This window comes from Rhipicephalus microplus, chromosome X, assembly GCF_043290135.1.
Source record: "Rhipicephalus microplus isolate Deutch F79 chromosome X, USDA_Rmic, whole genome shotgun sequence".
Taxonomy (NCBI): Eukaryota; Metazoa; Arthropoda; class Arachnida; order Ixodida; family Ixodidae; genus Rhipicephalus; species Rhipicephalus microplus.
In genome coordinates this window covers 440,729,020-440,800,816 of record NC_134710.1, presented here as the reverse complement: position 1 = coordinate 440,800,816, position 71,797 = coordinate 440,729,020, and the positions used below count along the sequence as shown (strand labels likewise).

The window sequence follows — 71,797 nt, the reverse complement described above, 5'->3', positions numbered from 1 at the left end:
TTTTATGCAAGACACCTTGTTGCTGTCGAAAACACATGTCTACATTATTTGTTGGTGTACGTAAAAAATGACAACACAAACATCGCTGTTATTTTAACTCATCTGAAGGTTTCACAATTTGTTTGCTACATCCCATTCACTTCTACATTCCCGTTGCTTACCTCACCATCTTTTCACATTGGTAATAAGGTTCATTACATACCCCGTCACCGTCTCAATACTACAACGACCAACATGATGTCATAACCAGGTTTACATTTCAGAATATTAGGTTTCTCCACCCACTTGAATATTCTGTGGATGATGTGTGACAAATTTTTGGTGTTTCAGCTCCCTTTTCCCCCGCTTGAGTAATTGTTAGCAGGAAATCTTGTGTTTGGCTATGTTCACAGTAGTCCAGTGACAGGCATGTTTGTATGAAAAGCATTTTCTTTTTGAACGCCAATGAAACGATGAATCTTGTTCACCAATGCCTATTTGTGCTTACTCTAAGGAAAACCTTCTTTCTCATCACTCAATATCTCAGTCTCTTCTGGGGAGCCTGAATTTCTCCATTTCATATTCTGCTAGCTGGCACAAAGGGCCAAATGCAGTAAAACATGGGCAGCATCTAAGGCATTCCCTCTATGATCAGTTGAGCTGTGCACAACACTTGCATCTGAGACACATTTGCAGCAAGCAGTCATTTTGGGGCATAATTGTATCAGTAAATTCAAATCATTTGTTACTTCTGCAATTCATGGATTTTAAAGTTCTTGCAAAGAAACCTTGCTGAAAGTGTAAATGTGCTGAAATGTGTAAGGCTTCACAAGAGACAAAATCTGTTCACTCCTCAGTGAGCAGAGAGAACACTTGTGTTCGCTTTAACTCTGGATACATAAACAAGAACAGCCGCAACGTAGAGTAATACGTTGTGCAAGACCATTCTATTGGCACAAGGCATGGCCTTGGCTTTAACTAGCTGTCCTCGGGACAACTTGTGATACAATTTGTGATGTATTCTTTTTTGGCTGCCAAGTTAACCAGCATAGACTATTTTGCAAAATCTGCCACATTATTCTGAATTATGACTGGTGTGAAAGTGCTTGAGCTTCAGCAGTTTAATTTTTGTAAGCATGTCCTTCTATTTTAAATGTGCATTTAATGTGTGCCTTCACATTTTGCGTACACATGGTCATGGCAACGATTGACAACGCTGAAGTGAGCACCAGAATGTGTGTGGGCTGTCACAGGGGTGTAGGCAGATTTTTTTTTTTGTGAGCGTAGAATTGGAGGAGGGGCACCACTATGATCTTAAGTGGGGCCTCGTCTGTGAATGTGATCGAGCGTCATTTTGCACCCAGTATACTACGGGGAAAATATTCGAAAAAGGAGGAGGGTGTGAGCCCGGTGTACCAACCCCTGGCTTTGCCCCTGGGCTGCATCAACGTTGTATGCCTTGCCCTACTAAGCATAAGATGTGTATGCATAGCCTCTTTCCACTGAGTACAGGGTGAACATGAAGTGACATGTGGAGTTGAGATGGGGCATTGGCATGCTAATGTTTTTTTGTATCATCCTAAAATCAAATATCATTCATGCTGTACTAGCCCATCGAGCCGTTTCGTTCTGTCACCTGTGGTAGTAATATAAATGTAGTGGGTAGAGCACTAATTGTTTTGTGCTGAAAACATGAAGTGTTTTCTGCTGATAACATGAGTCTCTTTCATATTGCTCCGGTAATACTGAAGCATCACCAGCAAATCGCAAGCCCTTTTTGAGTCAGTCTAATGAGACATTTTGTCTGTCTGTGATAATCTGTTGTCATAGCACCGAACAAGAATGGCTCAACATACTCATGAACACCCCAAGATGATTACTTGCAGCGTTATTACTTTTGTAATATGTGAAATACTCTATATGTAGATGTTGTTTCACTAGAAAATTTTGCTTCATAAAAACCACATTATTGAAAAAAAGGTCTGTTTTTATTTGCAGTAAATTTATATCTTGCTCATGCCTTCCCTTGTCTTGAACCAGGCTATCACAGCATCCTAATACAAATTCAATATTGACTTTAATTATTGCTTTTTATGTCACCACTGTGAGAACAAATAGCAGTAGATAAAAATACACCTGTGGTATTTCTTCTTCTTACAGTGGTGATGCATAGTGCCAAATTTATTTGATACATTTATTGAGTATAAAGCATTACAAGTGCAGAGTGGCACCAAAACCTACAAAACAATGTCCTGGTGGCTGACCATCTGCCACTACATCTTATTTAAAAATGCATAGCAGAGTGATAAAGTGTCAAAAGGTCAGCACTTGCTAAAAACGTATAAAATGAAATGGCATGCACGGCTGCCCAGTGTCTGTATTTTATTCTAAACTAAACCAAGGTAATACACTGATTAAAATTTTAAATGGGATCAGTTGTGTCATAAAAAAAAGGTTTACCTTCTAGCACACGTGCATTCCCTCTAGCAAGCTGCCTAAATGAACAATGAGATGAAAGCTTGAAACAAATGACCCAGGATAGAACATTGAGCCACATGTGCTATAGTACTAATTGTAAACTGCTGCAAGGTATGGGCAATCAATTCAGTAATTTTGTCTGAATAACTTTTGCATCCTCTAATAAAAAACGATAACGGTTGCATTACACAAGGTAGTTTATTAGCAGCTTGCACAGGATATAGCATAGGGTACGCCGAAAAACATGTCACGTTTTTCTTGGGTTGTAGTACAGACTCACAGTTCTTGGGCAGCCCTTTAAAACAGTGCAGAATACGTTGCATGCAAATGTGATACCGTGAGCATGTTTTACAGTGAGCTATTCATATAAACAAGTATAATGGAAGCAGTCTCATCAGCACTATAAAAACAATTTAAGACTCTGTGTTGTTATAAAGCCACAGCAGCCAAGCCATTGTGCTAAAGGTCAATTGATCGTGCATTCATATACTCAATTCAAATACACACATCACAAGTAATGCTTCATTCCTTCCCATATTGCCTATGCTACAGACCACACACAAGCTAAAGGATATGTTTGAAACACCTAAAAATAATTCAGTTTGAATGTGCGAGGTCATGTACACTCACATTTGTATGTACATAGTGGCTATATTGCCCCCTTCCCCACTCCTGATTTCCTCAAAATAAAATCTCAGCTATGTCCAAACACGAGCTTTTAAGCACTAAGACTGACAAATTATGGGAATTGTAACTTATTGCACTGAAACCAACCTTAAGTGGGTTGTCGAGGATGGCACTGGGCACGTCATGCTTATGCTAGTCAGCATGCATGTTGTAAGATGGCTTCTTCGCAACATATTTGCTCGTTCATTATTTGTTGTAACACCATGCTGTCGCATCAAAGCCAAATAAAAAAACTGTACCCAAAAAGTAATTTTTTACTAAGAAACAATCCAAATCAGTTTTCTCAAAACCTGCCTGAACCCAAGCCAAAAAATATATGTTGCCAATTTAGAGCAAAACTTTCAAATGTAGGACATCATACCGAACCAGCGGTACTACAACTGAACACATAACTGAAATAATGTTTTTGGAAGTGCGTCTGCAACCACATTGCCAATGACTATACCAGTTATTGGTTTGAAACAATTAAAGTGGTTCAATGTAAGTGTAAACAGCATATGTTCCCCCTAACATGGCAAGTTCAACTTTAACAATTCTCTTGCAGTGACATTTCACATGGAAAACTGGCTTCCGGAAAATTGCTGAGAGGATTACTAATGGCAAACAGTTGCCTGCCATTCAGTAACTACCCCTCTAGGGGCAGTGCCAGCAGTGGGGAGAGGCTGTTCGGGGCTGAATCCTCCTGAAAATTTCCACCTGCTCCCCACCCTGCCACCACAAAAGCAAACATTGTGAAACGCAGCACAGAAGTTATCAGCGTCCCTGCCCCCTGAAAGAACTCGTGTATTGCGGGTGACCCACCATAGTAAAGAAATCCTTGCGACACCCCTGTATGCCTTTGTGTTCTGCTACCTGTGACTTTGTTGTCGCACTGGTAGAGCAACCGCACCGGAATGGCATTGGTCTCTGGTTTGATCCCCGGACCAGGAGAAATTTTTCGGCAATTAAGAAGCTTTTCCTTGTGAGAAATCCGTACAGATTCCCTTGTGGACTTGTGCCACAAACGGGTGGTTGTCTAGTTTCCCTTCCTGAATCATTCTGCCCCTTTGCAAGTTTTCACAGAACTTATTTGCATTGCTTCGTTGTGTCATGTTACACAAGGTAATTTATTATTTCACAAACATTAACAAGCTTGTGTTCCTTCAGAATTATGCATTATGCCGCACACTCCAAAGGACCATGTGTTTCAAATGAACATGCTGCTTTTCTTTCATGTTTTTCAGTGAATGTGACAAAATCAAAGCACTTCGATCTAAATTATTTCTGGCAATACACGTGATATATTCAAGTGCGAGCATTCATTGGCCCAAAATAATCTCTTGTGAATGCTTATGGTGTGGATATTATTATGATGATGAGATTAGAAGCATGTTTCATGCTTCCTGAGGAGCAAAAAAAGGGGTACAATCATGCGAAACGGTTTGATTTTGTGCGAAACCAACACAAGTAGTGTTGACCAACATCCTACGCAAAGTGAAATTTTACATTGCATTTCTACATTAGGACAAACTATTTACTTTCTCATGGGTACTCACATGCTAGTCATCATATCCGCTGAAGTCACTGTAGTGCTCCGATTCTAGTGTTACGGCCCATGGGGTTACTGTAACTCATAATGATTTCTTCAAAAAACTGTGGGGGTGGCTACGTATGATTTGGTACCACAGTATGTCGGCTGCATTTTCACTGGAAGGAGAATACCATCATGCTATGCGAATTAAATATTTCAAGGTATGCCAGTAATTGTCATCTGCTTTCGTTTTTAATTTTATGCTTGCCAGCACTTGTTTGCTAGTGCCAACCTTGTTCATTATTTTTGCATATACCTCAGTATTATGCAAGGAAGATGTTGCCAAATGAAAGTCAGCTTGTAAAATTTTCTTGCAGGACATCTTCAACTCAGTGTGCACTCAAGGAACAGTGCATCATGAATGCGTACACTTGTTTGAAACAAACTGAGTGTGAACTTTGTTTCGTACAAGTGCATGCATTGATGATGCACTGTACTTTTTCTTTTTATTAACTTCAGTGTGACTGACTTATAGCTGCTGCCATGTCACATGTGGTGTACACTGCTGTTGCTAGCAGAAAATAGACTTTCTTGTTGTATTGCTTTCCAATCAACTTCCGTGGTCAATATTTTTAGCACTCCTAATCATCGCTACCAAAGAATTTCACTTATTGAATGCCTAAAACAATTGTAATAAAATTTGGTTGACTTTCATTTCTAGAACGTGCCTGTCTAAACTGAGCACTTGTTTAGACTGGCACAATCTAATGACGTGAGCATGTCTTCACCAGTGAGTCAATGAGGATGGTATGTGCCGATAGGGTATCCCTGGCGAGGCATTTGTATGTAAATGCAAATGCCCTGGAAAAAGAGGATGCATTCAAACAATGCAACGGGACAAGAGGACAGTTAGGTTGTCGTGAAGTTAGAGGCTTTGGACATGCAGTGTCATACCTACGACATCTTCCGTCAACTGACAGTTTCCAAGACCTGGTTAACTGGAGACGTGTCTCGTTGATGTCGTAGGAAATGCAGTATCTGGCAAAGAGTTTAAAAAGCAGGCAAGTGGTGCATCAGTCCAACTAAAAGTCTGTCCAGTGTGTGTAGAGAACTTTGCTGTCACGACAAAGGATCATTTGTAGTTGTTATTGAGCAGGCCAGCTGACAGCATTCCTTAGTGTAATAGGAGGCTACAGACAGCGCTTTACACTCGGATCGGTCAAGGCTGTTAGCCAGGAGTGTTTAAAGTGTATAGTCAATACCTATTTCAATGTTATCACGCCAGCCACAACCAAGAACTAGAGCAGTTCCTTGTCTCAGAATAAACTTTCGAAAAGAAGGTGGTATTACGCAAGCTTCACACACTCTTTTTGCTGTTCCTTAAGCAGTGATCACTCCCGCCTGGAGAAGCTGTTTAAATGAAGCAGTGCCTAGCACCAGCTGTAACATATTTTCCCAAGTAATTCTGTAACGGGCTGCGGAGATAAAAGTGCACAAAGAATACAGTTGGATTGAAATGAAGGAGGGGCTCAAAAGTGAGAGAAATAAAGGTGTATATTTCGCCTCATGGGTGATTGCTGTAGCATGCAACAGGCAACGAGGAAGAGAAGAATGCAGAATCTTAATTTGCACTGTTCATGCCACCAGGCCCCTGGGATGTTACGCAAGTTAATGGTCGCACAGCAACTTTCATATCTCGTGGAAGTGTACAAGTATGTTGATAGGCACAAGTGAAGAATACAGAAGATCCTGTTTAGTGAGAAAAAAAAGTGGAACCCTGCAGCTGGCCTGGGACAGATGTCGGCCCAGTGTGAGCTCATTCCAGTACAGCCAAGTCATAACCTTGCCCTATCGTGCGCAAGGCAGATACCCTGGACCCACTGCCCCGAGCTTGACGAGTGCAAGCCTCTGCCTCAACCTCAATCTATGTGTGTTATTGTTGCCAACATGCTTGACACCCGCCGTCCGGCCTTCGATTCCTCCTTGGTGTCTGACTGAGGCTAACATCAGGCTAACTATAGCTGGCATCAAGAAAAAATCAGATATGTGGTCACCTGCTCTTAGGCAGCTTGCTCAACTCTTGTTATACGAGACGTATCAAGGCTCTATACACGTAAACACACATGGCTCTGTTTTAAAGAAGAGTTCAACAGTATCATTTGTTATACCAATAAAAGACACAGCAAGAAAATTCAAGACCTCCCACCTCACGTCATCAACGAGAGCAGAGCTCACAGCTCTTCGTGTACATTGTAATTCATCAGCTATCAACAGCCACAAAAATGGACAATTTTCGGTTTCTCAAAGGCGGCACTGCAATCCATTCTATCACCTTTACGCTACGGCCCATACGAACAGCTGGTATTCAAGATTGCAGAAAAGACTCAACAATTCATTGAGAAAGGACATGAAATAGCATTTCAATGGCTGCCAAGTCATTCTGGAATAATAGGCAATGAACGGACCGATAGAGCTGCCTATTCTGCCCATACTGAAAGTGATAAAATATGAATTTCGCTTTTCTGAACTGACGCTGCACGGAAAGTCCACATGCTTGCTCGCAAGCGCACCACGTCACAATGGAACAAGCCACATTTCATCCATGCATGGTTATGTACCTTAGACCCAACTCTCAGTCTTCGAATTTCTTTAGAATTACGCTGACGAGACGCTACTATGCTGGGCAGATTATTGTTGGGCGTCGCATTTACCAATGCGTACGCGTTCCACATAGGAATGGCTGACACTGCTGCATGTGACCATTGCGGCAATGACGAAACGACTCGGCACAATCTGTGTGAATGCCCACAATACTGTACGCAATGACAGTCACTCTGCATGGTACTAGATGAACTGGACAACCAGACTCTTTCGGAAGAAAGAATCCTGTGCTACCGACAGGACATGTCACAGAAGAAGGCTGTGAAGGCGCTCCTGCACTTCTTGCATTCAACCGGCCTCTCCAAAACAGCTGTGAGCGCATCAGAAGTGTGGCATGTAGTCACGTTGTTACACGACACGAATGTCATGATTATCATGTTTGGACGTGTCACTTGTGTTCACCACGTTGTCACGTCACACCATACCAGTTTTGCAACATGTCATGTGGCGAAAAGCACCACAAGAGCAGTAAGACCATGAAATGTAAATCATAACATTCATGACATACATGTCATGACTGATGTTACGACTAGTCACTTATGCTCATCATACAGACATGTTATGCCATTATGGAAACAACCAGGAGAGCTGAGAGTCCTAGGTGGCTAGATAGATTGATTATAGATAGATAGATAAATATATACATATATATATATATAGATAGATAGATAGATACATAGATAGATATGATCAAAGTTGCCGAAGTTCGCTAAGGAATGCGCATTAAAAAAAGAACCGATGTGAGTATCCATCGATCCACAAGTGCTGGAAGTTCTACAGAGAGCATGTCACGCATTGTCCACTATTGATTATATTGTACTAGATCCTACTAAAGCCAAAGTTTTCTAAAAGCTTAATTTTTAAGAGGGGGTAATTGATGACGAACCAAGCTTGATGACCACCTTCCTAATTCTGAAAAATTTGATCCAAATAAAGCCAAGGCGATTCAGCAGATGCCAAAGACAATAAATTCCAATGAGTGCAGTGCTTCCGAGCTAAAATGAACTACCTCTCCAGATTCCTAGTTGAATTGTCATGCATATTGGGGCTTCTGAGGAAACTCATTGTCAAAAATGTACCATAGCAGACAGGGACGCAGCAGGAGGAAGCATTCGAAAAGGCATGCGTTCGTGAGAAGATCTCTATTTCTAGCCTTTCTTTGAATAATGAAAAAGCTTGAAATAAAATTCGATGTGAGCGATTTCGGGCTCTGAGCAGCTCTTCTTTAAAATGGACAGCAAGTCTCTTTTGTCAGCAGAGCACTCACAACAAAGGAAGTTTGTTGTGCACAAAGAGAAAAATATATTCTGGCCATTGCCTTTGCCAGAATGTATACTGATAAAAAGTTTTATCAGTATACATTCGAAAAAACAAAAAGTTTGAGCAATTGTAAGCCACTTAAAGCAAGCAATTGAAGAAACGATTAGATCAGGATCGAAGATAACTGCAAAGCATGATCCTTCAGATGCAAAAACAAAACATTGCAATAGAAAACAGACAAGGAAAGGAATTAGTTTTGGCTGACATGATATCTAGGGCTTTCATTCCCAACGATAGCAATGAAGAGGAACATGAGAACATCCATGTCGTGCAATACGTCCGTGTGAGAAAGACAACTTTGGAAAAGATGAAAGCAGTGACTGAGTGTGATGAATTACTAGAAAAACTGAAGTGAATCTTTCTTTCAGGCTAGCCACAACACAAATAGGAACTACCCAAAAGCGTGCACTTATACTTAACACACGAAAATAAAGCTTTCTGAAAAAGTTATTTCCAGGAATTAAGGCCTGTTGAGAATCGCCGGATTTTCAGAAAAGTATGCCAAATTATTAAAATATTAAAATGTTTCTGTGAGGTGAAAGCAAAGTGAAACGCTAGACAACACATCTTGGAATTGAGAGCTGTCTTCAATGCGCTCGTGAGTGTGTCTTCTGGCCAGGAATGAACACAGAATTGAAACACTTGATCATGAGGTGTGAAATATGCCAAATGCGCGCACAAGCCCAGCAAACAGGAACTCTTTCACTCCATGCAGAACCAAGCTATCCATGGGAACCGGTTAGATGCGACATGCTCGAACTCTAGGGAAAGAATGTTTTGGTTACAGCCAATTATTACAGCAACTTTTGGGAAGTGACAAAGTCAAATTGGTGGTTTCGAACCAAGTGATACTGAAACTAAGGACTCACTTTGCAGTGCACTGGGTGCCCAGAATTCTTATAAGCGATAATGTCCTGCCATTCACAGGCAAAGAATTAAAAAAATGCTACGAAAAGCTGGAGTTTCGAACACAAACCCAGAAGCTCGGTTTACCTGCGTTCAAACAAAAGGGCTGAATTAGCCGTAATGAGAGCACAAATGCTCCCTAAAAACGGACATGGAAGCCACTCAGACCCACAAATGACATTCGTTTATTAACAAAACACATCACTTCAAGAAAAGAATGGTACTCCAGCACAAGTGTCAATGAGTTGCCACACTAAAATGATTGTGCCAACAGCTTCACAGTTACTACAACCTGAAACTGTTGATGTGAGTGAAATAAGAATGTAGAAGAGGCGGAAAAACACCAGCTAACATCACAGACAAGCGAAGGATTTACCAAGCCCAGTTCAACCACCAGTTCAACCAACGAAAACAGGAGCATGGGTCAAAGAGAATAATTAGGGGAATTTATGACAGGTCGTATGAAGTTCAGATAGAAGACAGCATCCTGAGAAGGAACTGAATACTCAACAGGGCAAGCCCTTTCTCAGACAAACACATTGAAATCAGTGAGCCAGAGACCGATCAACCCAAGCAGACAGGAATTTCTGCCAGACCTGAAAGATTCATACAGCATCCAAAGAGGCTCCAGGATTTTACAGTTGGTGGAAGGATTGACTTCAGAAAGGGATGAATGTAACAAAAAGATCCACAAATGCAGGGGCATACCGACTCTTCCGCAAGTGGGGGGCAAGCCTAACCACACACACACACACACACACACACACACACACACACACACACACACACACACACACACACACACACACACACACACACACACACACACACACACACACACACGCGCACGCACGCACGCACGCACACACACACACACACACATGCACGCACGCACGCACGCACACACATGCACGCACACACACACACACACACACACACACACACACACACACACACACACACACACACACACACATATATATATATATATATATATATATATATATATATATATATATATTCATTCATCGCGTAGGGACCCCTTATAAACAACCATGAAAAAGTAAGAGAATAAACTATTTTCAATACGGCAGCATATTGTTTGCCATTGGTTCTTTGGCATTTAAAATTGTTTGTGTGCCATAAAAATGCCTTCCTCTTACATGACGTCCGGAATCTGGGAAATATCACGATGTTCATTACAGCGCATGCACTTTTAAACAGGGCATTCACGCACTGATCAATACCTAAAACGTTTTGGGATAGTCAGAGAGCATATTCATTTGAATAAAGTTCAAGTCTAGTAGCCGCTGGTCACATTATGAACGGTTACTTATAGCAGCTTCCGAAATGAAATAACATGAGCGTGATAAAATATTTTCACTTGCAGCATCAATGCGTTTAGTAGTATGTGCGCGCACACATCTCTGTGAGCTCGTCCTCTCTGAGAGAGAAAAAGAGAGGAAGAGATAGAAATGAGCAGCTGCACGTGTGTGCTTCTTTGTTGTCTAAGTTGTATTCTGAGCTGCAAAAGACCATTTGAGTTGAATGAAAACTTACTCGCCTGACTCTCAATTAAGCCTCCATTGTGTTAAAAACCATACTCTTTCACCTTCTCCTTGGTCCGGTGGCTCAAGTTAAAGGACAAGCTTAAAAGCTGAAATTTCCACTGTGCTAGAGTCCACTGCTTTGTTTGTCGCCACTTTGCAAGCTGCCACCATCGCTCCAAGTTACCATATACAAGGCTGATCAGGCTTATCGGAGACTAGAGCATTGAAAAAGATTCGTAACATCAATCAGCTCACAGCAGCTTCGACAAAGCAGCCTTGATGATATCTATTTCCGATCAAAGAAAATAATTTTCCTTGAGCAGCAGACGATTTCACCAGTCCATAAAAAGTTTGCCCGTTTGCATTCGTAACTGCATCAGCCAGTCGCAGCGGAATAAAAGCGTGGACAAGTTATGCAATGTTATTAGGCCCCTGTTCAGAGCTGGCCTGCACTACAATGCTACAACACAAGGCACGAAAGCACCGTTTAGGTGGCTAGCACCGCAAGAGCCTACAAGGAAATTCGTCAGAACTACAATCTTGTAGAAATTTCGCTATATTTATTATTCCCTTGTAATAACATAATTCAGTGACTACTGTGGAGAAGAAAAACTTTGCCTCAATTGCTGCTTTCCCCGGCGTGCAGCGAACAGTCACCACTGTCGAAAGTGGAGGGGGGGGGGCTCAGCCCCCTAGCTTTTCTCAGTGGGGATGGAGGGATCACGCCCCCCCCCCCCTGCCTTGCCCGGCTGGTACGCCTATGCACAGATGGCACAACCATCATTTGCAGCATCCTACACAAGCCACATGCTTCTTAAGAATTCCCCATTTCCTCCTTCTCTAAAAAAGCACTGGGTTCAGGGTAGTTGGTATTCATCCATAACATTAGTAAACGCTAAATGAACGCTTGTAAGACGACCGAACCGCTTGTCCCGTGTCCTTCACTCGTGTCACGTACATGCATTTAGCGCTTACAAAAGTTACAGATCCCTCTTGTTGGTTAATTTACGCCTCCTTTTCCTTTCCGAGCTCATGAAGTATCAAGTGTCTGCCCCTCCGACTCTACACATAGGCCGCCCCCCAACTGAATCTCCATTATGCATTCCTGCCTCTATGTAGCCCTACCTATCCTTGTACTTCAACGCTTATTCAACTCGGCAAACTTCCAATAAAGAGATCCTGAAACGGTTTTTTATAGTTTTGTCAGCGTTTAGCTTAGGGCATCATGAAACCATCCGCACCATAAATTGAGTGACACGCAGTGTACCAAGGCCGCTACAGACAATTATAAGATGCCCTCCTTCTCACCTTGTCTGACCACCGCAACTTACGAGGCACGCTGGTGATCTCAGAGCTCTCATGACTGCGCTCGCCGTTTTGAGCTTTTACCAGTCTAGACCTCCGTGATGGCACACCGACAGGTTGTGTTTAGTCTCAGAGGCCATCACGCAGAGTGCCTGGCAGCACGTACGCCGTCTGGCAACAAAAACGAAGACCACGAAGTAAGTGATTGATATCTGCTCCGACAGATGCTACCACCCTACAAGTCGATCTTACTTGTGCACATTCTACAGCCTATGACAGCCAATCACATAAGCAGCCATGTTGACGTGGTTGCTGACATGCTCTGGGCAGAGCATGTTGCTCTATGAATGGGCAGTTTGAAAGGCATTCGGCCGAGTTGCAACAATCTGCACCAATTTCCGGCGATTGGCAGCTTTGAAGCATAGTAATAAATAACACAGTTTACGCAGAGTGGTCAAATTGGTCTCTAAATAACCCTTGAGACCTAATCTACCAGCCCAATGTGTTTGTACAAAATCACCAAACCATTCCAGGTTCCTCTTAACAGAGGACCAGTGTTTTATAGGCCACTAATATAAGTTATAGCAAGACAAACCATTATAAAGTTCCCAGCTATAATTTATTGTCACCAACAACCACAGCATTTAAAAAATTCATGGCTACGCAGGAGCGTGATTTGCTTAACAGGCACTTAGTAGGTACTTTACGGTCGCAATCGCAATTGACACCCTGGGAGAGTTTACAACGACCAAGATTCTACAATGTGCACAAATTTTCCACCCTTCACAGCATGGTTCACGTGTTCATAAAAAATGAAGAATGGCAAGCAAATGTGAACACAGTATGTATGTAAATGTGAACACAGTATGTACATAAATGGGTGCTGCTAATGTTATCACACTGTACTGGAGTATTCTCAATGTTCTTGACAGCAACGCTATGAATGGCGTGTACTACTGGCCCTATAACAGTCATGTTGCAGTGCCGACACAGTGGGATGCGAACTCTGATGTTACGTCAGTGCTATCAGTACATTACGTGTTGGTGCCTTTGTTATGCAAGCACAGAAACACAACAACATTCCAGCGACGTCGTTGTCTCGTCAAAACAGGTTAATCTCTACGTGATTAGACTGCCTCAAAGTTACCTAAGTCGCGATGTTAGAATCATGTCTTAAATTCATGATGCAGGCTACCAATATACAATAAAACGTCGATACGTTTCTGAAAAAAAAAATGCGCACAATAAATGCAGGATCTGATAATACTTATGATCCAAATTGGTTTAATTTATTTTCATGATTGCGAGCACAGCAGCCGCGAAACCATCGCTCTGTCGCAGTGGTCTAGTGGCTAACGTATTCGACTGCTGACCCACAGGTCGGGGGATCGAATCCAAGCTGCGGCGGCTAAATTTTTGGTGGAGGTGAAAATGCTGCAGACCCGTGTGCTCAGATTTGCGTGCACGTTAAACAACTGCAGGTGGTTAAAATTTCCAGATCCCTCTACCACGGCGTCTCTCATAATCATATCGTGGTTTTGGGATTTTGAACCACATATATCAATCAGCTGGGAAATTGTATTAAGCGAGACTGTATCAGTGAGGTTCTACTGTATAGGTCCCCACAACTCCACGATCTTACATATTCAGCAGAAAATTATGGTCGTCAACTGTCTCTAGATTCAAATTTTGAATTAGGAGACAGTGTGCGTCCAGACAGTTCAATTGGCAGCTGACGCACTAGGCAAATTGACTGATTGATTTGTGGGGTTTAACGTCCTAAAACTAACATATGATTATTAGAGACGCCGTAGTGGAGGGCTCCGAAAATTTCGACCACCTGGGGTTCTTTAACGTGCACCCAAATATGAGCACACGGGCCTACAACATTTCCGCCTCCATCGGAAATGCAGCCGCCGCAGCCGGGATTCGAACCCGCGACGTGCGGGTCAGCAGCCGAGTACCTTAGCACTAGACCACCGCGGTGGGTCTAGGCAAATTGACTGACGTCAGTGCAACCATGAGAGTAATAATAATAATAAGCTGTACTGCGACTCCGCAAACACATACATAATCAACAGAAAGCTCTTAGTGTGTATGCACAACAGAAATGGGGCAAACATTACCACTCCCTACTGGTGCATAAAAAATTAGACAGAAAAAAGGTGAATGAAAAAAAAATTAGCAAAGAAATAAATGTATACATAAATACATAACCTGCATGTTGCACTACTAGGCCTCAAAAACTGAGGTGGAACTGCTTTAAAAAAGCATACGCTAATATTTTAAAAGCCTTAATAAATGTATAAATATAAAAGGTAAGCAAACAAAATCCTTGTGCGACACAGCTTGGCTGGTCACCCACCTTCACAGAGTGAAGTAGCTCCAGCTCTTTCCAGAAATCTTTGCAACACCTCCCCGGCAAAAACATGCACATATAGCCAGATTTAATCATTATAGCTTAGAAGATTATGCTGATTTCATTTACCTAAAAAGCCTCAACAACTGCCAATGACAGGGGATCAGTGTGCAGTATTGCCGACAAGTTTATTTGGCTACTTTGTACCAATTGCAAAATATCTACTACCGACCAGAATGATGAATTATCATCATATTCATTAAATTCATTCATAAAATATTTTAGCTGATTGAGAGATGGCGTCCATCTTTGGAGACAAGGCGTACATTTTTCAGTTTCTGTGCACTATTAGGAAGGAACAGACATACAACACTGAGCTAACGATAATAAGCATTTTTGTTGATTAAAGTTTTCTTGACCTGACATGTGCTTGAAATATTTTGCTACACACTTGATGATGACAATGCATGTTTAACAAGACAGACATGAGCATTTCGGCAGGATACTGAAAATATTGTTTAACTATTCTTCAAATGCCTAATGCAAGCAGATAACCATCGCACATTATACCAGTTGTCATGGTGTTCATGTAGCATGACTGCCTGCAATCCTGACAAAATTATTGATACTGCATTAGCAGCTACTTTCGAACATCTCACAATTTATTGCAATACTTACACTTGCTTTGACTTGGTCTACAATAACTTATTTCACGCATTCATAGACAATCGATTATAAGCGTACCTTAAAAATTGGGGGGGGGGGGGCTACATGCACAAAAATGTCTTGTGTGCAAGCTCCTCTTCAGGGCACGTGCACGCAACTACACAAATCGGTACGGAAACTGAGCTGTACACTCCTGAATATTTCACGGTTTCCTTTTCATGAACACACTCCAAAACACCGGACAGAATCGCTCAAATGTGACACGGTCCACAGATATTCACCACAGCAGTACACAGAACAGAATTCGTACGGCGTTGCGCATTACGAATGACAACAATGACGGGCAATAAAACTTGCCCATCCTTATCGTAGCAGAAGCTAACGCTCGCAAGCGTTCAAAATTTATGCATACTATTTGCTGCAACGAACAGCACACACAGAACACACCCGACGCTAACACTTGTTGCGATGATTGCAAACTTTTCACTTCGGCGCGCACTAAACGCATACCCTGCTTTAGAAAAGTGTATGATTATATCACGGAAATCTTCCAAGTTCTTTGCGATTACACTTGAAAAATGGACGGTACAACCCAGGAAACACACAAAACGACGACACTCGCATCCGCAAACATCCTTTCTACAATGTGCTTGTTTCTTCGTTTCCGCTGTCGATCGCACCTGCTTACGGGGCAGTGAACACTGGCTGGCTACCGATATCTCCCCGGGAGTCTCACAGCGCTTACGATGGGCACAACGATAAAATCAGCAGTTCTTTTTCTTTTTCCATGTCGCTTCAGCGCCCGCTCTAGCAAGCGCTATGTTTGCCAAGCGAGCCGACGGAGTGGCCGTCCAGGCCGTTTTTCGCAGTAGCCAATGGGAGACGAGCCATGCGAGCCGGCTTGCGGCTTTCAAAAGTTGAGAGCCACTCTGCCTAACGTCACTGAGACAGCCGCTCTCGCCTATTTTGTGTGGTGCGGGTGTGCGGAGCGGCTGTGCGGCTATTGCGTGTAACGGCTTTAAGCCGGGCAAAGTTCGCGTAGGAGATTAGAGCGGGTGCCACCATGTGATGTGGCGACGCTAGGGTGCCTCGATGCGAGCGCGCGCGCCTCCCCGTTCAGGGTGGTGCAATTCTGTGACGGAGCCAATGCCGACAAAACTGGTTTTATCTTGACGCCGCCGCCATGTTCATGCCCAACTAGCGCGCCAGCCGGTGCTGGTAGTGGGATGTTGCTGCGTGTGAGCGTAGTTTGCCGTTTGTCGTCGGCACAAAATGCCCTGCTGCTGCATGCCGCAGTGCAGTAACCACTCCAGCAATGACTGGCGAATGTTTCAGTTCCCAAGGTATCCGAAAAGAAGAATTCTATGGACTGCAAGGATCAAGCGGGACAAGTGGCAGCCAACGAACACCTCGTGCGTATGCAGTGTGAGTACGGTGGGGCTTCCCGGAAATAACTTTTTTCCGGGTGAATTTTATTAAGCGGGAGTGATGATCGACGTATATTGTGGATAATCTTTTCCAATTGTAGTTATCAGGCCGGCAGCTGGATTACAATTTATGCAAATTAGTAACAGTAATTACGTCAATCTGTTAAAGAAAAATGTCCCTGCCATCTCCGTCACACTATAAAAAGCTATGTGCGCGCCCGTGTTCCTTGTGGTACGGTGTTTGCGCATTTCTAAGTGATTTTAAGCTTTTCGGAGCTTCGAAAAAGTCAATACGAAGCGTTTATTTCGAGCTTCCCGACGTGGCAGCTCAACTGGGAGAAAGCTGTGCTGAAGGGAGTGTGTGCACTGTTTACCAGATAATGTTATGGCCCCCCATGGAAGAACCAGCGTTCATTCACGTTTATTGGAGGTTACTCACATCTGAGCAATAGCTTGCAAATAATAATTAGGCGGTTGTAAATGTCGCAGTTGCGGTAAAGTTCGTAACAACACATTCGGAAAATAGTTAGGAACGTATGAAGCACGGCATCGTTGGCGTGCAAACACTCGTGATATCTTGATTGCGAAGGAAATAAGTTTACGACCTTCCATGACCCTGCAGGCTAATTTTGGAGAGAACAGCTTCGAGCGAAACAGAGCGGATGGGTGGAAAAAGCTAAAGCCGAATGCCGTGCCTACAGTGTTTTCCTTCAGCTGTAAGTCATTATTTCCTTATTTTTCGCGGGCTTGTAAACAAAATTTAGCATTATTCGCCCATGTATTCTTATGACATCATTGTGTGACCATGCATGCATGCAGTGTTTTTATTGTGTTGATAGCGGTGCTTGTGTTTACAATAGAGTTTAACTGAAATATAAGTGTGCACTTAAAAGGAGGTCGATCTTTGTTTTGTTTCTAGATGTTAGAGTTGTGTTGGCGGAACTTTGCCATGTGTTTTTGCGTTTATATATAACGAACATAAGCGTATAGGAGTTGATTTTTTTCTTGCATGAGGGCGGATGTGACATTGGATCACAGCTCTGTTGGGGAGGGGGGGGAGTAGAGGCGGCGTTCTTATGCTGTTTTTGCGTCAGTAAACTAGGAAAAAGGGCACCGGGAACGAAGAGGTTTGCGACGTTTCGTCCCTCTGCGGGAGACTACAGGATTTTAAATGTGCAACAAAGGTAGCATTCTGTTCTTAAGACATGAAAGTGTAAAGGCATCAGAAAGCCAGTCGTGGCATGCCTAATGATGTTTGTGGGATGAAGTTTGATGCTCCCCTTTGGTTTTGCAGCTTTTCCTCGTCACAAGAAGGCACGAAAAGAAAGGAGTGGGACCGCTCTTATATCAGCCCTACATGAAGGCGACGTGACCATTGATGATCAAGCAGCTGCGATCGGCGCAATTTCGTCGCCGGGTAGCCTTGAGCCGCCTGAAATACAGAATTGCAGCTCACATAAAGCAAGCTCAGTAGCACCAGTAGCAGACGAAACAGGTCTGCAAGGCTCATTCAGTGGAGTGCAAGCTCGGGTGTCTGACCCGGAGTCTGCTAATAACTCTCTCGCAGAATTAAATAAACAGCTGGCACACCTGACACGTATATACAGCAAACTTCAAGATTTGCACACCCAGGCAAACTCAACGATCCAAAGCCTTCGAAAAAAAGTTAAGAAGTTCGAAAGTACCATAGAAACTTTTAGAAAGAACTTGAAATTTCTGAATGAGGACCAAATACAAGCACTGTCGCGCGACAGCAACAAAGGACGTACTTGGTCTGCGCAAACTGTGAAGCAAGCGCTTCAAATTAAATTTTCATGCGCGACGTCCGGCTACGAAAACTTAAGGAAACTTGGGTACTCACTGTCGGCTAACAGAACTCTTGCGTGTCGACTACAGGGACTCAAGTTTCTGCCTGGGATACTCGCAGACGTGGTAGACCTGCTAAAAACGAAAGCAGTAGGCATGCAAAATATTGCAAAGGACTGTGTTCTTTTACTAGACGATATGGAGATCACCCAGGTCTATGAGCTCGATCGAGCTGAAGATGTGGTCCTTGGTGGAACAACATTGCCTGAAAATCCTGAAAACCCGGCTCGCCATTCCCTTGTGTTCATGGTAGGTGGCCTTAACCGGTGGTGAAAGCAAGTAACAGCTTATCCCTTTACTGGAAGCAGCGTAGACAACCGCATCCCGAAGGACTACGTAATGAATATCGTGCTTTTTTGTGCAGATATATCCCTGAGGATACGCGTTGTCACTTCAGATATGGATTCCTCCAACAGGGCTATGTGGTCCGAGTTTAGATTTTCTTGCCACAGAGACTCTAACACCATATACTCGATACCTCGCCCTTGCCTAGAAGACAGGGAACTCTTCACTGCAGACGCGGTGCACGTACTTAAAAACATCCGAGGCCATTTTTTGAATTGTGTTGTTTTCACCATTAGTGATGCAATCAAGTGTCAATATGGCCTACCCTCAAACAAAGTACAACTTGAGCACGTGCGTGCAGTAGTACGTTTGGACGAGGACCGGGAAGTATAAGTTGCACCAAAGCTATCGGAGATCCTCTTGTCGAACAGGCATTTTACAAAGATAAAGGTGGGAGTCACGGTTCAGTTTTTTAGAGAAACTCCTGCAGTGATTCGGTATTGGATAAATCACAAGAAACTAGACCCGGAGGCTGAAACCACAGCATGGTTTCTGGAGTGTCTTTAAGTGGTATACGTTAATGCCATCGTGACATATGTCAGTTGCTTTAAGTCTTTCACACTTGGACAAGTATAACGCCGCCATAGAAACTCTGTTATTGGAGTATGAGACAATTCAAGGAACGAACTTAGCGAGCACGTCCCAAAGGAAGTTCTCACAGGCGGGTTACTTAATAGCCACAGAAGTCGTCATTCGTCTGCAGGATTGTTTTTCAAAAAGAAAAGGTTAGAAGTTCTTCCTGACAAGCAGACTGCTCCAGGACTGTCTGGAAAATCTCTTTTCTGTTATACGTTTTAGGATGCCCGTTTCAAACGCCTATGACATGAAGTGTGCGTTGAAGCTTGTGTCTGGCAGTCAGTTTTTGCTTACACCATCAACGACTAGCTACGACGTTGATGACGCACAGTACCTGATCGACATGTTCTCGACAGGAATGCTAGAACAAGTGGCAGCCGAAACTGAAGCCTTCGACAATTCGGAGATCCCGTTTGTTGAAGGGCTAACATCTGCTGAGTGTGAGATATTGTTTCAAATCGGGGAGTATCTCAATAAAGGGATACTCGAATCTATCGACCACTTTGAGAAGTGCAAATCTGAATTGTTGGGCTCAAGCAGCAGTAAGCATGCGTACTTGACAACCCTTAAGGAATACGTCAGTGACGGGAGCAACCTTCACTACCCAGGCGATGCAGTTATGGTCGTGCTTAAAGCATGCGAGGGGAATTTTAATGGTATCACCACCTGGACGGAAAACATTTTTACCATAAAATCGCCCTTCAAGGCTGTGACTGCATACCTGAGCAAGACGCTCCGGTGGAACGTAGCAGGATGCTGCCAGGAACACAAAGAAACTGTGGTGAAGCTCCTCGTGTCTAACTAAGCGAGACTGAGGCTGCCTGTGCCGCTGCATCAGGTCGCGGTAAAGGAACTCGACGGTCATGCAAGCAAAACGTGTGGTGGAGTTAACCTACAGTGAACTTTGAACTTCCATTTTAAGACATATCGCCAAAATTTACACATTTTCGTGTTATTTGTGTCGCCCTTTATTGTTACTTTCATTTGTGTGTTTATTGTTACTTTGCCGTGCTTGCCGCATTTTTGCCTTGTCTGTACGACGTTTTCGCTTTCGTTTATATACTTGTATAGGTGAAGTAAAAAGTAATATTCCGATTTTCATCGCTTTATTCTCTAGTTTCTGGTCGTTCGTTTGAGATCTGCGAAATGTCTGTGTCAGTGGACACTTGCTGATAATGAAAACATGTACTACAATTCAAACGTTGTGTAACGTATCTCCTTGTCACTCACTGACCTCTTTTTGTCGTCAGCATGTTCTTAACTTCTTATGCAACATGAATTTCGAGGGCTGCATAATAACCTTTTTACAACTTCACCTAGCAACTCCGGCTGAAAAACAGCAATGCTAGTAGCGTAGGATTTTTGTCACTCATCTCTACTAACGCTTGCGTAAAACGTGTTATTTCTGGCTGTGAAAGAAAATCACCGAGCGCCGTACAAATGAATTTTTGGAGTTAAATACGTAAAAAAAGAAAATACGCCATGCACATTAGAGACTGTAACGCGTTTTAGAAGGTTTATTTCAGGTGACAGCATTCTATATTAGCATGGGACAGCTAACATTGCAATATTGTTAAATTGTATGCCACCAAAAATATTATCAACTTCATTGTAACGCCACCTTAGTGCCCTTTTTGCAGAGTTATTGTCCGCAAAAAGGCACGTCACTTCGGTATACACGCGTGCCGCACTGAGTGGGCGTGAGCATGGGGGCCGCCGTAGCAGACGACGCGATTGTCTCCACCCTGAACAGGGAGGCGGGCGCGCGCGCATCGAGGCACCCTAGGCGACGCTAGAGTTACTGTATGTGCTACCTTTAGGTAGCTAACTTGGTCGCTCGCTGGATTCCGTGTCGACCGGTTACGCCCTCGCAATCTTCGACGTCAGCGTAGCTTTGGCCGACTGGGCTGGCCCTACGTCATCTCCTGACGCCGATCTCCGACTACAGCGTAGCTTTGACCTACTGGACTTGCCTTACGCCATCTCCTGACGCCGACAAGAGCTCTCGTGAGTTGTGCCCCGTCCTCGGACTCCTGTAACCATGTTTCCATCTTTCATACCTTTCGTATCCCTCATATGTCCTCGCTCGCTGTCCCAGCGCTTATATATCTGTCTCTATACCTTTAATCCTATCCTTTTAATTCCTCTTCACCCCCATCTCTTGTGAGCTACTATTGAGGTGTCGCACCCTGATGCGTACAACTACGGGGTCAACTTTTCTCTTCTTTTCCCACTTATAACCACTTCTCTAGGTAGTGGAGTTGCGCCACTGTTTTACGGGCCGCTCCGCCTGCAGGAGTTCAGTGCCCCTATTCGCCGAGTGCCATCACGTGGTCATAAGTGGTTCAACTGCTCTGCGGAGAAGCCAACGCTACGATGATTCTGGGCAGATCAAGCTTTGTTGACATCGGCTGTTGTTGTTCTCGCCGCACTTCTTCGGTACTGTGGTCATGTTGGTCGGGAGAAATGTTGTATCAAGTTCATTTTGTGGTAAATTGTACTACTTACAGACCAAGTGATTAGACGCGTGTGCAGCGGGTGTTGGTAGAGAAAGATTAGTGTTCAGTGAGGAAGGAATAAATGATTGACTATTGTCGTCAGCAGGATTTTCTCTCGGGGGGTGCAAACCATTGCTTCATTGCGCCTTAGGGAGAGCAAGAGCACTAGTCTAGCTTGGGTGAGGGCAAGTGCTGTTGTGGCTTGAAGGGGGCAAGGGCCCCTTTTCCACTTCTCTGCTGATGCCCATGCGCTTGGCTTTCTTTAATCTGTCCACAGCACTGCATAACTTGCTCTATTTGTATTCACCACAGATGCATTTGTGAATACGTTATAGATTCAGAGTTGGGCAGCGTGTGTCAGCTGCATACATCCAAATTAGTCTGTTGGTTAAAACGCTAGAAATAAAGGGAGAATTTAATCTAGAACTATTTGAATCGGCAAGTTGTTGCTGCTAGTGCGTGAATTGATCGCAGCTTTGAAACCTTAAGCGAAAAGAATGGTGAACATGACAGGGTTGTTGAACGATGATTCACATCAATTGTCGTGAATTGCGATTCTAATACGATCGTAATACGACATGCACGGTTAACGCAGGCATCGCATGGTCACTCTCGATCACTATCCAGCTCGATTCAGTTGACGACTACAAAGCTTTAGCTTGTCAACTCACACATTTAACGAATGAGTCCAACGCGACGAAAAAATTTCATCCTTGACTCCGTAGTGATCGAGAGTAAAATATATTTTAATATATATGTAAATGGGAAAAACAGTGCAAAAGAAGACGAAGCTTATCTGTGGCCTACTATAAATATACATATGTACTGCTGGTTCAATGAGCTGATGCCGCACGTTTTCTTCATTATTACTAACCAAAAACGTAAACATAAAATCAAGGCTTCCAGGCGTGACCAGAGCAACTGAGTTTGTCTCGTACCATCATAAAAATAGAAAGAAAAGAAAGCATAAAAATAAATAAAGCAACGCTATAAGCGCAAGCGCTGCTCCTATGTGGGTGGTGAGTGGCTTTCCCGCAAGACAACAGAACCAAAAATGCCGTACCTTGGCGCAACTCGGTTACCTAAAGGTAGCATATACAGTAACTCTAGGCGACGCGTGCTCATTGCGCCATCTTGCTGGTATTGCTGAAAACACGATTCCCCTGCAAGATGGTCGTCAGCAGCGGTAAGTGGTTAGTAGCTTGCCGTTTGAACGGTTAACAGTGTGCTCGGAAGTGGCTCAGTTGTTATCACCTCGGTTAGCAAAGCAGAGGTCCCACGTTCAATTTCGTGCGTCGGAGTGCTTTTTTTCTATATTTTTTCTTTCTTGCATTTTCATATATATAAATACGTATACATATACGGAGCATGACATCAACGCCCACGTCGACGCCGGCGGCAAAATCCAGCCGAGACTGTCCATATAATTGTTATTGGAATCAAAATCGGAGCACACAAGCTGCGTAAGCACACAACGTGTTTCAGCGACACTGTTAGCGAAAATCCCAGACGTTTCGGCGCAACTTCAACGGCGTATTGCTTCAACAAACTTTACCGGCGTATTGTAAAACTAGCGTTATGCTAAAGTCTCTGCGTGCCACTATCTTGCATAAAGCAAAACAAAAGCAAACTAAAAGATCGGAAGTACGTTTAGATCCCGTGATTTGCTTCCGTCAATAGCGGCGCCCCATTTGTCCCATACAACGCCTGGGGTATGATACGGAACCACGCAGCCCGGCCGTGCCTTTTCTCATCTACAGACGGCTTGCACAGACGTCACTTCCGCTAACGCCGGGTCAGCTTTCCGGCATAGCGGAACACCAAAAAGCACCACATGACTGCCCGTCCGTCTGATAGTTGTACTGCCGTAAGCAGCTCGTAATGGCAATTTGCACAGTTGTTGGGTGTAGTAATAGTAGTAAAAACATCTCAAAGTATTTTGCGACCACAACTCTTTTTCGGGTTCAGAAGATTGCGGAATGGCATGGCACACATACAAAAGCACTCACCGCAAAGCGGCGCAGGCTGTGGCTTGCGCGTGTCAAGCAGGCCGATCAAATGCGCGGTCTTTCTAACATTCGAGTATGCGGTGCCCACTTCGTAACAGGTAACCTTGCGCTATGTTACATGAGGCGCGCTCAAAACTGCACTGGATACACACTTGTTTACATTTACAGGAAGACCAGCCAAGCTCCACCAAGAAACGAACCCAGACTGGGCGCTAACGCTCTTGCTCGGATACGCGAGGAAAGCCGAAAGCATTGCGTGCTACGAGCATGCTGCTAGGCGCCGGTTTGAACAAACAACTACCGAGGTTGATGCAGCCGACAGGTAATTCTGACGTCACCGCAACTCCACATGAGAACGGCTGCGACGGCGTTGTCGAAAACAGCAGACACTCTGACAACGGCCCGCCACTGCCGCGAGCTGAATCTGAAGCCCAGACTGGCAAAAATGAGCCTAGTTAGTCTCTCTATTACGTTAAATCTGAAACGTGTATATAATTCACTCAGAAGGTTTGTTCGGTTTGGTTTGTGAAGTTGCTGAAATGCTTTCATACCGATGAACCTTTCAGCTTTGATGCCTAAATGCTGAAACTTTTGCACACAACATAGAGACACAAACTAGACAATGATGCATAGCTCTGTGTAAACTTCAGGAGTTGCTGTACAAGCAGAAAATGACCATGCAAGACATCGCAGTCTTGGAGCAACAGTGCACTGCTTTAAATGGCAACACCTATGCCCTGCGCGCCCACATCGACAAGCTGGAGTGGACGGAGGCAGCGTTCAGAGAGAGCAAGGCCAAGGTCATGTATTACTCAGGGATGGCAAACTTTGACATTCTGTATGGCGTATTGGAAGTTGTCGAGGGCAATGTGCCACTCGGTGCACGCAACAATCTAAGTAAATTACAAAAGTTCATTTTTTTTCTAAAGAAGATGAAACTTAACTTTCACTACACTGATCTTGGCTTTAGATTTGGTGTTTCAGAAACGACCGCATCGCAAATTTTCGATAGGTGACTGCATGTTGCCTACTGTTTGTTGAAGTCATACATTTTGTGGCCAGACAGAGCTTCACTGCAAAAGACAATGCAAGAGGCTTTCTTTGACTCCTTTGGAGCAAATGTGTCGACAATTAATTGACTGTTTCGAAATAAAAATAGAGTGGACCATCGTAATACGAGGCAAGATGTAAGACATCGTCACAATACAAGCAGAGTAACACTTAAATTTCTTAGTGAAGTTGCTCCTCAAGGTATCGTCACCTTTATTTCAGAAGGTCGAAGAGAACACTGCAGTGACAAGCATAATGCAGAACATTGTGGTATCCTTGATAACTTACGCCGTAATGATGTCGTGCTTGCTGACAGAGGCTTCAATATTTCAGAAAGTTTTGGCTTCTATCGTGCGTACTTGCATGTTCCAGCTTATACCAAAGGCAAGAAACAACTGTCGGCAGAGGAAATCATGAGCACTAGGAAACTTGCCAACGTGAGAATTCATGTCGAGCGAGTTATCGGATGATGTTTGATATGAGCGGATGTGAAGGGCGTTGGGTGACTAGACGAAAAAGGGGCCGACAGGTCTCCACATTTTTAATTATTGTAAGGTTGGGTTCTCTTGCCTCTGCCAGCGTCAGAGAACTTAATGTTGCCTGTGGGACCCCCAGACATATGCGTAAGCTTCGTGCTTGTAACAGCTGAAGTCGGTGTAGAGACGTCTGAGAAATGTTGTGGAGAACTGGCGCGGAGTAGGCAATTTTCTGTCGGATTCGTGCACAATGGATATACAGTAGAAACGCTGATGTACCACTCCCTTTTTTTCTGCTATGCATAGCATTTATGATGCAGTTCACTTGATCTTCTAGATCAACAATATGCTGACTCTATCTGAGTTGGCTGTCTAGAGTAACACCAAAGAAGCGATGCTTTCGTGCAATTACGATTCTCTGGCCTTCCATAAAAAATTTCAAGTTTTTCTTAGTCGTTCTCGTGAAAGGCAGAACTAACAGTTTGGCGTGCGAAATCTGCATGCCTCGCTCTTTAAAGTAACCACGTATTACGTTTAGTCTTTGCTGAAGCCGATGTTTGATCATTTCTGGTTATTTGTGGGACGTCCTCATGCATATGTCGTCAGCATACATGAGTATGTTGGCAAAGCTGCGAGCAGCACTTCTGGGAGACCTGACAATGCAGCATTTAAAAGAATCAGACTTAGAACGATTCCTTGGGGTACACATCTGCTTATGTTGAAGCGATCGCTGTCTTCCCTATGTGATAACACCTACTGCGTGACGTTCCACTTCGTCATCAGCTGGGCTGACGCGGCAGCGGATAAGCAACCGCATGCCTATAAAAGCGTGGCCCAAGAATAAACCAGAGGATTCCTCGTTGTGCAACTGACACTGTTGTTTCTTTGAGTACGGCAGCTCGGCTGCCTAACTATACTACGCTGGCGACGAGGGTGGGACCCGGTCGGCTTTCCACGTGCTTTTGTTGCTGCTGAAGTCAAGACGACGGCTGCGAGGGCGTCACTGCAATGGCGAAGGTGGGAAAACTTGACATTTTTGACGAAAAGAGGGATAGCTTCGAGTCCTACCTGGAAAGATTTGAGCTTTACGTCTCGGCAAATGAAGTGACGGAAGGCAAGAAGCTAGCTGTATTCTTGACAGTTGTAGGCCCTCGAGTGTATGAGGTCCTGAAGAACCTGTTAATACCGCACTCGCCAGCCAGCAAAACGTATGACGAGGTGACGACTCTGTTGAAAGGTCACTACAGTCCCCGAAAGGCCGTGATAGCCGAAAGATGCCGATTTAACCGAAGGGTGCAGTTGAAACAAGAGACTGTGGCCGAATTCGTGGTTCAGCTAAAGAAGTTGGCCAGAAGTTGTGAGTTTGGAAAGTTTCTCGACGAAGCGCTTAGAGACAGACTTGTCGCCGGGCTGCGCTGCACCGATACACAACGCGAGCTGTTCGCAGCTGAAAAACTGACATTCGAAGAGGCGTGTAAAATTGCTTTAAACCGTGAGCTAGCTTCCACACGAACCCGGGCATTGTCGTTGGAAGAACACCAAGGTAGTTAACAAAAGTGCGCCGGCCTAGAAGTTGATGCTCTCAGGCAAAGCAGTCGTCGCAGGGACAGCTGTTGTGGCAGAACGGAGTGCCCAGAGTGTTTTCGTTGCGGCAAACGCCATACTTCGGAAAGTTGCTGGTATCGCAAGTATAAGTGCCGTAATTGAGGGGAGCAAGGTCACTTGCGAACAATGTGTAGGCAGCGCCCCGGCAGAACAAAGGCACTGAATGCAATCGATAGTCCGGCAGAGGATTCGGATGAAGAGCAAGAAATATACAGTATAAAAATCAATAAGTCTGCCTACTTTGTCACTGTCAGCATTGAAAGACGAGCCTTCAAGATGCAAATAGATACAGGGCGTCCGTCACCGTCATGACGAAATCCGTTTTTAAGCGCGAATTTTCTTAACTGACTATCAAGATATCAAGAAAGCGACTGTTCCTTTAAGGACATACACAGGGGAACTAGTGCCGGTGGTAGGATCAGTGAACGTGCGAGTTGAACACGGTGATCAATCTGATACCCTACCTGTGTTAATAGTAGACGGTGGTGGTCGAGAGTTGCCATGTCTGCTTGGTCGCAACTGGTTGAGGAAGCTTAAATTAAACTGGCTAGAAGTTCGAGCCGTAGAGCAAGATCAGAATGTGGATGAATTAATGAAGAATTTCGAGGCAGTGTTTTCGCCGCAGATCGGTTTAATAAGAGGCTATAAAGCAAAAGTTCTCTTGAAACCAAACAGCAAGCCAGTATTTTGCAAGGCTCGACCAGTGCCATTTGCGCTGAGGCAAGCTGTGTCTGAGGAACTGGACTCCTTAGAGCGTGCTGGGATATTGAAAAAGGTCACCAGAAGCGATTGGGCAGCTCCTTTAGTGGTGGTACCAAAAGATGGAGGAGCAAAAGTACGGCTGTGTGGCGACTACAAGGTCACAGTGAACCCTGCGCTACTGACTGAGCACTACCTTCTGTCTCTGCCAGAAGACTCATTCGGAACTTTAGCAGGCTCTAAGGTATTCTGCGTTCTTGACCTTGCTTCCGGTTATCAGCAAGTGGAGCTTGACGAAGATGCCAAAGGTATTTTAACGGTAAACACACACCAATACTTATACCAATACCAGCGGCTCCCTTATGGCATCGCAAGTGCTCCTGCCATATTCCAGTCACTCATGGACAGGATCCTCAATGGCATCACTCAAGTAGGATGTTACATCGATGATGTCATCATAGGAGGGTCAAGTATTGATGACTGTCGGCTGAAGCTGGAAGAAGTGCTGACCCGATTACGCGATCACAATGTGACGCTGCGCATGGAAAAATGCAAGCTCTTTTGCAGTGAAGTTCGCTACCTGGGCCATGGAATTTCAGCGGAGGGAATCGGGCCACTTAGGTCAAAAGTAAGGGCGATAAAGAATGTACCCGAGCCCACAAATGCAATGAAGTTAGTCTTTCCTTGGAATGGTAACATTCTACTCAAAGTTCCTGTCCAACTTGGCAACCAGAGCGGCGCCGCTGTATGAGCTTCTGGGGAAAGGAAAGTGTTGGAATTGGACGGAAAAATGTGCTCTGGCGTTTAAAGAAACGAAGAACTTGCTCAAGACAAGCCCAGTACTCAGGTTGTACGATACGAAAAACCCCTTGGCTGTTAGCTGTGATGCATCGCAGTATGGGCTCGGTGCAGTTCTCTTCCACAGACTTCCAAATGGCACAGAAAAACCCGTCTCTTTCGCCTCCAGAACACTGTCGCAAGCTGAACGTGGCTATGCCCAGATCGAGCGAGAATGGTTGGCAATCAGTTTTGCCCTCAAGAAATTTCATCGCTATCTATATGTTCGGACGTTCACGTTGTTCACGTACCACCAACCGCTGATAGGCATCTTAGGGCCAGGAAAGCAAGTTCCATCTTTAGCGGCCGCTCGCATGCAACGATGGGCTTTAATTTTCGCTTATTATCGTTACGACTTGAGATATAGAAAGGGATGTGAAATAGAAGTTGCAGATGCACTGTCGAGATTGCCTATTTCAAGTGTAACCGAGATGGAGGAGAGAGACACTCGCTGTTTTTGAAACAACGGCACTGACTGCTAAGGACGTCGCTAAAGCAAGCAGGTATGACCGCATGCTTAGCAAGGTTTATCAATATACTTTGGAAGGATGGCCAGCGCAAGTCGAAGATGCAGAGCTCGTACCGTACTACAATAGGCGTTTGGAACTATCGTTGGTAGCAGGTTGTCACGTGGGGAAGTCGGGTTATCGTGCCAACAATGTTGCGAGACGCGGTAATAGGACTGCTGCACGCAGAACACCCCGGTGCGTCACGCATGAAGATGCTAGCACGTAGTCTGCTATGGTGGCCGGGGCTCGACGTAGACATACAAAGAGCAGTAAAGAGGTACAGCATTTGTCAAGAGATGCAAAACAACGCTCCTCATCCCCCACTGGAGCCATGGCCGTTTCCCGCCCGATGCTGGCAGAGAGTGCATGTGCATTTTTTCGACTTCGAAAAAAGAACATTCCTGTGGTGCATTGACTCAGTTTCAAAGTGAATTGAAGTGTTTCCTATGCAATCAACTACAGCCGCGAAGGCTATTGACCGCTTGCGGAGCTTGCTTGCTTCTTACGGATTCCCTGAGAAACTGGTTTCTGATAATGGTCCCCAGTTTTCTTCGCAGGAGTACCAAGACTTCCTCGATGCTTGCGGTATCCGACGCACCTACAGCCCGCCGTACCACCCTGAATCCAATGGGGCTGCTGAAAGAGCAGTGCAAACTGTTAAGAGGAGCCTTCGCAAGCAGCTAATGCACGACAAGGGGAGTAACAGCAGGCCGCTGAGAGAGAGACTGGACGACTTCTCGCTTGCCTATCAGACCACTCCTAACACGGCAACAGGCAAGTGTCCCGCCGAACTGTTTCTGAAGCGAACGCTGCGCACGAAGTTGTCCTTACTGAGGCCATCGTTTCGAGACGACATGGAGAGAAAGCAGGAAACTTTGAAACGGCAGCACGACGGACGGAGATCGACTTTTCGTGTATTTAGTGAAGGAGACTGGGTATACGTGAAAACTGTCAGGCAAGAGAAGGTATCGTGGACGGAAGGGCAAGTTAGTCCGGTGACCTATCTGGTAGAGACTCGGAACACAGTCCGGCACGTTCATGTTGACCATTTGCGCTCACGCAGTTATTCCAAGTATGCAGGAGCAAACATCGGTACAGAGGCCCTGACACGACCCGCTACCGAGGACTCTGCAGGTAATCGGGAGGCTCCCACCACGCCCCAGCAGGCGCATCCGGAGGCGAACACGGCAAAACATGTTCCCGATGACACAACAATGGTGGTCCCGCCGCCAACAGGGGGGGGGGGGGCAGAAATTGCCCCTGCCTGTGGCTCACTACGAACTTCCTCAGACGCCAGTGGAAGAGCCTTCTGACTCTCCACTAGCCCTGCGCCGCCAAAGCCAGCGTACACGGAAAGAACCAGACCGATACGTGCCTCACGATTTCCGTCACTGAAGATAAATAAACAATCTTGGGGGAAGGAATGTGATAACGCCTACTGCGTGACGTTCCACTTCGTCATCAGCTGCGCTGATGCGGCAGTGGATAAGCAACCGCATGCCTATAAAAGCGTGGCCTAAGAATAAACCAGAGGATTCCTTGTTCTGCAACTGACACTGTTGTGTCTTTGAGTACGGCAGCTCGGCTGCCTAGCTCTTCTACATGCTATTGGTAGAAATGTATATTTGCCTGCTACGCAGGAAGTTGGCGATTCATGGAAGGATGCAACCATGAACCTATAGTTAGGTAAGCCCGTAGAGCCCAGAATGGCGACTCACAGAGTGAAACGCTTTTCTCATATCAATGAACGTCGCAACAACCATGTTTCCACAGCTTGTCTCATATTGTACAATGTAACAATGTCGAAGACGCAGTCCATAGTGCATCGTCGTCGTCTGAAGCCAGCCATCTGTTCTAGAAGAGAGTTGTTAGCTTCGATTAACAATTGTAACCTTCTGTCAACCATTTCAAATGTGAAACATTTCTTAGCAAACTTTGATGACTTTGAGCCTATCTATCTATCTATCTATCTATCTATCTATCTATCTATCTATCTATCTATCTATCTATCTATCTATCTATCTATCTATCTATCTATCTATCTATCTATCTATCTATCTATCTATCTATCTATCTATCTATCTATCTATCTATCTATCTATCTATCTATCTATCTATCTATCTATCTATCTATCTATCTATCTATCTATCCATCTATCCATCTATCCATCTATCTATCTATCTATCTATCTATCTATCTATCTATCTATCTATCTATCTATCTATCTATCTATCTATCCATCTATCTATCTATCTATCTATCCAGCCAGCCGCGTACACCTTTTAGCTTTCCTGGACGTTTCGATAATGGTATCGATGACAAACATGACTGTATGAAGAACATATTTGACTAGTCATAACATGAAAATCATGACATGTATGTCAATAATATCATGATTTACATTTTATGGTCCTGTAGCTCTTGCGATGATTTCGTTCACATGAAATGTTGAAAAACTGGTATAGTATGACATGATTGCATGATGAACACAAGCGGAAGGTCCTAACTCAAAAATCATGACATGGGTCTCTTATAACAACATGACTACATGCAATGCTCATGATACACTCGCGGCCATTTCGCTAGCGTCACATATACCAAATTTGATATTACGGAACGTGAATGAATGACAAAGGTATGTGAATAGCTAACGTGGTTGCTTGGGCTATTTGGTACGACATGATTCACATAAAAAACAGCACCAATAACGAGGGACAAGAGAAAGAAGAAGACAGACAGCGGCACTGACTTACAACAAGATTTATTTGCTAGAACCGCACAATATATACTTGGGCCGTATCTGACAATAAAAGAGAAAAATACAAAACAAAGAAAACAGAATCCACCTAACAACTACGTAATCATCGCCACAACGCACCATGAACACGTGTGCTAACGTTCTGAAGAAAATCTATTTCTTTTTGTGATAGCGCAATCGAAGGCCTGCTGACACAGGCACTGCCCAGCCTTTCTATCTCTGCAGCCTCATAAATGAGCGTGTTTTTATGAGCGGCTGAAAGAGCACGCTAAAAACGTCTACTCTACAGTTTCGGGCCACCTCGACATTCATTGCCGAGACTGCGATTGTGTCCCCGATTTTTAGCTTTGTACCGTCATTAGGCGTCATCGGGACCAGATGGTACGTGAAATTTATGAGGCTGCAGAAATAGAAAGGCTGGGCAGTGCATGTGTCAGCAGGCCTTCGATTGCGCTATCACAAAAAGAAATTGATTTTCTTCAGAATGTTAGCACACGTGTTTTTCATGGTGCGTTGCCCCGCCGCAGGGGTCTAGTGGATAAGGTACTCAGCTGCTGACCTGCAGGTCGCGGGTTCGGATCCCAGCTGCGGCGGCTGCATTTCCGATGGAGGCGGAAATGTTGTAGGCCCGTGTGCTCAGATTTGGGCGCACGTTAAAGAACCCCAGGTGGTCGAAATTTCCCGAGCCCACCACTACGGCGTCTCTCATAATCATATCGTGGTTTTGGGATGTTAAACCCCACATATCATGTTCATGGTGCGTTGTGGCAATAATTACGTAGTTGTTAGGTGGATTCTGTTTTCCTTGTTTTGTATTTTTCTCTTTTTTGTCAGATACTGCCCAAGTATATATTGTGCGGTTCTAACAAATAAATCTTGTAAGTCAGTGCCGCTGTGTGTGTCCTTCTTTCTCTTGTCCCTCGTTATTGGCGCTGTTTTTTATGTGGAAGGTATGTGAGTGGTGCATACATGATAATCATGAGATGCGTGTCATGCGAGAACATTACTACATGCCAAAGTCAAGACGCCGATACATTCCGACGTGACGCTGCGCGCGTGCCCGCCGGCGTTCATTTCGTCGGATCACGCCGGCGTTTCCACGCCAGGCGCCGGTCCTGCCATATACTTGCAGGCGCGCTCGGCGTTCCTTTGTTTTGACGCATGCGCTTTTCAGTGCGTCTGGCGTTTCTCCGTCACGAAAAGAAGTAGACGCAGTGCTGTCTGGGTAATGCATAGCCGGTTGCCATCGGGCAAAGCCGACGAACGCTGGTCGCGCCTGGCGTCAGACTATGTGTGCTCGTGTTTTGCTAATGTAGCGTCACTGCGCCCAGCGTGAGTGCGCGTCAACGCTACATTAGAGTATATTGTGCCTTTCATGATGCACTCGTGGCCATTTTGCTCGCTCCACATATACGAAAATTGGTGTCAAGTGACGTGAGTATATGGCAAAATATATGTCTGGTGCAAACTTGATAATCCTGACACGGGTGTCATGTAGGAACATGACAACATACCGCGCTCATAGCTTGCTCGCGGCCGTTTACCTAGCTCCACATATAGTAAATTTGGTATCACGTGATGACGAAGGTAAACGACACATGGAAACATGAAAAACATGACACGAAAGTCATGGACGGCATCATTTACCTCCACCTCGTAACGTTGTGCTGATTTTAAAGTAACATATCAACATTTCTCATTCGTGCTTCGCATATCATCAATTCCCACGGTACGTGGGATCTGCCAATTTCTTTTTATGACTTTAGATACACAGCTAGTGAGGTTGGCTGGTCGAAATGAGTCAAGCGAAAGCGGTGATCTACCGGCCTTTAGCAGTGGGATGATTCTCGTGACTTTCCAACACATTGGAACGTACGTCTTTGCCCACATGTCGTTATATAATCCGAGAACTCGCATGCCATTGGGGCCTGGATTTTTTAGAACACTGTACGACACGTTGTGGGGACCTGTTGCCGTTCTTACGCAGGTTAGTGATAGAGCAGTACGAAACTCTTGTAGAGAATACGTGTTATCTAGTTGAGCATGTAATAAAGCGTATGCATCTTGTATTTCCTGCTCTACATAGTTAGGCAGTGCAGAAGTGTTGTGAACCAATTGCCCAGTTGCAGTCAGTATGGCGCAAAACATATGAGCAACATCCAGTTCGTATAATCCAAGAGATACAGTCAATGCTCTGAATGGGTTTCGTTGGGATACTGGGTGACTTAAAGCAGTGATTGTTTGCCTGATTTTCGGAAGTAGAGTTAATGGAGTCAGTGAATTGCAGAAATCACGGTATTTTTTCCGACCTAACATTTGCATGTCTCGGTGAGATTGAACGTGTGTGACCTGACTCTTCTTGTAATATTCTAGCCTCCCAGTGTGGCGATAATGACGTAGCCTAGCAGACCAGCCTCGCAGTGAAATCACCATTTCAGAAAGTCACATGAGGTAAAGTTTAGAGTTTATATTGTTATTTCCTACCAATGATTTTGGATACTCTCAGTTGCAAAAGCCCACTTCGGAGTCGACACCAACTCGTATCCGCTCCAAAGGTGAAGCTGGCGTAGCGTTGCGACTGAGCCGCCACCGGCACTGCCGTCTGAGTCCAGAGCTCAATTGAACTGTTGTTGTGTAGTATGCAGTTTGTCCTCCACAATCCCACTTTAATCATTTGCCAAATCTGGCATAACGTATTGCGTATTTTATCATAACCGTAATTAATAGAGTAACGTAGACCATATGAGGTTTCCGAACATGTACCTAAACGTAAATTCATGGGCCTTTTGGCATTTTGCCTCCATCAAAATTCAGCCATCATCTGGAAGAAATGAACGAATCCATGTCTTTGGGTTTAACAGGGCTATACAATATTTGATGAGGTACCCTGGCGAGTTCTACTCAGGTTATGCTTGTGTACGGCTGGTAAAAGTAGGGACAATATACGCGCAACATCTCCATTTCATTTCAACCTGAACACAAGTTAACCATGCTTCAGTAAATGAATAGTATAGTCGATTTCCAACAGTTGCATTGAAGCATCTCGCTAAAGACCGCAGGGCAATATTTCAATGTACCTGTATCTTTTTCTATGTCTGGCTTCCTGCGTCTGAATGCTCTGGTAGTTTCTTTAATGAGGTGTTGCCATAAAATTTGTGGCTTGCGTGTTTTTCGTTGAACACGTTTTTTACCCTTCTAGGAAGGATGATGTGCGTTTCAGGACTCACGTATTTTCGCTAAAAATTTTGAAATCTCCTTATATATACGAATTACTATTTCCAGCTTCCGCCTCTCGGCGCCAAGATGGACACTGACATTACTGCGTTGAAAGCTAGAGCACGTGGGCTTACATAGCTGGGACACCCAGTGGTGCAGCCTCTGCTCTTACACACACACACACACACACACACACACACACAAACACACACACACACACACACACACACACACACACACACACACACACACACACACACACACACACACACACACACACACACACACACACACACACACACATATATATATATATATATATATATATATATATATATATATATATATATATATATATATTGAAATACCACGGGTTCAGCTGACGCTTTATTCAAGCAACAGCGAAAATGGCGCCGATGATGAAGAGGAACGGGCGCAGACTGATGATGGTTATTGACAGATGAGGATGACGTCCAATGAATTCTTACACTAATTTCCCCCGTCGACGGAAGCGGCCAGCCTGGCCGCGAATTACGCTGGGGAACGCATACGATAGGGCTTGAGACGCAAAACGTGAACAATCTCTGTCCCGTGGCAGCGTTGGTCAGTGGGGACATGAACAAGTGTGATAAGGTAGTTCACCGGTGAGGTCTGTTCGATAACTTTGTAGGGGCCAAGATAGCGTGACTCAAGCTTCTCGTATAAGCCAGGCGTTCGCGCAGGAGTCCACAGAAGCACATCGTCGCCAGGGCGGTAGAGAACGACACGGTGAGTGGCATCGTAACAATGTTTGCGATCTTCTTGGCTAGCTTCGGTGTTTACACGGGCAAGACGACGGCATCGAGCTCCAGGAGGTGGCTTTGGATGGAGAGAGGTCGAAGAGATCGGGAAGCACCTTCCATTACTTGAAATACCACGGGTTCAGCTGACGCTTTATTCAAGCAACAGCGAAAATGGTGCCGATGATGAAGAGGAACGGGTGAAGACTGATGATGGTTATTGACTGATGAGGATGACGTCCAGTGAATTCTTACAATATATATGTATATATATATATATATATATATATATATATATATATATATATATATATATATATATATATATATAGGCAGGCATGGTGGTTGAGTGGCCGTAGCGTTGCATATAGTCTAGTAGATCCTCCGTGAGCGGTCACAACGTGGTTTATTTCGACGTTTCGGCCTAGAGTCCGGCCTTCATCAGGAATGAAGGCCGGACTCTAGGATGAAGGCCAGGATGAAGGCCGGACTCTAGGCCGAAACGTCGAAATAAACCACGTTGTGACCGCTCACGGAGGATCTACTAGACTATATATATATATATATATATATATATATATATATATATATATATATATATATATATATATATATATATATATATATATATATATATAGTTAAAAACACGGAAAAACGAGCCCTTAGGTATACACTTCTTTCCCTTATTTCATTGAACGAGGGTCTCGTACTGGCAGACTTGGTGTGTTTAGGTTGTATAAGAGGGACAATTAATCAGCTGCCCGCTCATAATAAGTTCACGTGCTACGTGACGCCAAACATGCGCATAAGAGTGTTTTCACACTCGTTGTTTGGCTTATAGATGGCGCTGACTGTCGCTCCTACTTCTAAATTCACAGATAAACCCAAAAAAAGTGGATGGAGGGAGTGCCGCTGTAATAGCTCAGTGGTTAGAGCATCGAACGCGTAATTCGAAGGTCGTAGGTTCGATTCCTGCTTACAGTTGGTAATTTTTTCATCCACTTTTCTTTCTTCTTATTTACATTCCATTAATGTTAATAACTTCCCCTGTACATTCCTTGGCATTACTGTCTGTTATATCTCATTATTATTGTGTTAAAAACACGGAAAAACGAGCCCTTAGGTATACACTTCTTTCCCTTATTTCATTGAACGAGGGTCTCGTACTGGCAGACTTGGTGTGTTTAGGTTGTATAAGAGGGACAATTAATCAGCTGCCCGCTCATAATAAGTTCACGTGCTACGTGACGCCAAACATGCGCATAAGAGTGTTTTCACACTCGTTGTTTGGCTTATAGATGGCGCTGACTGTCGCTCCTACTTCTAAATTCACAGATAAACCCAAAAAAGTGGATGGAGGGAGTGCCGCTGTAATAGCTCAGTGGTTAGAGCATCGAACGCGTAATTCGAAGGTCGTAGGTTCGATTCCTGCTTACAGTTGGTAATTTTTTCATCCACTTTTCTTTCTTCTTATTTACATTCCATTAATGTTAATAACTTCCCCTGTACATTCCTTGGCATTACTGTCTGTTATATCTCATTATTATTGTGTTAAAAACACGGAAAAACGAGCCCTTAGGTATACACTTCTTTCCCTTATATATATATATATATATATATATATATATATATATGAACGTGTTTGATGCTATAACCACTGAGCTATCACACAGCGGCCTCCCTTAACCCACTTTTTTGGTTTATGTGTGAATTTAAACGTGGGAGTGACATTCAGTGCAATCTGTAGCCAAGCGGCGAGTGTGGAACACCATTTCATGAGCCTGTGTGGCGTCACGTAGCACGTGAACTTATTACCGGCGGGCAGCTGACCAATAGTCCCTCGTATACAACCTAATGACACAGTCTGCCAGTACGAGACCCTCGTTAATGAATAAGGGAAAGAGGTGTATACCTAAGGGCTCGTTTTCCGTGTTTTGACACAATGCTAATGAGATCTAGAAGACAATAATTATTAATGCCAAGGAATGTATAGGGGAAGTTATTAAAACAAATGTAATGTAAATAAGAAGAAAGAAAAGTGGGTGACAAATAACCTCCCCTATACATTCAAATTTATATATATATATATATATATATATATATATATATATATATATATATATATATATATATATATTTATATATGAGATCTAACAGACAGTAATGCCAAGGAATGTACAGGGGAAGTTATTAGAACCAATAGAATGTAAATAAGAAGACAGAAGAAAGAAAAGTGGATGAAAAAATAACCAGCCGTGAGCAGGAATTGAACCTACGACCTTCGAATAACGCGTTCGATGCTCGAACGCGTGCAGATCATTACAGATTCGTTTTTCAATAACCATGCTAGTTTTAAGTTTGATAGAATGACTGCCGCTTGAGATATACTAGTCAATTATTAGGGACTTTGATAAACTTTCTGCAGCGGTTGCGTCTTCAAACATGAAGCGTTGTTTTGAGAAGCCTGGCGCTCTGCCGCTTGACACCTGCTAGAAGTGTCACCGGCGGTTCGGTCTTGTGCGGGAGACAACCGGGTGGCGTGCGCTTGCTTTGAGGGACTGTTCCCTGTCCAATGAGGCAGGATCCACTTGTGTATTGCTTCTGTTCGGATGGTATGCAGTTGAGCGAAGCTTGTTTCGGATATGCGCTGAGCTGTCGAATGCCCGAGGTTTGACTTTGTTGTTGGTCCAGGGAACACAGCAGCCGATCGGAAGATAGAAAACAGAACTCGGGGAATTGAAAACTTATTGTAGCGCCACGCTAGATTTGGCTAGCTGGCCGCGCCGAAGAAGAAGCAAGGCGCGTGGCTTGTGATGCGCCAGCCACGAGGAATGGCTGAAAGGCCTTGGTCCTGGCCTGGTTGGACGCTGCAGAGGCGACTCCGCCTACGCCTGCGTCTCAAATAAAAGATGTGACGTCGGCACGGGCTCGTAACCATCGTCTTGTCTCTCCTTCCTCTACATATGGTGACCACGGACCAACGGACAAGCGACTGGCGTGGGACTTTGGCCACTGAGCTTTGTGGCAATTCCCCAGCCAGGTCAATTTGTACAGCCGCACTTTGACCCACCTCTACCACCATTCCACACCTCCAACGTCGAGTCAAGGTTCCAAGAGTTTGAGGCTGCCTTGGAGCTCAACAGCATCTGGCTCCAACAACTCATGTTTGAGGTCCTCCAGTATGTTCTTCATCCTGACATCAAGCGATGCCTCACCTATTTTTCTTGGAGCTCCCTCCCATATGACGGGCTACGTGACACCGCCCTATGGTTTTGCGGCGCTAAACACCACCTCCGAAAAGGTACGGACCAAACACAAGGCGCTTCTCCACCAAACGCAATCCAGCCTTCTTCGCAGTGAAAAGTTCCTAAAAGCGACAGCATGACGTCCACTACGCCTCCTGCACCATGGTCCGTCCAGACTACTGCCATGCCAACAACGGCCGGCTTCACAAGTGACGGAGTTCACCCTGTCGCTTCAAGTGGTCCACCCACCAAAAGGCCCGTCACCCCAGTGTCTCCGCTTCCTGTTTCTCAGATGTTGGTTCTGCTACCAGGGCCACTTCCACTTCTTTCCTTGGCAGATTCGACACCGGTTACTACTTCGGACACCGTTAGATTCTTAGCACAATCTTCTCCTGCCGCACAGGCTCCCGAATCGCCAATGACAGATGAGGCAGCTAAGGCGCCTGGTGGCTTCTCAGACACAACTGCCGAGCCCCCCACTAGGACGGTGACGACGCGTACAACACACTGGGCCGTCAAGGCTTGGAACCACCAGCGCATGCTACAACATACACGCAAGCAGTCAATGATCATGCTCCCCTGCCCGCGTGCTGCACGTCACCAGACTTTCAACTGAATACCTCAACCACTGGTTCAAATTTCAGTCTTACCGCGGGGTCTGCACGTCTTCTGCGTGATATCCTCCTGGACGAGGTCAAGGCTGGCTAGTGACCAGGCCCCAGAAATGCAAGCATCCCGGCTCCTAAAGCGCCAACACCCAGTCATGACCTCGCACGTCACCGAGTTGTGACTTAAACACGGCGACGTCATCGCACCCAGAGTCAAACGCACGGGCAGATTTCCACCCACCCTAGCAAGTTACCCGAGGGTGCAGAGATCCGCCGCAAATAGGCGGAAGTACAGAGACGGCACACTCTGGCACGTCGTGAAATGTTGAAGACAGGCTGGTAGCAGTGCTCAACACATCAGCAGTCGGTATTGCGCAGATGACGTTTTGCCCAATGTCAGCAACATGAACGCCACATTTCAAGCGCTGCCTCGCTATTTTAGGTGCAGCCCGCAACCTTCGGTACGCGTCGTCAGAACATTATAACGCCACGGTGCAGCAATAGCCGGCCTGTGTCCACACGCTTGCAGCATGGATGCTACGCAACGCGCCATTTGGCATCAGTTCTTCGCCGAAAGACGAGCCTGCGTCGCAAGTCTGCGACTTGCACTACCCGCCCATACGAACGACCGCCCTTGCTTCCAGCAGACTCCATCCCTCGCAACCCTCGCCCACTGCGATTCTCCCAGAGTCGCCCACAGGAGACTGACTGCTTACCGACGGCCACTCCACGTTGACAACCTGCACTTCCCTACAGACACCTTACGGATTGCCGTCCATGTATGTAGTACTTGTCCTTGTCTTTTTTGTAAGTATATTTTCGATCGCAGAAGCCCCGCTGTGGTGGTCTAGTGGCTAAGGTACTCGGCTGCTGACCCGCAGGTCGCAGGCTCGAATCTCGACTGTGGCGGCTGCATTCATATGGTGGTCTTGGGAAGTTAAACCCCACATATTAATCAATTTTTGAGCACACAAAGCGTTAGAGGAGGGGAGCCTAGGTAGTGTCACGCTAGAATTGGCCAGCCAGCCGCACCGAAGAAGAAGCGAGCCATGTGGCTCGTGATGCGTGAGCCACGAGGAATGGCAGAACGGCCTAGTGTCTGGGCTGGTTGGACGCTGCAGTGGCGACTCCGCCTACGCCTGCTTTTCAAATGATAGCTGTGACTTCGGCAAGGGCTCGTCACCATCGTCTTGTCTCCCCATCCTCTATATTCTCATTACTTTGACATTGCTTTGACATTCTCTGCTCACCGTTCACATCTCGCCACATCACAGTAGATATTGTGAGATAGTGATGGCTCACGTGTCAGGAGCCCCTTATATACCATGCATACTTAAGAAGAGCGCATTTTTGTATCATGTTTTCCGTGATGAAGGCCGGTCCCCGTCTGAAACGTTGGAAGAATAAAATGTTTTAGTTTTGCGCTTCCTCTACTTCTTGATGTTTTTCCACTGGATGCAGCGACACCTGTTTACATATATATATATATAAATATATATATATTTATATATATATATATGTATATATATATATATATATATATATATATATATATATATATATATATATATATATATATATATATATATATATATATATTGTAGTGAAGAAGATGAGTGCTACTCAGAATGGCAGGAGGTATGACTCAGTCGGTGACGAAGACGACGTTTGGTTGGCTGGGTACTCAGACTGGTTCCGCCATTACCGCTTGACGTGTCGTGACCGCTCTCCTGTTTTATAAAAGGGTGCCACTCTAAAACGCCTCATTTTAATTGGTGGAGAGTGCTGGGTAACGCCTAATCCTGGAATTGCGAAATCGTACGTTGCCTCCAGTTGCTACAATGTCCACGGACGACGATCAGCAGGCAGCCGCCTCGGCTCCAACTACTGCAGCTCCTGTCTGTCTCGGCTCCTTTCGGCAACGTGATCTGCCTACCTTCAGTGGAACCGATGACAAAGACGTGGAAGACTGGCTCGACGAATACGACCGGGTGAGCAAGCACAACAAGTGGGACGATGCGCACAAGCTTACTGTCGTCCAATTTTATTTGACTGACGTCGCCAGTCTGTGGTACCGTAATCACGAGAGAGACCTGCCCACCTGGTCGGCCTTCCGAACGGCGTTAGAGGACTAGTTTGGCCGTCCAGCGCTTCGCAAACTACGGGCCGAACAGCGCTTGCGTACAAAGGCTCAGCAGAATGGTGAGAATTACACCAGTTATATCGAAGATGTGGTCGACCTTTGCCGGCGTGTCAACTCGGCCATGACAGAAGCCGAGAAGTTCAAACACATCTTGAAAGGCGTGACTGATGACGCATTTCAGATGCTTGTCGCCAAAAGCCTGCAAACAGTAGCGGAAGTGATCCAACTTTGTCAGAGCTATGATGAGCTCTGGAAACAGCGTGACACTACTCGTCGTGCCAGCGCGCCATGTGCAACAATCTCCGCGTTAACGTCAGCTAGCACTGCTATACACCACACCACTTTGCTTCTCGAGATCAAGCAATTTGTACGAGAGGAGGTCGCACGCCAGTTGTCCCTCGTGCCTTATACCTCCGAAGGTGCCCTATCTACTTTAGCGCCATCAATACAGCGAGTAGTCCAGGAACAAGTGTCTGAGGCGCTGCCAACAGCTTACGCACCACCTGTGGCTGCTTCATTGACCTATGCCGAAGCACTCAACGGAACTCGACGTCCACCTGTCGCGAACGGCCACGTTTTTTTGTCGCGAACGCCTACGTCCACGCGCCCCTTTGTCGTACCGACTGAGCCTATGTACCAGGCTGCCCGTCCTTTTTCCTGACCACCACCTCCGCGCTTTTAGAACCCTTGGCGCACTCAAGACAACCGCCCTATATGCTTCGCCTGTGGAATTGCGGGTCACGTGGTGCGAGTTTGTCGACGGCGTGAGTTTTTCCTGCGTGACGACGTCAGGCCCAACAATTATAATTTCCCATAACGACCAGAGCCTGCTGTATCTGGCTAGACTGCGACCATGGACACATTTTCACCTCACCGGAACTTCAACAGACACCAGTCGCCTTCACCTCAACGCCGTTCCCTTTCCCCTATGCTACGTCGACCTCGCCCTGTCCCTGAGGAAAACTAGGAGCCGCAGTTCCGGGGGCAAGAACTGTGGATCTTTCGAACTCCACAAGACCTTGTTTTTCGCCGTCCAACGTCGTTGCTCTATCCATTGAAGGTATACCTGTTTTTGCATTGGTCAATACTGGCGCCGCAGTTTCTGTATAGACTGAAAAACTTTGCCGTCGAATAAAAAATGTCACAATGCCTCTTCACGAATTCGTTTTGAGCACTGCGAGCGAGCAACGAATTCGCCCTTTTGCTGCATGCACAGCACGTGTCGCTATTGCTGACGATATTTATGTCGTCGAGTTTGTAGTGCTCCCGCAGTGTTCCCATGACATTATATTAGGCTGGGATTTTCCCTGCAATCATCATGCCGTCATCGACTGTGCTCGCGCCGAAGTGGAGTTCGCGCCGTTATGCGACGCTGCTTCACTCAACTCGTCCCTTTCACCTGCAAAAGTTTTCGTTGCCGCCGACACTTCGATACCCCCGTTCTCATCCGCTCTAGTTCCGCTTTTCTGTGACGTCTTTAGTGGCTCAACTGTTCTTTTTACGCCTTCTGAAACCGCTGTTCACCGCAAGTGCTTCCTGATTCCTTTCGCCGTTTTGAATGTTCACGATGCATCAAGTGCACTTAATTTATGTATCAAATCCATTTCCCTCGCCTTCCAAGTTACTGTGCGGAGAGTGCTTGGGCTTTGCCGATGACATTGATCCCTCGAGTGCACGTGTAGTTCCTGACCACTCGACTGCGCTACCTATTGACGCTGTTGATTGCTGCGCGTCATCCTCTTCCCCATCATTCACCGACGCAATTTCGCGCTGCATCGACACCAACCTTATGGCCCAGCAGCGCACCGACATCATCGCCCTCCTCGAGCTCTTCCGTGCCAGCTTCGACCACCAGCAACTGACTTTGGGCCGTGCTTCCGCAGTATCTCACGAAATCAACACTGGCCTTCACGGTCCTTTACGTCAGCTTCCGTATCGGGTATCGGCATCTGAGCGTCGCAGAATCGCTGAACAAGTTGACAACATGTTGAAGCGAGGTGTTATTGAGCCCTCTAACAGCCCGTGAGCATCCCCAGTTGTTCTAGTCAAGAAAAAGGATGGCTCAATAAGATTCTGCGTCGACTACCGCCGGTTGAATAAGATCACGCGCAAAGATGTTTACCCGCTACCTCGCATAGACGATGCCCTTGACTGCTTACAAGGCGCGGAGTTCTTCTCGTCACTAGATCTGCACTCAGGCTATTGGCAGGTTCCCATGGCTGAGGCTGATCAGCCCAAAACGGCTTTTGTTACCTCTGATGGCTTATACGAATTTAACGTCATGCCATTCGGGCTCTGCAATGCGCCTGCCACTTTCGAGCGCATGATAGACAACATCCTCCGTGGCCGCAAATTGCAGACATGTCTGTGTTATTTAGACGATGTCGTGATATTTTCAAGTGACTTTTCAGCGCATCTTCAGCGGCTCGAGACAGTCCTTACTTGCCTCACCTCCGCTGGTCTACAGTTCAACTTGAAGAAGGGCTGCTTCGGCGCTCGAAAATTTGTAGTTTTGGGCCATGTTGTATCTAAAGATGGCATTCTTCCGGATCCGACGAAACTCCGTGCCGTTGCCGAATTTCCTATGCCAAAATTTTTAAAAGAACTTCGCAGCTTCCTCGGTTTATGTTCATATTTTCGTCGTTTTATTCGCAACTTCTCCTCCATCATATCGTCCTTGACTGACCTTCTTGCCGGCAACAACGACCTTTCGAGTTGGTCTTCAGCTTGTGATGATGCATTTGCCACACTCCGCCACCTTCTTACGTCCCCTCCTATACTGCGACATTTTGATCCTCTTGCCCCGACGGAAATACACACGGATGCTAGCGGAGTTGGCCTCGGTGCTGTGCTCGCCCAGCGTAAACCTGGATTTGATGAGTACGTCGTCTCTTACGCCATCCGTGCACTCATAAAAGCAGAAGCTAACTATTCAGTCACCGAAAAAGAGTGTCTAGCCGTCATATGGGCCTTAGGCATGTTTCGACCCTATCTTTACGGGCGCCCATTCAGCGTGGTTACAGATCAACACGCATTATGTTGGCTCTCCTCGTTAAAAGATGCCACCAGCCGGCTCGCCCGTTGGGCGCTTTGGCTACAAGAGTACGACATTCACGTCGTTTACCGATCAGGCCGAAAACATTCCGACGCAGACGCTTTGTCCCGATCACCTCTACGATGTAGCGACAAGTCGCCGTCTTCGCCTGCCCCCGACGTATCTGCACTTAGTGTCAGCGACATGCTACAGGAGCAACGAAAAGATCCTTTGATCGCTTCACTTATCAACTTGTTGAGTCGAGCTCCCTCGCAAAATATCCCTAGAGGTATGTGCCGTCAAATACAGCACTTCGTTATCAGAGATGATTTGCTATACAGATGGAATTATCTATCCGTAGGACGCCAATGGCTCCTAGTCATTCCCAGTCGTCTCCGCTCAGACATATGCGCCTCCTTTCACGCCGACCCTCAATGCGCCCATGCTGGAGTGTTAAGAACCTACACCCGCAGGTCTCACCGCTACTACTGGCATGGAATGTATCGCTTCGTTCGTCGCTACGTACGTTCCTGTCTCGCTTGCCAACGCCGGAAGAATCCCACTCCAAGTTCTCCAGCTCCACTACAACCCTTACCTTGTCCTGCCCGACCGTTTGTCCGTGTTGGTATTGATCTCTATGGACCTCTTTTGATTACACCGGCTGGAAATTGCTGGGTAGTCGTCGCTATCGATCACCTTACGCGCTACGCAGAAACTTCACCACTCTCTTCTGCGTCAGCCAGTGACGTCGGTCGTTTCGTATTGCATCAGATCATTTTAGGTCACGGTGCAGTACGCGAACTCCTGAGTGACCGAGGGCGTGTGTTTTGTCGGACGCCGTCGAATCGCTTCTCAAGGAATGCCAAGTCATTCATCGCACCACCACCGCGTATCATTCTCAAACTAATGGCATTACAGAACGATTCAACCGTACATTAGGAGATATGCTGTCAATGTACGTCGCAAACGATCACACAAACTGGGACACTATTGCCACGTTCCATTTCCCAAATTTTTGTTATCGTCCCAAAACACCACACCATTCTCAGCGCGAACCGCGCCTGCAGTTTTCGAGAAGGTTCCGGACTGTAGTAGATCATTTCGATAAGATCACGCCCACTGTGCGAATGGTACAGATTGTTCTGGAACCTACACCACCGCCAGCGATAACGCTAGAACATTCGACGGCAAGAGTATAAATGCCGACGCGCTTCGCCGCTTGTCAGTTGTTGATCGAAGGCCGACGCTCCGTTCGCTGCTATCAGTCCGAGACTGCTATCTGTGCGAGACTGCTGCTGTAAATGGACTTTCCGTTTACCGGGCACAGGTTCGCCCAAATAAACAGTTAAATCCCAACACGAAGTTTCCTGTCTTCGGTCACGTCACGACCCCGTGACATCTGGTGGAGGTGCTGCTTAGTTCATGTACCGGACGCCCCCGTCAAGCCGTGAACCCAGCCCCCGTCGCGGAGAAGACACCGACGCCAACCAAGAGCAGCGAACGAGCCGCCGACAGCAAGGTCTCCCACCGGAGTACGGCCTTCTACAAGACAAGGCGCGGAAGACCAAGACCATGACCTCGACTGCAGTGACAATGACAACCGGACCGTCCCAGCCCGCGATCGTCATTCATCAACCCAGGGAACCACCAACGTTCCATGGCTCATCGTTTGAAGACCCGGAAACCTGGCTAGAAACATACGACCATGTGGCCGCCCTCAACCACTGGGACAACGAAGAAAAGCTCCGTCGTGTGTACTTCTACCTGGAAGACACCGCAAGGACCTGGCTAGAGAATCGGGAGTCCACGCTCCGAACGTTGGATGTCTTCTGCGGCGCATTTCTGCAAACGTTCGCGAGCGTCGCTCGCAAAGAGAGGGCCGCTGCTCTACTCGAGACCCGGGTTCAGCTACCAAATGAAAAGGTTGGAATTTTCACAGAGGAGATGACCCGCCTATTCCGTCACGCTGACCCAAACATGCCTGAGGAAAAGAAAGTTCGTTTTCTCATGCGAGGGGTCAAACAGGAGCTCTTCGCGGGACTAATGAGGAATCCACCGAACACCGTCCAAGAATTTGTATCCGAGGCGACCACCATCGAAAAAACGCTGGACATGCGCACCAGACAGTATAATCATCGCCTGACTCCAGAATGCGCTGCTGCTCAAGCCAGTGACTCCGACGACCTGCGTGAAACGATCCGAGTGATCGTGCGGGAAGAGCTGCGCAAACTGTTGCCTTCGGCGCAGCTTCAAGTGGATTCGATCGCCGACATTGTGCGAGTAGAAGTCCGGCAATCGCTTCGAATTCCCGAAACACCGCCGCCCGAGCCAGAAACTATGAGCTACGCCGCTGCAGTGCGCCACAACGCTCCTCCCCGTCCACGCCAAAACGCCGCCCCGTCACACTTCTGTCGCCAGACGCCACCGCCGCCACCACCCCAACCGACGTCCTACCGTTCCCCAGCAGGCCAGCGCAGTGCACCGAGGAAAACGGACGTTTGGCGTGCACCTGACAACCGCCCGCTCTGCTACCACTGCGGCGAGGCCGGGCACACATACCGCCATTGCCAGTACCGACAGATGGGACTGCGTGGATTCGCCGTCAATGCACCGCGTCCGCAGCCAGGAGATCAGCCACGTGACATCGCCGACTACCTGGCAGGAACTCAATGGACACCACGAAGTCCTTCCCGTTCGCCGTATGTCACCGCACCCCCGGCAGTATTCTGGCCCAACGCGGGGCCGGTCTCCTAGCCCGTATCCGGGAAACTAAGGGCAGCAACCGATGGAGGTGCGGTTGCTGTGCGACGAACTACTGAAGATCCTCCGACGACGACGCTGACGCGACGGAGCTTTTTGAACACAACACCAACCAGGCAAAGCCCTGAAGGCAAAAGCTCACTTACCGAAGGTGGCCGGACGACGCAACATGGAAGCAGCGGAAGAAGCCGACGCAGCCGTGACCCGACGCCACGCCCTAACTGTAATGTGAGACGGCGAACTAGCGACCTCGACGTTCTTATCGACGGCCACAGTGTGACTGCTCTCGTCGATACTGGAACCGACTATTCTGTCATCAGTGGGTCGTTCGCCGCGAAGTTAAAGGAAGTTAGGACAGCTTGGAAAGGCCCTGAAATCCGCACAGCCGGAGGTCATCTCGTAACGCCTCCAGGAATCTGCACAGCGAGAGTCACCATTAACGGCCGTATTTATCCTACAGACTTCGTAGTCCTACAGCGTTGCTCGAGAGATGTCATCCTTGGCATGGACTTCTTATGCCTCCATGGTGCTGTCATCAACCTAAAAACAAGGTCGATAACATCCACAGAAGAAGCACTACCGCCGCGCTCGCCGTCACGACACCATGCCTTGAATGTGCTGGAAGAACAAGTCACCATTCCGCCTCGCTCAAGCGTCATTATTTCAGTCAGCGCTCCTAAATCACCTGACTTGTAAGGCGTCGTTAAAGGCAGTCAGCATCTGTTAGTCACCCGAAATATTTGCGTCGCAAGAGGAATTGCAGAGCTGCGGGGAGGCAAAGCAACGGTTATGCTCACGAATTTCAGCAATGAGTACAAACATGTGAACAAAGGAACAACGGTCGCATACATCGAAAAAATTGTCGAAGCCACCAGTGCTTGCGCCCTCGCCGATTCTGCGGAACCTGCTCAGAGGAACCAAGCCCCTCCCATAGCTTTCGACGTCAGTCCCAGACTTCCGAACGATAAGCAAAAACAGCTCAAGGCCCTGCTCCTGCAATACGAAGATTGCTTTTCGTCGTCATCGAAAATTCGGCAGACCCCAATCACGAAACATCGAATCATAACCGAAGAAAATGCCAGACCACTCCGTCAGAGTCCGTACAGGGTTTTGACGCGAGAACGTGAGGCAATGAAGAGACAAGTTGATGAAATGCTGCGAGATGACATTATCCAGCCGTCCAAGAGTCCGTGGGCATCCCCCGTGGTGTTAGTGAAGAAAAAGGATGGGACCCTACGTTTCTGCGTCGATTATCGCCGCCTGAACAAAATCACAAGTAAGGACGTGTATCCTCTCTAACGAATAGACGACGCATTTGATCGGCTCTATAACGCCAAGTACTTCTCGTCAATGAACCTCAAGACTGGCTTTTGGCAAATTGAAGTCGACGAAAGAGACCGAGAGAAGACGGCGTTTATAACACCGGACGGCCTCTTCGAGTTTAATGTGATGCCCTTCGGCCTTTGCTCAGCGCCTGCAACTTTTCAACGCGTTATGGATACAGTACTGGCAGGATTGAAGTGGCATACTTGCCTTGTGTACTTGGACGACGTCGTCGTGTTTTCCTGGAGTTTCGACGAGCATCTTCGGCGCCTTGAAGCTGTACTTCAAGCCACCAAGACGTCCGGACTCACACTGAAGCCAGAAAAGTGCAGATTTGCGTATGAGGAGCTCTTGTTTCTGGGGCACGTTATCAGCAAGTCTGGAGTTCGTCCCGATCCACGGAAAACAGCCGCCATCGCCGACTTCCCGCCGCCCACTGACAAGAAGGCCGTGCGCCGATTTCTGGGCCTGTGCGCCTATTATAGGCGGTTCGTGAAAAACTTCGCCCGCATTTCCGATCCTCTCACTAACTTTACCAAGGCCGACTCGGAGTTCAAGTGGGAAACGCCACACGAACACGCTTTCCAGGAGCTTAAACATTGCCTCCAGACGCCTCCGTTACTTGCCCATTTCGACGAATTCGCCGAGACAGAAATACATACTGACGCAAGCAGCGTAGGTCTTGGCGCCGTTCTTGTGCAGAGGGCTGACGGACTTGAAAGGGTTATTAGTTACGCCAGCCGATCGCTATCTAAAGCAGAAGCAAATTATTCCACAACAGAAAAGGAGTGCCTCGCCATCATCTGGGCTACGTCGAAATTTCGCCCCTACCTCTACGGCAGGCCCTTCAAAGTTGTGAACGACCACCACGCCTTGTGTTGGCCAGCCACCTTGTAGGACCCTTCAGGTCGCCTCGCATGATGGAGCCTGAGACTTCAAGAATATGACATTACTGTCATTTACAAGTCCGGCAAAAAACACTCCGACGCTGACTGTCTCTCTCGTGCGCCTGTCGACCAACCGCTACCCGACGACTCGGATGACGACTACTTCTTGGGAACGATAACTACCGACGACTTCGCTGAACGACAGCGGGCCGACCCGGAACTTAAGGCCCTAATAGAATACCTCGAAGGCAGGACCGCCGAAGTCCCGAAGGTATTCAAGCGCGCACTTGCGTCGTTCTTTCTACGAAATGGTCTTCTACAAAAGAAAAACTTTTCACCGCTTCGAGCTAAGTACCTCCTTGTGGTGCCTTCAGCTCTGCGACCAGAACTCCTGCAGGCCCTGCACGACGATCCGATGGCAGGGCACCTCGGTGTTTCCCGCACGCTCGCGAGGATACAAGAAAGGTACTACTGGCCACGTCTTACCACCGACGTCACTCGTTATGTGAGGACATGCCGGGACTGTCAGCGACGCAAGACACCGCCGACAAGGCCAGCGGGACTTCTGCAGCCAATTGATCCACCTTGCCGACCTTTCCAGCAGATTGGTATGGACCTACTGGGGCCGTTCCCGACGTCGGCTTTCGGAAACAAGTGGATCGTGGTAGCTACCGACTACCTCACCCGCTACGCCGAGACAAAAGCCCTGCCAAAAGGCAGTGCATCCGAGGTAGCTAAGTTCTTCGTCGAAAATATCGTCCTACGTCATGGCGCCCCGGAGGTCCTTATCACCGACAGAGGAACGGCATGCACTGCCGACTTAACTCAAGCGATCTTGGCATACAGCCAAACAAACCACCGCCGGACGACAGCGTACCACCCCCAGACCAACGGCCTCACCGAGCGGCTTAACAAGACGATCGTCGACATGCTGTCAATGTACGTCGATGTCGAACACAAGACGTGGGACGCCATTCTTCCGTATGTGACCTTCGCATACAACACGGCGGTGCAAGAGACGACGCAGATATCTCCATACAAATTGGTCTACGGAAGGAGCCCGGCAACGACGCTCGATGCCATGTTACCCAACGTCACCGACGAAGAAAACCTCGATGTGAGCGAGTACCTTCAACGCGCCGAAGAAGCCCGACAACTTGCGCGTCTCCGTATCAAGAATCAACAGACGACCGACAGCCACCGTTACAACCTTCGACGACGCTTCGTGGAATACCAGCCCGGTGAACGTGTTTGGGTGTGGACGCCGATACGCCGACGTGGACTAAGTGAAAAGCTTCTGCGACGGTACTTCGGACCGTACAGGGTGGTTCGACGTCTCGGCCCACTTGATTACGAGGTTGTCCCCGACGGCATCACGAAATCTCAACGACGCCGATCGCGACCTGAAGTCGTCCATGTCGCGCGCCTCAAGCCGTTTCATGCGCGTTAACAAAGTGAACCAGTGTTTTTTGTAGTATTGTTGTATCGTAATTTATTCATTGTACTTTCTTGCATTATTATTGTACCTTCATCTTTAGTTAAAGCATCGGGACGATGCCTTTTTTACAGAGGGGGGCAATGCAACGTTCCATTTCCCAAGTTTTTGTTATCGTCCCAAAACACCCCACCATTCTCAGCGCGAACCGCGCCTGCAGTTTTCGAGAAGGTTCCGGACTGTAGTAGATCATTTCGATAAGATTACGCTCACTGTGCGAACGGTAGAGATTGTTCTGGAACCTACGCCACCGCCAGCGATAACGCTAGAACATTCGACGGCAAGAGTATAAATGCCGACGCGCTTCGCCGCTTGTCAGTTGTTGAACGAAGGCCGACGCTCCGTTCGCCGCTATCAGTCCGAGACTGCTATTTGTGCGAGACTGCTGCTGTAATTGGACTTTCCGTTTACTGGGCACAGGTTTGCCCAAATAAACATTTAAATCCCAACACGAAGTTTCCCGTCTTCGGCCACGTCACGACCCCGTGACACTATTCTCCCTTTGGCAACATACGCGCATAATACTGCTGTCCAGACAACCACTGGTTTCTCTCCATACTTCCTCCTTTATGGTCGCGAGCCCTCTTGCACGCTAGACACCATCCTTCTTTACCACCCGGATGTTGCTGAGTCGATGACGATGTCACAAGCTGCTAAATACGCGGAAGAGTGTCGTCAGCTTGCCCGCTCTTTCACAAGTGCTGAACAGCAACGCCAGAAACACCACCGCGACAGCCCTACGCCTCCGGCTTCTTATGCATCAGATGACCTTGTCTGGTTTCATATCCCTTCAAACAGCCCTGGTCTCTCAATGAAACTGACGTACAAGTATGACGGCGCTTACCGTGTGGTTAAGAAAACTTCACCCGTCAATTACATCGTCGAGCCGCTAGAGCAGCCCCATGATCAACGACGCTGTGGCCGTGAGACCGTCCACATAGACCGCCTAAAACCGTATTACGATCCCTCTATTGTCTCCTGCCCATGAGTCGCCAGGATGGCTCTTTTCCGGAGGGGAGGAAAATGTAGTGAAGTAGATGAGTGCTACTCAGAATGGCAGGGGGTAAGACTCAGTCAGTGAAGAAGACGACGTTTGGTTGGCTGGGTACTCAGACTGGTTCCGCCATTACCGCTTGACGTGTCGTGACCACTCTCCTGTTTTATAAGAGAGTGCCACTCTAAAACGCCTCATTTTAATATATATATATATATATATATATATATATATATATATATATATATATATATATATATATATATATATAAGGGAAAGAAGTGTATACCTAAGGGCTCGTTTTTTCCGTGTTTTTAACACAATAATAATGAGATATAACAGACAGTAATGCCAAGGAATGTACAGGGGAAGTTATTAACATTATTGGAATGTAAATAAGAAGAAAGAAAAGTGGATGAAAAAATTACCAACTGTAAGCAGGAATCGAACCTACGACCTTCGAATTACGCGTTCGATGCTCTAACCACTGAGCTATTACAGCGGCCCTCTCTCCATCCACTTTTTTGGGTTTATCTGTGAATTTAGAAGTAGGAGCGACAGTCAGCGCCATCTATAAGCCAAACAACGAGTGTGAAAACACTCTTATGCGCATGTTTGGCGTCACGTAGCACGTGAACTTATTGTGAGCGGGCAGCTGATTAATTGTCCCTCTTATACAACCTAAACACACCAAGTCTGCCAGTACGAGACCCTCGTTCAATGGAAATAAGGGAAAGAAGTGTATACCTAAGGGCTCGTTTTTTCCGTGTTTTTAACACAATAATAATGAGATATAACAGACAGTAATGCCAAGGAATGTACAGGGGAAGTTATTAACATTATTGGAATGTAAATAAGAAGAAAGAAAAGTGGATGAAAAAATTACCAACTGTAAGCAGGAATCGAACCTACGACCTTCGAATTACGCGTTCGATGCTCTAACCACTGAGCTATTACAGCGGCCCTCTCTCCATCCACTTTTTTGGGTTTATCTGTGAATTTAGAAGTAGGAGCGACAGTCAGCGCCATCTATAAGCCAAACAACGAGTGTGAAAACACTCTTATGCGCATGTTTGGCGTCACGTAGCACGTGAACTTATTATGAGCGGGCAGCTGATTAATTGTCCCTCTTATACAACCTAAACACACCAAGTCTGCCAGTACGAGACCCTCGTTCAATGGAAATAAGGGAAAGAAGTGTATACCTAAGGGCTCGTTTTTTCCGTGTTTTTAACACAATAATAATGAGATATAACAGACAGTAATGCCAAGGAATGTACAGGGGAAGTTATTAACATTATTGGAATGTAAATAAGAAGAAAGAAAAGTGGATGAAAAAATTACCAACTGTAAGCAGGAATCGAACCTACGACCTTCGAATTACGCGTTCGATGCTCTAACCCCTGAGCTATTACAGCGGCCCTCTCTCCATCCACTTTTTTGGGTTTATCTGTGAATTTAGAAGTAGGAGCGACAGTCAGCGCCATCTGTAAGCCAAACAACGAGTGTGAAAACACTCTTATGCGCATGTTTGGCGTCACGTAGCACGTGAACTTATTATGAGCGGGCAGCTGATTAATTGTCCCTCTTATACAACCTAAACACACCAAGTCTGCCAGTACGAGACCCTCGTTCAATGGAAATAAGGGAAAGAAGTGTATACCTAAGGGCTCGTTTTTTCCGTGTTTTTAACACAATAATAATGAGATATAACAGACAGTAATGCCAAGGAATGTACAGGGGAAGTTATTAACATTATTGGAATGTAAATAAGAAGAAAGAAAAGTGGATGAAAAAATTACCAACTGTAAGCAGGAATCGAACCTACGACCTTCGAATTACGCGTTCGATGCTCTAACCACTGAGCTATTACAGCGGCCCTCTCTCCATCCACTTTTTTGGGTTTATCTGTGAATTTAGAAGTAGGAGCGACAGTCAGCGCCATCTATAAGCCAAACAACGAGTGTGAAAACACTCTTATGCGCATGTTTGGCGTCACGTAGCACGTGAACTTATTATGAGCGGGCAGCTGATTAATTGTCCCTCTTATACAACCTAAACACACCAAGTCTGCCAGTACGAGACCCTCGTTCAATGGAAATAAGGGAAAGAAGTGTATACCTAAGGGCTCGTTTTTTCCGTGTTTTTAACACAATAATAATGAGATATAACAGACAGTAATGCCAAGGAATGTACAGGGGAAGTTATTAACATTATTGGAATGTAAATAAGAAGAAAGAAAAGTGGATGAAAAAATTACCAACTGTAAGCAGGAATCGAACCTACGACCTTCGAATTACGCTTTCGATGCTCTAACCACTGAGCTATTACAGCGGCCCTCTCTCCATCCACTTTTTTGGGTTTATCTGTGAATTTAGAAGTAGGAGCGACAGTCAGCGCCATCTATAAGCCAAACAACGAGTGTGAAAACACTCTTATGCGCATGTTTGGCGTCACGTAGCACGTGAACTTATTGTGAGCGGGCAGCTGATTAATTGTCCCTCTTATACAACCTAAACACACCAAGTCTGCCAGTACGAGACCCTCGTTCAATGGAAATAAGGGAAAGAAGTGTATACCTAAGGGCTCGTTTTTTCCGTGTTTTTAACACAATAATAATGAGATATAACAGACAGTAATGCCAAGGAATGTACAGGGGAAGTTATTAACATTATTGGAATGTAAATAAGAAGAAAGAAAAGTGGATGAAAAAATTACCAACTGTAAGCAGGAATCGAACCTACGACCTTCGAATTACGCGTTCGATGCTCTAACCACTGAGCTATTACAGCGGCCCTCTCTCCATCCACTTTTTTGGGTTTATCTGTGAATTTAGAAGTAGGAGCGACAGTCAGCGCCATCTATAAGCCAAACAACGAGTGTGAAAACACTCTTATGCGCATGTTTGGCGTCACGTAGCACGTGAACTTATTGTGAGCGGGCAGCTGATTAATTGTCCCTCTTATACAACCTAAACACACCAAGTCTGCCAGTACGAGACCCTCGTTCAATGGAAATAAGGGAAAGAAGTGTATACCTAAGGGCTCGTTTTTTCCGTGTTTTTAACACAATAATAATGAGATATAACAGACAGTAATGCCAAGGAATGTACAGGGGAAGTTATTAACATTATTGGAATGTAAATAAGAAGAAAGAAAAGTGGATGAAAAAATTACCAACTGTAAGCAGGAATCAAACCTACGACCTTCGAATTACGCGTTCGATGCTCTAACCACTGAGCTATTACAGCGGCCCTCTCTCCATCCACTTTTTTGGGTTTATCTGTGAATTTAGAAGTAGGAGCGACAGTCAGCGCCATCTATAAGCCAAACAACGAGTGTGAAAACACTCTTATGCGCATGTTTGGCGTCACGTAGCACGTGAACTTATTATGAGCGGGCAGCTGATTAATTGTCCCTCTTATACAACCTAAACACACCAAGTCTGCCAGTACGAGACCCTCGTTCAATGGAAATAAGGGAAAGAAGTGTATACCTAAGGGCTCGTTTTTTCCGTGTTTTTAACACAATAATAATGAGATATAACAGACAGTAATGCCAAGGAATGTACAGGGGAAGTTATTAACATTATTGGAATGTAAATAAGAAGAAAGAAAAGTGGATGAAAAAATTACCAACTGTAAGCAGGAATCGAACCTACGACCTTCGAATTACGCGTTCGATGCTCTAACCACTGAGCTATTACAGCGGCCCTCTCTCCATCCACTTTTTTGGGTTTATCTGTGAATTTAGAAGTAGGAGCGACAGTCAGCGCCATCTGTAAGCCAAACAACGAGTGTGAAAACACTCTTATGCGCATGTTTGGCGTCACGTAGCACGTGAACTTATTATGAGCGGGCAGCTGATTAATTGTCCCTCTTATACAACCTAAACACACCAAGTCTGCCAGTACGAGACCCTCGTTCAATGGAAATAAGGGAAAGAAGTGTATACCTAAGGGCTCGTTTTTTCCGTGTTTTTAACACAATAATAATGAGATATAACAGACAGTAATGCCAAGGAATGTACAGGGGAAGTTATTAACATTATTGGAATGTAAATAAGAAGAAAGAAAAGTGGATGAAAAAATTACCAACTGTAAGCAGGAATCGAACCTACGACCTTCGAATTACGCGTTCGATGCTCTAACCACTGAGCTATTACAGCGGCCCTCTCTCCATCCACTTTTTTGGGTTTATCTGTGAATTTAGAAGTAGGAGCGACAGTCAGCGCCATCTATAAGCCAAACAACGAGTGTGAAAACACTCTTATGCGCATGTTTGGCGTCACGTAGCACGTGAACTTATTATGAGCGGGCAGCTGATTAATTGTCCCTCTTATACAACCTAAACACACCAAGTCTGCCAGTACGAGACCCTCGTTCAATGGAAATAAGGGAAAGAAGTGTATACCTAAGGGCTCGTTTTTTCCGTGTTTTTAACACAATAATAATGAGATATAACAGACAGTAATGCCAAGGAATGTACAGGGGAAGTTATTAACATTATTGGAATGTAAATAAGAAGAAAGAAAAGTGGATGAAAAAATTACCAACTGTAAGCAGGAATCGAACCTACGACCTTCGAATTACGCGTTCGATGCTCTAACCACTGAGCTATTACAGCGGCCCTCTCTCCATCCACTTTTTTGGGTTTATCTGTGAATTTAGAAGTAGGAGCGACAGTCAGCGCCATCTGTAAGCCAAACAACGAGTGTGAAAACACTCTTATGCGCATGTTTGGCGTCACGTAGCACGTGAACTTATTATGAGCGGGCAGCTGATTAATTGTCCCTCTTATACAACCTAAACACACCAAGTCTGCCAGTACGAGACCCTCGTTCAATGGAAATAAGGGAAAGAAGTGTATACCTAAGGGCTCGTTTTTTCCGTGTTTTTAACACAATAATAATGAGATATAACAGACAGTAATGCCAAGGAATGTACAGGGGAAGTTATTAACATTATTGGAATGTAAATAAGAAGAAAGAAAAGTGGATGAAAAAATTACCAACTGTAAGCAGGAATCGAACCTACGACCTTCGAATTACGCGTTCGATGCTCTAACCACTGAGCTATTACAGCGGCCCTCTCTCCATCCACTTTTTTGGGTTTATCTGTGAATTTAGAAGTAGGAGCGACAGTCAGCGCCATCTATAAGCCAAACAACGAGTGTGAAAACACTCTTATGCGCATGTTTGGCGTCACGTAGCACGTGAACTTATTATGAGCGGGCAGCTGATTAATTGTCCCTCTTATACAACCTAAACACACCAAGTCTGCCAGTACGAGACCCTCGTTCAATGGAAATAAGGGAAAGAAGTGTATACCTAAGGGCTCGTTTTTTCCGTGTTTTTAACACAATAATAATGAGATATAACAGACAGTAATGCCAAGGAATGTACAGGGGAAGTTATTAACATTATTGGAATGTAAATAAGAACAAAGAAAAGTGGATGAAAAAATTACCAACTGTAAGCAGGAATCGAACCTACGACCTTCGAATTACGCGTTCGATGCTCTAACCACTGAGCTATTACAGCGGCCCTCTCTCCATCCACTTTTTTGGGTTTATCTGTGAATTTAGAAGTAGGAGCGACAGTCAGCGCCATCTGTAAGCCAAACAACGAGTGTGAAAACACTCTTATGCGCATGTTTGGCGTCACGTAGCACGTGAACTTATTATGAGCGGGCAGCTGATTAATTGTCCCTCTTATACAACCTAAACACACCAAGTCTGCCAGTACGAGACCCTCGTTCAATGGAAATAAGGGAAAGAAGTGTATACCTAAGGGCTCGTTTTTTCCGTGTTTTTAACACAATAATAATGAGATATAACAGACAGTAATGCCAAGGAATGTACAGGGGAAGTTATTAACATTATTGGAATGTAAATAAGAAGAAAGAAAAGTGGATGAAAAAATTACCAACTGTAAGCAGGAATCGAACCTACGACCTTCGAATTACGCGTTCGATGCTCTAACCACTGAGCTATTACAGCGGCCCTCTCTCCATCCACTTTTTTGGGTTTATCTGTGAATTTAGAAGTAGGAGCGACAGTCAGCGCCATCTATAAGCCAAACAACGAGTGTGAAAACACTCTTATGCGCATGTTTGGCGTCACGTAGCACGTGAACTTATTATGAGCGGGCAGCTGATTAATTGTCCCTCTTATACAACCTAAACACACCAAGTCTGCCAGTACGAGACCCTCGTTCAATGGAAATAAGGGAAAGAAGTGTATACCTAAGGGCTCGTTTTTTCCGTGTTTTTAACACAATAATAATGAGATATAACAGACAGTAATGCCAAGGAATGTACAGGGGAAGTTATTAACATTATTGGAATGTAAATAAGAAGAAAGAAAAGTGGATGAAAAAATTACCAACTGTAAGCAGGAATCGAACCTACGACCTTCGAATTACGCTTTCGATGCTCTAACCACTGAGCTATTACAGCGGCCCTCTCTCCATCCACTTTTTTGGGTTTATCTGTGAATTTAGAAGTAGGAGCGACAGTCAGCGCCATCTATAAGCCAAACAACGAGTGTGAAAACACTCTTATGCGCATGTTTGGCGTCACGTAGCACGTGAACTTATTGTGAGCGGGCAGCTGATTAATTGTCCCTCTTATACAACCTAAACACACCAAGTCTGCCAGTACGAGACCCTCGTTCAATGGAAATAAGGGAAAGAAGTGTATACCTAAGGGCTCGTTTTTTCCGTGTTTTTAACACAATAATAATGAGATATAACAGACAGTAATGCCAAGGAATGTACAGGGGAAGTTATTAACATTATTGGAATGTAAATAAGAAGAAAGAAAAGTGGATGAAAAAATTACCAACTGTAAGCAGGAATCGAACCTACGACCTTCGAATTACGCGTTCGATGCTCTAACCACTGAGCTATTACAGCGGCCCTCTCTCCATCCACTTTTTTGGGTTTATCTGTGAATTTAGAAGTAGGAGCGACAGTCAGCGCCATCTATAAGCCAAACAACGAGTGTGAAAACACTCTTATGCGCATGTTTGGCGTCACGTAGCACGTGAACTTATTATGAGCGGGCAGCTGATTAATTGTCCCTCTTATACAACCTAAACACACCAAGTCTGCCAGTACGAGACCCTCGTTCAATGGAAATAAGGGAAAGAAGTGTATACCTAAGGGCTCGTTTTTTCCGTGTTTTTAACACAATAATAATGAGATATAACAGACAGTAATGCCAAGGAATGTACAGGGGAAGTTATTAACATTATTGGAATGTAAATAAGAAGAAAGAAAAGTGGATGAAAAAATTACCAACTGTAAGCAGGAATCGAACCTACGACCTTCGAATTACGCGTTCGATGCTCTAACCACTGAGCTATTACAGCGGCCCTCTCTCCATCCACTTTTTTGGGTTTATCTGTGAATTTAGAAGTAGGAGCGACAGTCAGCGCCATCTATAAGCCAAACAACGAGTGTGAAAACACTCTTATGCGCATGTTTGGCGTCACGTAGCACGTGAACTTATTATGAGCGGGCAGCTGATTAATTGTCCCTCTTATACAACCTAAACACACCAAGTCTGCCAGTACGAGACCCTCGTTCAATGGAAATAAGGGAAAGAAGTGTATACCTAAGGGCTCGTTTTTTCCGTGTTTTTAACACAATAATAATGAGATATAACAGACAGTAATGCCAAGGAATGTACAGGGGAAGTTATTAACATTATTGGAATGTAAATAAGAAGAAAGAAAAGTGGATGAAAAAATTACCAACTGTAAGCAGGAATCGAACCTACGACCTTCGAATTACGCGTTCGATGCTCTAACCACTGAGCTATTACAGCGGCCCTCTCTCCATCCACTTTTTTGGGTTTATCTGTGAATTTAGAAGTAGGAGCGACAGTCAGCGCCATCTATAAGCCAAACAACGAGTGTGAAAACACTCTTATGCGCATGTTTGGCGTCACGTAGCACGTGAACTTATTATGAGCGGGCAGCTGATTAATTGTCCCTCTTATACAACCTAAACACACCAAGTCTGCCAGTACGAGACCCTCGTTCAATGGAAATAAGGGAAAGAAGTGTATACCTAAGGGCTCGTTTTTTCCGTGTTTTTAACACAATAATAATGAGATATAACAGACAGTAATGCCAAGGAATGTACAGGGGAAGTTATTAAAATTATTGGAATGTAAATAAGAAGAAAGAAAAGTGGATGAAAAAATTACCAACTGTAAGCAGGAATCGAACCTACGACCTTCGAATTACGCGTTCGATGCTCTAACCACTGAGCTATTACAGCGGCCCTCTCTCCATCCACTTTTTTGGGTTTATCTGTGAATTTAGAAGTAGGAGCGACAGTCAGCGCCATCTATAAGCCAAACAACGAGTGTGAAAACACTCTTATGCGCATGTTTGGCGTCACGTAGCACGTGAACTTATTATGAGCGGGCAGCTGATTAATTGTCCCTCTTATACAACCTAAACACACCAAGTCTGCCAGTACGAGACCCTCGTTCAATGGAAATAAGGGAAAGAAGTGTATACCTAAGGGCTCGTTTTTTCCGTGTTTTTAACACAATAATAATGAGATATAACAGACAGTAATGCCAAGGAATGTACAGGGGAAGTTATTAACATTATTGGAATGTAAATAAGAAGAAAGAAAAGTGGATGAAAAAATTACCAACTGTAAGCAGGAATCGAACCTACGACCTTCGAATTACGCGTTCGATGCTCTAACCACTGAGCTATTACAGCGGCCCTCTCTCCATCCACTTTTTTGGGTTTATCTGTGAATTTAGAAGTAGGAGCGACAGTCAGCGCCATCTATAAGCAAAACAACGAGTGTGAAAACACTCTTATGCGCATGTTTGGCGTCACGTAGCACGTGAACTTATTGTGAGCGGGCAGCTGATTAATTGTCCCTCTTATACAACCTAAACACACCAAGTCTGCCAGTACGAGACCCTCGTTCAATGGAAATAAGGGAAAGAAGTGTATACCTAAGGGCTCGTTTTTTCCGTGTTTTTAACACAATAATAATGAGATATAACAGACAGTAATGCCAAGGAATGTACAGGGGAAGTTATTAACATTATTGGAATGTAAATAAGAAGAAAGAAAAGTGGATGAAAAAATTACCAACTGTAAGCAGGAATCGAACCTACGACCTTCGAATTACGCGTTCGATGCTCTAACCACTGAGCTATTACAGCGGCCCTCTCTCCATCCACTTTTTTGGGTTTATCTGTGAATTTAGAAGTAGGAGCGACAGTCAGCGCCATCTATAAGCCAAACAACGAGTGTGAAAACACTCTTATGCGCATGTTTGGCGTCACGTAGCACGTGAACTTATTATGAGCGGGCAGCTGATTAATTGTCCCTCTTATACAACCTAAACACACCAAGTCTGCCAGTACGAGACCCTCGTTCAATGGAAATAAGGGAAAGAAGTGTATACCTAAGGGCTCGTTTTTTCCGTGTTTTTAACACAATAATAATGAGATATAACAGACAGTAATGCCAAGGAATGTACAGGGGAAGTTATTAACATTATTGGAATGTAAATAAGAAGAAAGAAAAGTGGATGAAAAAATTACCAACTGTAAGCAGGAATCGAACCTACGACCTTCGAATTACGCGTTCGATGCTCTAACCACTGAGCTATTACAGCGGCCCTCTCTCCATCCACTTTTTTGGGTTTATCTGTGAATTTAGAAGTAGGAGCGACAGTCAGCGCCATCTATAAGCCAAACAACGAGTGTGAAAACACTCTTATGCGCATGTTTGGCGTCACGTAGCACGTGAACTTATTATGAGCGGGCAGCTGATTAATTGTCCCTCTTATACAACCTAAACACACCAAGTCTGCCAGTACGAGACCCTCGTTCAATGGAAATAAGGGAAAGAAGTGTATACCTAAGGGCTCGTTTTTTCCGTGTTTTTAACACAATAATAATGAGATATAACAGACAGTAATGCCAAGGAATGTACAGGGGAAGTTATTAACATTATTGGAATGTAAATAAGAAGAAAGAAAAGTGGATGAAAAAATTACCAACTGTAAGCAGGAATCGAACCTACGACCTTCGAATTACGCGTTCGATGCTCTAACCACTGAGCTATTACAGCGGCCCTCTCTCCATCCACTTTTTTGGGTTTATCTGTGAATTTAGAAGTAGGAGCGACAGTCAGCGCCATCTATAAGCCAAACAACGAGTGTGAAAACACTCTTATGCGCATGTTTGGCGTCACGTAGCACGTGAACTTATTATGAGCGGGCAGCTGATTAATTGTCCCTCTTATACAACCTAAACACACCAAGTCTGCCAGTACGAGACCCTCGTTCAATGGAAATAAGGGAAAGAAGTGTATACCTAAGGGCTCGTTTTTTCCGTGTTTTTAACACAATAATAATGAGATATAACAGACAGTAATGCCAAGGAATGTACAGGGGAAGTTATTAACATTATTGGAATGTAAATAAGAAGAAAGAAAAGTGGATGAAAAAATAAGTGGATGAAAAAATTACCAGCTGTGAGCAGCTGGTAATTTTTTCATCCACTTTTCTTTCTTTCTTCTTATTTACATTCCATTGGTTCTAATAACTTCCCCTGTACATTCCTTGGCATTACTGTCTGTTATATCTCATATATATATATATATATATATATATATATATATAATATATATATATATATATATATATATATATATATATATATATATATATATATATATATATATATATATATATATATATATATATATATATAGCATCCGGTGAACTGCGCAGTAGTCATCGATCAACCCTACCCCGTTCACCATCGCCTTCCGTCGCTCCTCTTCTCCTCTTCAGCCTGCTTCCCTCGCATCTGATCGGCGTCCAGAAAACTAAGCGATGTAGTTTTTGGAGGACAAACTGCATTCCAAGACAAGACTCTAATTCCTTCAGTGTGCCCTTACAACATAATTGCAGTCACAGTTGAGGGAGTGGCCGTTGATGCTTTGGTGGACACTGGCGCTGGATCTTCTATTATTTGTGCTGATTTGTGTACCCGTCTTCGAAAAGTCACGACGCCTTATGATGGACCAACACTGGTTAGAGCCCAGGAAAAATGATTCGCCCTTCCGCTCTCTGTACTGCCCATGCGCTAATCGACGACATTGTTCATCATATACAATTCGCTGTGCTATCCCCGTGCTTCCACGAACTCATTATAGGCTGGGACTTTGTTTCATCTGCTTCCGCGGCTATTTGTTGTGCACAACGTGCCGTCCATCTTACTGATACAGACCACTTGCTTAGTGACAAAACCTACAGGCCACTTCGACTCATCGCTTCTGTAGACATCGAGTTACCCCCAAACGAACATCAATTAGTCACAGTTTCGCCCAACGACGTCGACTCAGGTGACATTTTGGTCACTCCATCACCCCGTTGCCTTAATAAAGGCATAGCTATCGCATCAGGTGTGGCTCGCTTCAACAATAAATCAGCTGTCCTCGCTGCTACGAACACCACACCAGATAAAATTTTACTGCCGCGGGGCACTACTGTCGCCTGCGTTGCCGATCTGGAGCCTGTGTACGTCGTGCCTCTTACCCCTACCTCCTCTAAAGGCCATCCAGGAGATCACGCTGCTTCCTCGGCCTTTACAGCAGCCATCAACAAGGACTTTACAGGCTCGCAGAAGCAGCAGCTGCTTGATATGTTGCAAAAGCATGCAAACTCTTTGACGTTCATTCATCCAGCCTGGGCCAGACAACTGCTACAGCACATCGTATTCAGGCCAGCGGAACATCCATTGTGCATTGTCGTCCGTACCGCGTCTCCCTAGCCGAACGAAAAATATTTGAGGAAAACGTGGACGATATGCTGCAACGAGAGATAATCCGACCTTCAACCAGTCCTTGGTCATCTCCAGTGGTTCTGGTGCGTAAAAAAAGACGGTTCCGTACGATTTTGCGTCGAATACCGAGCACTCAATAAGATCACTAGAAAGGACGTATACCCCATGCCACGTATCGACGACGCCCTCGATTCCTTACAAGGTGCTGAATTCTTTTCAAGCCTCGATTTGCGTTCCGGCTATTGGCAAGTCCCCATGCATGAAGATGACAAAAAAAACTGCGTTTGCAACCCCGGATGGCCTATACGAATTCAATGTTATGCTGTTTCTTCTATGCAAGGCGTCCGCAACTTTTGAGCGCTTCATTGACACCGTGCTGCGTGGCCTGAAATGGAAGACTTGCCTATGTTACCTCAATGACATTGTTGTCTTTTAATCGACGTTTCCTCAACATCTGCAACGCTTGGACGAGGTCGTGACTTGCCCCACAGGCGCTGGTCTTCAAATAAACACCAAGAAGTGCCATTTCGCCAGCAGATCTATCAAGGTACTCGATCATGTTGTGAGCAAGGACGGAATTCGTCCAGACCCTGAGAAAACTGCTGCGGTGCTTCGCTTCCCTCGCCCTGACAAGCCGAAAGATTTGCGAAGTTTCCTTGGTCTCGCCCTTTACTTTCGGCGAATAATACAAAACTTTGCCTCAATAGCCGCACCACTCCATAAGCTACTTGCTTCTGGTACGCCCTTTCCGTGGTCTCAGGAATGTGAATCGGCTTTCGACAGGTTGAAGAGTGCCCTCACGACCGATCCTGTATTTTCTGATTTTCACGATAGTGCACCGACCTTCCTCCATACAGACGCTAGCGGCCATGGTTTAGGAAGCGTGCTCCTGCAGCGCGACAACTCTTCGCGAGAGCGAGTCGTTGCGTACGCCAGCCGCGTCTTCTCCGCAGCAGAGAGGAACTAAACGATCACCGAGCAGGAGTGCCTCGCCATTGTTTGGTCAGTACAGAAATTTCGTCCATATCTGCATGGCCGCCATTTCACCATTGTGACCAACCACCACGCTTTATGTTGGCTTTCGACACTCAAGAACTTGTCGGGACGCCTCGGCCGCTGGATTCTACGCCTACAAGAGTATGATTTTGACATCGTATACAAGTGTGGCAGAAAGCATAGCGACGCTGATGCTCTTTCTTGCTGCCCACTACCAGCGGCTCCCCTCAGCGTTTCCGCAATCACTTTGCACAACACACCATCGGAGTTCACGTCTATGGTGGTTTCCTCTCTCGCCTCTATGGACCAGCTACCTTCGGACGACCTACACGATTTTTCTTCTCGACAGCTGGCTGACCCATACTGTCGGCGTATTATAGGCTACGTCACTGGCAGTCCCTGTCCACCTAATGCGAGGCTCCGTCACCAACTCTCACGGTTTAAGCTGGACAACTCGCTGCTGTACCGCAAAATTTACCATCCTGACGGTCAGCGCCGGGTTCCCGTTCTACCCCGATTGCTTCGGTCCGAAGTTCTCAGAGCACTTCATGACCATCCGACTGCTGGTCACCTTGGTTACCACAAAACCTACGATCGCCTTCAAAGTCGGTTTTATTGGCCAGGTATTACCACTAGTGTAGCTCGGTATGTTGGGTCCTGCCAATGTAGAAAACTACCCACATCTGCTCTAGCCGGTACACTACAGCCACTTTCGTGCCCAGCCACACCATTCTAAGTTGTAGACATTGATCTTTATGGCCCCCTTCCAGTCAGTGCTGCTGAAAACCGATGGATAGTAACAGCCGTTGACCATTTGACACGCTACGCCAAGACGGCAACCGTCACTACCGGTTCAGCTTCTGAAATTGCCGATTTCATCCTCCGAGCCATTATACTGCGTCATGGTACTCCACGTGTATTGCTAAGTGACCGTGGAAGGGCCTTCCTTTCACAACTAGTGAACCAACTTCTTCGCGCCTCTGGGAAAACTCACAAGACTGCCTCTAGTTATCATCCCCAAACTAACAGCCTCACTGAGCAATTCCACCGTACTCTTGCTGACATGATCGCCGCCTACATTCAAACAGACTACAAGAACTGAGATGTAGTTCTACCATTCGTCACTTTCGCCTACAATACGGCTATTAAGCGGACAACCGGCTATTCACCATTTTACCTAGTTTATCGACGCTCCCGTACTTCTTTCCTTGACGTCTCTTTCTTTACCTGCCACGCGAATTCATCTCCATCCTCTTCAGAGGAATACGTTTTACGGCTCGCAGAGAGCCGCCAACGTGCTCGTATAAACACTGAAGCCTGACAGTAAGACAGAGAGCTGGTTTATGATGAATCGCAACGTGCTGTATCCTTTCAACCTGGAGACGAAGTTCTCCTTTTGACGCCTATTCGCACACCTGGTTTGTGCGAAAAATTCTAGCGATGGTTTATCGGGCCGTACACAGTTCTTAAAGAAACTTCACCAGTGAATTATCGCGTGACGCCACTTGTAGCCCCAGCAGATCGCCGTTATCTAACTACTGAGATCGTCCATGTCTCCCGTATGAAGCCCTTCATACGACGTTATTTGTCCCCTTGACTTGCCGCGGCTAGGCTGGCCGCTTTCACGTAGGGGGAATTAGTGTGGACATTTAGTATACCAATCCTCTTCATCTGTACATTATCATCATTATCATGTGTTGCTCAAGCATCCTCATCGTTGTCGCGTAGCATCATCATCTTGGTTCGTTCATCTCAGCTATCGGCTGCTGGTTCCTCGAGCCTAATAAAGGTCTTCCAAACCAAGACTTCATAATATATATATATATATATATATATATATATATATATATATATATATATATATATATATATATATATATATATATATATATATATATATATATATATATATATATATATATATATATATATATTGTAGTTGTACGTGAGGCAGGGTTGGAGGGAGACGAGGAGGAAGAAGAGGTTAGAAATAAAAAAGATGGCTGACACCCGGCCAAGCCTAGAACTATATATATATATATATATATATATATATATATATATATATATATATATATATATCGAATCCTGCTCACGGCAAGTGCAAGTTATACTTTCATCCACTTTTCTTCATATTTACATTAAATGTGGTCTAATATCTTCCCCTATACTTTCCTTGACTTTATTGCCATTAGATCTTATTAATATTGTGTAAAAACACAGAAAAACGAGCGCTTAGGTATACACTTCTTTGCTTATTCATTACGAAGGTCTCGTACTGACAGATTTAGTGCCTTTAGGTTGTATACGAGGACTATTGGTCAGCTGCCCACTCGTAATAAGTTCACGTGCTACGTGACGCCAAACAGGCTCATTAGAGTGTGTCACACTCGCCGCCATGGCTACTGGTGGCGCTGACTGACACTCCCACGTTTAATTCACATATAAAGCCTATAAAGTGGCTGGGGGATAGCTGTCGTAGTAGCTCAGTGGTAGAGCATCGAACGCGCCATTCGAAGGTCCCAGGTTCGGATCCTGCCCACGGCAAGTTATCTTTTCACCCACTTTTCTTCATATTTACATTACAATTTGGTCTGATATCTTCCCTTATACTTTCCTTGCTATTATTGTCTGTTAGATCTCATTAATATTGTGTAAAACATGAAAGAACGAGCCCTTAGCTATACACTTCTTTGCTTATATATATATATATATATATAAATATAGTTATAAACTTCGAGAATAGTGCAGTATAGGAAACAAAACAATAAAATATTTATTTAATCATAACAGTTTCGGCTGGTGGACCAGCCTTCTTCGGAGGTTATATATATATATATATATATATATATATATATATATATATATATATATATATATTTCTTGAAAGTCTTTCTGGATTCCGGTCGAGTTATAAATCACCAGAAGAAGCGAACGAGCAAACGAAAAACGATGCTTTATTGCCAACGTTACGGCCGGGGACCGGCTTTCGTCAACGCATACGTGCTCGTTCGCTTCTTCTGGTGATTTATATATATATATATATATATATATATATATATATATATATATATATAGCTGCGGCGATGGCGTAGTGGTTAGAGCATCCGCCTCGCATGCAAGAGGTCCGTGGTTCAAATCCCGGTACCGCGCAGTTCCCAACCGGATTAAAAAAAAATCCTCGTGTTGATGGAACTGCATTAAAAGGCCTGGGGTGCGGCCTCACCGGCAAACACCGCCGAGAACGCACTCCCTCACCAGAGAAGGATTGGCCACCCTGGTGCAGTATCTGGCCACTACCTCCCACATGCATACGTCAAATAACTCACGGCCCTCAATCCCCAGCAGCTGCGAAACAACTGACCACGGCGGCGGTCAGATCTGCAACGCAGCAGAGGGTGCTAAGAATCTCTGGATCCGGACAGGCCGCCATTAGAACCTGAACTTGGCAACGTTTAACGCTAGATTCTTATCTCGGGAGGGAAGTCTAGCTGTACTATTCGAGGAGCTAGAGGGTGTTAAATGGGATATAATAGGGCTCAGTGAGGTTAGGAGGACAGATGAGGCCTATACGGTGCTACAGAATGGCCACGTCCTTTGCTACAGGGGCTTGGCAGACAGAAGAGAACTGGGAGTGGGGTTCCTAATTCACAGAAACATAGCTGGCAACATAGAGGAATACTATAGCATTAATGAAAGGGTGGTAGGTATCGTAATTAAACTGAATAAAAGATACAAGATGAAGGTAGTACAGGCTTACGCGCCTACATCCAGCCATGATGACGCTTCAGTTGAAAGCTTCTATGAAGACGTGGAATCGGCAATGAGTAAGGTAAAAACACAGTATACTATAGTGATGGGCGACTTTAATGCAAAGGTAGGGAAGAAGCAGGCTGAAGACCAGGCAGTAGGAGATTATGGCATCGGTACTAGAAACGCCAGAGGAGAGCTACTAGTAGAATTCGCAGAACGCAATAATTTACGGATTTCGAATACCTTCTACCGTAAACGAGAAAACCGCAAGTGGACATGGAGGAGCTCTAATGGCGAAAATAAGAACGAAATAGACTTTCTAATGAGTGCACACCCTGGAATCGTGCAGGATGTGGAAGTGATTGGCAAGGTACGATGCAGTGACCATAGAATAGTACGGTCTCGAATTCGCCTAGACTTGAAGAAGGAACGACAGAAACTGATACGCAAGAAGCCAATCAATCAGCTAGCACTGAGAGGGAAAGTACAGGAATTCAGAGTGTCGCTGCAGAACAGGTACTCGGCTCTTAGTGAGGAAACGAACCTTAGCGTAGATACAATGAATGATAATCTGACGAGTATCATGACGGAGTGTGCAGTGGAAGTTGGAGGCAGGGTAGTTAGACAGGACACCGGCAAGCTTTCCCAGGAAACGAAGAACCTAATTAAGAAGCGTCAAATCATGAAAGTGTCAAGTACAACAGACAAAATAGAACTAGCAGAGCTTTCGAAGTTGACTAATAGACGTAAGGTATGCGATGTAAGAAGGTACAACATGGAGAGAATTGAACACGCTCTGAAAAACGGAGGAAGTGTCAAAGCATTGAAGAGGAAACTTGGGATAGGCAAAAGTCGGATGTATGCACTAAGGGACAAAGAAAGCAAAATAACTACCAATATGGATAGGATAGTTAAAATAGCAGAGGAGGTTTACAGAGATCTGTACAGTAGCCGTGACAACCACGACCTTAATACTATAAGAACTAGCAGTAACCCAGATTACAACCCACCAGTAATGATAGAAGAAGTCAGGAATGCTTTGGAGAGCATGCAAAGGGGCAAAGCTGCTGGTGAGGATCGGGTAACATCAGATCTGCTGAAAGATGGTGGACAGATTGTGTTAGAAAAACTAGCCACCCTGTTTACGAGGTGTCTCCTGACGGGAAGAGTACCAGAGTCTTGGAAGAATGCTAACATCATCTTAATACATAAGAAAGGAGATGACAAGGACTTGAAGAATTACAGGCCGATCAGCTTGCTCTCTGTAGTATACAAGCTATTTACAAAGGTAATTGCTAACAGAGTAAAGAAAACATTAGAATTCAATCAACCAAAGGAACAAGCAGGATTTCGAACAGGCTACTCAACAATTGACCACATTCATACTATCAATCAGGTAATAGAGAAATGCTCAGAGTATAACCAACCCCTATACATAGCCTTCATAGATTACGAGAAGGCGTTTGATTCAGTAGAAATATCAGCCGTCATGCAAACACTGCGGAATCAGGGCGTAGATGAAGTATATATAAACATTCTGGAAGATATCTACAGGGGATCAACTGCTACCATAGTGCTTCATAAAGAAAGCAACAGAATACCAATCAAGAAGGGTGTAAGGCAGGGGGACACAATTTCCCCAATGCTATTTACCGCGTGCTTACAGGAGATTTTCAGAAGCCTAGAATGGGAACAGTTAGGGATAAGAGTCAATGGAGAATACCTTAGTAACCTGCGCTTCGCCGATGACATTGCATTGCTGAGTAACTCGGGGGACGAATTGCAACTCATGATTACGGAGTTAGACAATGAGAGCAGAAAGGTGGGTCTTGAAATTAATCTGCAGAAAACGAAAGTAATGTACAACAACCTCGGCAAGGAGCAGCGCTTCGAGATAGGTAATAGTGCACTTGAAGCTGTAAAAGACTATGTCTACTTAGGGCAGGTAATAACCGCAGAGCCGAACCACGAGATTGAAGTAACAAGAAGAGTGAGAATGGGGTGGAGCACATTTGGCAAGTGCTCTCAAATTATGACAGGTAGTTTGCCACTATCCCTCAAGAGGAAGGTATATAACAGCTGTATCTTGCCGGTACTTAGCTACGGAGCAGAAACCTGGAGACTTACAAAGAGGGTTCATCTTAAATTAAGGACGACGCAGCGAGCAATGGAAAGAAAAATGGTAGGTGTAACCTTAAGAGACAAGAAGAGAGCAGAGTGGATTAGGGAACAAACGGGGGTTAAGGATATCATAGCTGAAATCAAGAAGAAGAAATGGACATGGGCAGGGCATGTAGCGCGTAGACAGGATAACTGCTGGTCATTAAGGGTAACTGACTGGATTCCCAGAGAAGGGAAGCGGGTTAGGGGGAGACAGAAGGTTAGGTGGGCAGATGAGATTAAGAAGTTTGCGGGTATAAATTGGCAGCAGCAAGCACAGGACCGGGTTAACTGACGGAACATGGGAGAGGCCTTTGTCCTGCAGTGGACGTAGTCAGGCTGATGATGATGATGATATATATATATATATATATATATATATACATATATATATATATATATATATATATATATATATATATATATATATATATATATATATATATATATATATATATATATATATATATATATATATATACATA

General features: G+C 45.3%; 20 non-coding genes across 20 annotated transcripts; 2 read left to right on the top strand and 18 right to left on the bottom strand.

The window, feature by feature from the left end:
* Nucleotides 1-36,984: 36,984 nt before the first annotated feature.
* TRNAT-CGU (transfer RNA threonine (anticodon CGU)) lies at nt 36,985-37,057 on the top strand. Its single transcript has one exon. It is a non-coding gene; the product is annotated as a tRNA-Thr (tRNA).
* Nucleotides 37,058-37,440: 383 nt separating this feature from the next.
* Nucleotides 37,441-37,513, top strand: TRNAT-CGU (transfer RNA threonine (anticodon CGU)). Its single transcript has one exon. It is a non-coding gene; the product is annotated as a tRNA-Thr (tRNA).
* A 15,478-nt stretch (nt 37,514-52,991) lies between these two features.
* TRNAT-CGU (transfer RNA threonine (anticodon CGU)) lies at nt 52,992-53,064 on the bottom strand. Its single transcript has one exon. It is a non-coding gene; the product is annotated as a tRNA-Thr (tRNA).
* A 385-nt stretch (nt 53,065-53,449) lies between these two features.
* TRNAT-CGU (transfer RNA threonine (anticodon CGU)) lies at nt 53,450-53,522 on the bottom strand. The gene has a single exon. It is a non-coding gene; the product is annotated as a tRNA-Thr (tRNA).
* Nucleotides 53,523-54,365: 843 nt separating this feature from the next.
* On the bottom strand, nt 54,366-54,438 carry TRNAT-CGU (transfer RNA threonine (anticodon CGU)). Its single transcript has one exon. It is a non-coding gene; the product is annotated as a tRNA-Thr (tRNA).
* Nucleotides 54,439-55,281: 843 nt separating this feature from the next.
* On the bottom strand, nt 55,282-55,354 carry TRNAT-CGU (transfer RNA threonine (anticodon CGU)). The gene has a single exon. It is a non-coding gene; the product is annotated as a tRNA-Thr (tRNA).
* An 843-nt stretch (nt 55,355-56,197) lies between these two features.
* On the bottom strand, nt 56,198-56,270 carry TRNAT-CGU (transfer RNA threonine (anticodon CGU)). The gene has a single exon. It is a non-coding gene; the product is annotated as a tRNA-Thr (tRNA).
* A 385-nt stretch (nt 56,271-56,655) lies between these two features.
* Nucleotides 56,656-56,728, bottom strand: TRNAT-CGU (transfer RNA threonine (anticodon CGU)). Its single transcript has one exon. It is a non-coding gene; the product is annotated as a tRNA-Thr (tRNA).
* Nucleotides 56,729-57,113: 385 nt separating this feature from the next.
* Nucleotides 57,114-57,186, bottom strand: TRNAT-CGU (transfer RNA threonine (anticodon CGU)). The gene has a single exon. It is a non-coding gene; the product is annotated as a tRNA-Thr (tRNA).
* Nucleotides 57,187-57,571: 385 nt separating this feature from the next.
* Nucleotides 57,572-57,644, bottom strand: TRNAT-CGU (transfer RNA threonine (anticodon CGU)). The gene has a single exon. It is a non-coding gene; the product is annotated as a tRNA-Thr (tRNA).
* A 385-nt stretch (nt 57,645-58,029) lies between these two features.
* TRNAT-CGU (transfer RNA threonine (anticodon CGU)) lies at nt 58,030-58,102 on the bottom strand. The gene has a single exon. It is a non-coding gene; the product is annotated as a tRNA-Thr (tRNA).
* Nucleotides 58,103-58,487: 385 nt separating this feature from the next.
* On the bottom strand, nt 58,488-58,560 carry TRNAT-CGU (transfer RNA threonine (anticodon CGU)). Its single transcript has one exon. It is a non-coding gene; the product is annotated as a tRNA-Thr (tRNA).
* An 843-nt stretch (nt 58,561-59,403) lies between these two features.
* On the bottom strand, nt 59,404-59,476 carry TRNAT-CGU (transfer RNA threonine (anticodon CGU)). Its single transcript has one exon. It is a non-coding gene; the product is annotated as a tRNA-Thr (tRNA).
* A 385-nt stretch (nt 59,477-59,861) lies between these two features.
* TRNAT-CGU (transfer RNA threonine (anticodon CGU)) lies at nt 59,862-59,934 on the bottom strand. Its single transcript has one exon. It is a non-coding gene; the product is annotated as a tRNA-Thr (tRNA).
* A 385-nt stretch (nt 59,935-60,319) lies between these two features.
* On the bottom strand, nt 60,320-60,392 carry TRNAT-CGU (transfer RNA threonine (anticodon CGU)). Its single transcript has one exon. It is a non-coding gene; the product is annotated as a tRNA-Thr (tRNA).
* Nucleotides 60,393-60,777: 385 nt separating this feature from the next.
* TRNAT-CGU (transfer RNA threonine (anticodon CGU)) lies at nt 60,778-60,850 on the bottom strand. The gene has a single exon. It is a non-coding gene; the product is annotated as a tRNA-Thr (tRNA).
* Nucleotides 60,851-61,235: 385 nt separating this feature from the next.
* TRNAT-CGU (transfer RNA threonine (anticodon CGU)) lies at nt 61,236-61,308 on the bottom strand. The gene has a single exon. It is a non-coding gene; the product is annotated as a tRNA-Thr (tRNA).
* A 385-nt stretch (nt 61,309-61,693) lies between these two features.
* TRNAT-CGU (transfer RNA threonine (anticodon CGU)) lies at nt 61,694-61,766 on the bottom strand. The gene has a single exon. It is a non-coding gene; the product is annotated as a tRNA-Thr (tRNA).
* Nucleotides 61,767-62,151: 385 nt separating this feature from the next.
* On the bottom strand, nt 62,152-62,224 carry TRNAT-CGU (transfer RNA threonine (anticodon CGU)). Its single transcript has one exon. It is a non-coding gene; the product is annotated as a tRNA-Thr (tRNA).
* A 385-nt stretch (nt 62,225-62,609) lies between these two features.
* Nucleotides 62,610-62,682, bottom strand: TRNAT-CGU (transfer RNA threonine (anticodon CGU)). Its single transcript has one exon. It is a non-coding gene; the product is annotated as a tRNA-Thr (tRNA).
* Nucleotides 62,683-71,797: the final 9,115 nt, after the last annotated feature.